We start from the raw sequence: 72089 nt of genomic DNA, 5'->3' as shown, positions 1-72089 counted from the left end.
TTGCATACCTGTGATCTATTCTGCATTCTGATAGTGCTTTTAAGAGAGCAACTGTTTCGACTGTGTCAAATGCTTTGTGGAAGTCGACAAAGATAAGAGCAAGGGGTCTGTTATATTCGATAGACTTTTCAACTAGAGTTTTAAGGCATTGCAAATGGTCATTTGTTCCGTGTCCCGCTCGAAATCCTGCCTGTTCTTCTGATTGATAGAAATCGAGTTTTGCTTCTAATCTGTTTGTCAGTATTCGAGTAAAGAGCTTGTATAGGTAGTTAAGCAAACTAATTGTCCTATAGTTTTCGAGATCTGATTTATCCCCTTTTTTGTGGAGGAGGATTGTAACCGAATTTTTCCATTTACTTGGAATGTTTTCACCATGCAGACATAGATTAAAAAGTGTTTGGATTCGGGACATCAAAAGTGGACCTCCTAGTTTAATTGTCTCAATGACTAAACCATCTTCCCCCAGAGCTCTATTATTTTTCATATGTTTGAGGGCATGTTGAACCTGACGTCAGCGACTCCAACAATGTCCCAATTGATTTTATCAAGTTCAGATTCCATTTCTATGAATTTTTATTCTGATAGCAGGGTTCTTGCATTGAAAGTTGCAATTTTTAGAGATATATATCTGTTAGATGGTTTTCTAAAATATGTCAGAATTTTGCCCACCCAGAATCCGTGGGACTGACTGATAGTCTGACTGATAGTCTGACTGATAGTCTGACTGATAGTCTGACTGATGGTCTAATAGTCACTAATGAGAAAATCAAATAAATGTTCTTTAACATACAAAAGAGAGGATCGAGAGTAGGGCATAACGGAACAATAAAGCCATATAATTTTAAAAGATTGCAGCGTCTTAGATGCCGTAGGTAATGTTGTTACATAAAAAATAAAAGGGAATATTTAGGTAGCTAACTGATGTTTATGTATATATAACCCTCTTTTAAATCCAGAAGTCTAATTCGAATCTCTAAAATCAGGATATATAAAATAGTGATCAAACCAGTGCTAATGTGTGGATACGTGACGAGAACGTATTAATTAGACCAGGATTGCTAGAAAAGCCATCAGAGGTATTTTCCGACTTACAGAGGTCCGAGTACTAACCAATACCGAACAGAGCTGATTTCAAGGTCAAACACATATATAAAGATAGCAACGTCGTAAAAGAAACTAAATCTCAGTGCTAATCTCTAAAATCAGGATATATAAAATAGTGATCAAACCAGTGCTAATGTGTGGATAAGTGACGAGAACGTATTAATTAGACCAGGATTGCTAGAAAAGCCATCAGAGGTATTTTCCGACTTACAGAGGTCCGAATACTAACCAATACCGAACAGAGCTGATTCCAAGGTCAAACACATATATAAAGATAGCAACGTCGTACAAGACACTAAATCTCAGTGCTAAAGTTGCGCTGGCTTTATCCAAAGACTCTATAATAACTGCATTGCCAAGTTAAATTGGGAGGATGCCCCAAGAGAAAAAATGCCTTTAAGACTTCCACAAATGAAGGAGGAGGTAACATATGGTCAGATTTAGGAATAATGAGACTATCTACCGACCCATTATATTTATCAACACCTGCTATCCTACCTACAATCAATACTTATCTGTTGTGGAATATCAAATCAATTACATGTAAACAAACGAACTAGGCTTAAAAAAATTATCCAAGGAAAGGCACTTCAGAAATATTGACATAAATTTTAAAAACGTCATTTACCTGGCTGTATTTTCAATAGGAAAGAGAAGACAAAAAGAAGAAAAGGCAATAGAATCTTATTCCGTTCTGACTATACGATGATGATGATCTTTATATAACATATAGGGAGAAAGAGAGAATAATGTTTATGTTTAATTTAGAACTCGCTGGTTTTCTCCCTTTTGAATTGGGTATGTATATGTATTACCGTAGAAAATAAAAGCAAGAGAACTATAATTATAAAACGAAAAGATTACGAAATGAAAAGATTATATAAATCCCTTATATTTACACAGACTGTTTTACAAAAGGTGAACGAATGAGCATAAAAGGACAGCTGTTTTACAAACTTAATATTATTAGACGCATTTAGGATCAATTTCACTCAAAATATGATATGCTAAAATATTATACGACAGGAAAAAGGCAATGACTTTTACAGCTGATTGCCACATAAATATCAATGTAACCCAAGTATGATGATTTTTGCCACAGCAAATTTAAAGTGTTCCATACTTTTGAAATTGTAGTTGTTGACTTAAATGTTTTTTCTAAATTTATTAAATTGGTCTCTTCTGTTGATTCGCTTGTATTCGGTTTTCATTTCGTTGATTTTAAGTGAAACATTTTTGGTGCACTTTATTAAAGATGTTTGCGGACCGGAGAGAGTTTCTTATGAGATCCATATCATTAGCATATGCCAGGAGTGCTTTGTACCTTGGCCTGTTAATGGATTACATCTTAAATATGCGTTATTTCTATTTTACTAAGCTGTTTATTGATTTTTTGACTATTTGAATCAAGAATCTGTAGTTTATTCGACTGTTGAATAAAACAGACTTTCTTGGTGCATATTTTTATCTCTGGATTTTTGTTTGCCGTCTCCTTATTACAACGATTTTGCTGGATGTCGACATAGGGAACCTGGTGGTATGTACATGATGTTTCCATAACCAACGTTCGAAAATTTGTCTTACTGTAAAGTCATGATGATTTTACTAGAAAATATAGTGTTGTTTAATAATAATAAAGTTCAAGCAACAATTACTATATGCATTAACTTGGTACTGATATCTCTGCTCTCCGCTAACAGATGGCAGTCCCGAATACATTAAAACTCATGCTTCCCATTATCCAACGATTAGCCAGTCCAGTACTATACGCCTTATTATGGTACTGATATTGCTGCTGCCCCTCATGAGTGAATAGAATATGCAAGGAAGGTTTTGGCAATTTAATAGGATTTTGTGTGTTAGAATATTATTTTTCCGAGAAAGTGAAGAATATCAATTTGCTATCCGGATTTAATCCATAAATTATTAGAATGCTATAAAATAATGATATTAGCATAAAAAAACGGTCTAATGGTCAGTAATAAAGCATATAAATGTTCTTTAACATACAAAAGAGATGACGCAGAGTACGGCATAACGTAACAATAGACCCATATAATTTTAAAGGATTGCAACATTTTAGATATCGTAGATAACGTTGTAACATAAGAAATAAAAGGGAATATTCAGGTAGCTAACTGATGTATATATAACTCTTATAATACTTTTAAATTCAGAGGTCTAATACGACTCTCTTAAATCAGGATATATAAAACAGTGATTAAACCAGTGCCAATGTGTGGATATGTGGCCAGAACGCTGACAAAACAATGTACGTAAAACTCAGGTATTAATTAGATCAGGATTGCTAGAAAAGCCATCAGAAGTATTTTCCGACTTACAAAGGTCCGCGTACTAATCAATCCCGAACGGAACTAATGCCAAGGCCAAACACATATATAAAGACAACAACGTCGTGTAAGAAGCTAAATCTCAATGCTAAAGTTGCGCTGGCTATATCCAAAGGCTCTATAATAACTACATTGCCAAGTTAAATTGGGAGGATGCCCCAAGAGAAAAAATGCCTTTAGGACTTCCACAAATGAAGGGGGAAGGTAACATGAGGTCAGATTTAGGAATAATGAGACTATCTACCGACCCATCATATTTATCAACACATGCCTGTTCAACTACCTGCTATCCTACCTATAGTCAATACTCATCTGTTGGGGACTATCAAATCAATTACATGTAATCAAACAAACCAGGCTTAAAAAAAGTTATCTCAGGAAAGGCACTTTAAAAACGTTATTTACGTGACTTATTAAAATTTAAATTTTTAATGAAAAGTAAAAGATTAGCCATTTGTTATGGGGTTCAGAGAAGAACCTTCACGATGTTAATTTTTTGAGATATGATTGGATGTTTTCTCTTCATTGCATACTGAGACGCCCAAGTGGTATTCTTCTGTGCTAAGTTCCTTCCATACCAGTTTGACAAGTTTGACATCTTGGCGTCTATGCATGTGTACAATCTACCTTAAGCAATTTATTTTCCTAAACAATATCGTTATAAGAGCTTTCTTTATTCAGTATGTGTTCTTCTTCTATACGGATTTGTAGCGATATGATAATGAGGTTAAAACAATTTTCCTATTATTTTCCTTTCAAATATTCGTAGTTCTTCCTTATCCGTTTTAGTCATTGTCCATGATTAGCATCTATGTATTAAAATAGGTAAAAAGTTTAAATTATGATCTGTATTTCTTTAGTGGCATTATTATTAACGGTGATTATTTATCTAAGATATTTAAAGTGTTCCATATTTACGAAATTGTAGTTGTTAACTTTAATATTTTATCAAGATCTATTAAATTGGTCTCTTCTGTTGATTCGCTTGTATTTCTTCTTAGCTTAACGAATTCTTCTTTTTTCATTCTTTTTACGGAATTTTTTCATCACGTTTAGGTAATCATCAACGGTATATAAACGTTGTTGAAATTTTAGGGCATTTTCAAAATCTCCAAAATCACTACCATTGGGTAAAAGCTATGACTAGGAAAGAAATAGCGTAATGTAATTTTTTCAATGGTAGGATGAGTTTCCAAAATTATTTTCAGAATCAAAACTATTTTAATGCTGCGGTTTTGGCCGCCACAAGAGTCTGATCACAAAATTACAAGGTTGTAAATACATAATTGACGCTTATAATATACAATATTTATTAAAATTGTCGAAAGGGGAAGAGTTTTTCTTTAAATCAAAACAAAAGGTTTCCACTTCTGGTTGATCGTTGCTTATCTTCATGTCTAGCTTTCTTTCTTCTAAGTGCACATTTTTTCTTTTTTTAACGCTTAATTGTTCGTTATCTGCGCAATTTTTAATTTCTAATTCGAAACAATCACATCTACTACAAGTATCTTTTTTCAACTTTTTTCTTTGAAGATTAGATCGTGTTAAAAACATTTTTTTGTAAAACGAAAATTTAACAAGGCATTGTCTGCTTCTTCAATATACAATTCATACATTTTACTTAATGTTATGTATTTTGTTAAGTATTCTCTTTCTGTGTTGTGACTATTATAGAAAAATTTAAGCAATAACTGAAACTACTTCTTAACCTAAACGCCTCAACAAGTTGCCAACGTCATCATTTTTAACCACGTTTATGTGCATATGTTGCCAAATATTCGATTTACAATCATTAAAACGCTCGCAAGAGGCGCTTGGTCCAAAACTAATACACAAAAATTAGTCGCTTGCTCTAGTTATGCAAAATTCAAAATCAAAATTAAAAAGAAAGGTACTTAATCTTTTTAAATATATCTGGTTATCCGTTACTAACAGGTTATTGGGATTTATTACGTAGATAGTTTATGCTTTTTTCTATCTTCTTCTTTAAGTTCCATCTTCTATCGAAGGTTGGAAATCATCATGACTATACGGACTCTGTTGACTGCCGCTCTATAAAGTTCTGCACTACTGCATTCAAACCATTCCCTTAAGTTTTTAAGCCAGAATATTCTTCGTCTTCCCACATTTCGCTTTCCTCGGATTTTGCCTTGCATAATAAGTTGTAATAATGCGTATTTTTGCCCTCTCATCACATGTCCTAAGTACTCAAGTTTTCGTCTTTTGATAGTTAATAATATTTCCGCCCCATTTCCTATCATTCTAGTTACTTCCACGTTTGACATTCTTTGAATCCATGATATTCGTAGGATTCTTCTGTAACACCAAAATTCAAAGGCGGCCAACTTATTCAGATGGACTTGTTTTAGTGTTCACGCTTCCAAGCCATAAAGAAAAGTAGAGAACACGTAACATCGAAGCATTCTCAGGCTCTAACTTTATGTCCCGAAAACAAAGAATCTTTTTAAGTTTAAAAAATAATGCACGTGTTATTTCAATGCGTGTCCTAATTTCTTTTGTTTGGTCTACATCTGATGTTATCCTGTTGTTCCTCTTTTCCACAAGAAAGCGCCATAATCCACAATTTAAGAAATTGGGGTCTAGTGATGCATAACGCCGTTCATATAGCAATTTGTTGTCACATGTTTATAGTTTTTCAAAAAATGAACTCCGATTAAAGATTAAAACGTAAAACAAAATATAAAAACCTATTGAACCTTATTCAGAAAATTTCAGAAAAGAATAACTTTTGTGAAAGATTGTGGACACAGTCATATTTTAAAATAAAAACTTCAATTCAGAGAGTGGACATTCTTAATAAATGTATAATCTAATATGGAAGCATGTTTATGTTTTACAGACTTAGAAAGCACTGAGCACACAGGTATTTATTTTTTTATGTACTAGGTCGTAAAATAAGTATACTCAAAACAAATAAATATTATCTACCAAGTATTCTACTCCACTTTAATATCAATGCATCAGATATATTATAAAGATTTCGTCGTAGTTGTAAATTAATAGGAGATAAAACCAAATGTAGAGCATATAGTAAAAGCTGAATATCTTAGAATAACTATATCGAGCGGGAACATTATTGATGAGCAAAAGGGAGACCCATCGCTGAGAAAGTGACAAAGCTATTGGCAAAAGCAAAGGGTACTTTGTACTAAAGTACCCATACTCTAAAGCATAAGCAGGTCTTTTCGTACTCTTTTAGTAAGTGATAGATTCGACCGTTACTTGATGGAAATTCATTTTATCTAACAGTTAAACAGGTATGCGTTTACACGTCATATTTTGTAACTGAATAAGTCGAGGAGGGGATAACTGTTTGTCTCAAGTTGGTGATTCAGAATTATGTCTGTATTTTTTAATTTGCTAATTTCCATAGATTCTAATATTCATGGAATCTACAGATAGCTTAAGGCCTTTATTTTAAATACACTTTTTTAGTAATAAAAATATATAAATAGAACCTAGAATACGCCTGTAAAAGTATGTAACCTTTGATCTCTGGGATAAACCCATCTCCTGAACAATGGTGCCGATATATGTAGTAAAATTTTCTACACCTATTTTAACCTGTTTATTTCCTCATTATCAATATATATGAGTTGTAACCGATACCACAAACTCATTTACTTATAGAGACTATATATTGACTATAGTTATTTATTACTATACAAATCTGACTTGAAATATCGTCTTAAAATAACAGTAACAGAAAAGTGAAAGATTAGTCATTTTTTATGAAGTTTAAAGTAGAAGCGTTCACGAAAATTGAACTACTAATAAGACCACCGCAATCGGGCGTACTCTGGGTAATGAATAATTAAGTAATCGTTAATTCTTAAATCACCCGTTAAATATGTTTTTTGTCAAATCGGTCCTTTTTAGGACCAATTATTCTAATTATGTGTAAAAATATTAAGAGTATATCTAGAGATAAAGACACTCCACTTTACATATGCGCTTAACAAAATGCAGGAAGCACATAGATGGCCAATCCTATGGTATTTGGTATTAAGCTAATCGCTGAAAATTACATATTAAATGCAGGCAAAGAAGCAAAGAAAAACTTATAACGAGAGAAAACAAAACCAGTCAGCTGAGAGAACCTTTCAACGATGTTGAGCTTGGATCCGCTATCCACGTATATAATGAACAATATTACGGCTCCTGGCTGAGGATCTGAGCACAAAACCAACTATAAAATTTGAACTAAAAATACAACAATGGCTAATATCCAAAGTCTTTAGACAAGCAAAGCAAAGACAAAGTTGTTGCCTTGCTTAAACCTGGCAAAAACTCCAACGACCACAAAAGCTATCGGCCAATATATCTATTTATTTTGTCAGCTATACAGAATACTTCTGTACATGATCCTTAATATAAACCGATAATAGAAGAAAAACTCAAATTAAAAGACAAAAGTGGCTATATATGACAGGTTAGATCATATATGTCACAAATACTAAATCTTGCCCAACACAGCGAAGAGAGGTACGAAAAATATCAGGTATAAGGAGTGGTATTTGTTAATCTAAATGCCGCTTATAAATAGTTATTTAAATAACTTATAAAATATTTAGTTATAAATTAGTCAGCCAAATTCAGGGAATATTAAGACTCACATCCATACATCGATACATTTTTGGCAAAGTAACGTAAGTGACATTTTTGGCGAAAATCATGTCTTTCCATTAACCTAACGCTATTATTGTTGAGAAGGTACTGCCAAAGTGTAGTAAGCCTAGAATTACTATAAACCCTTTTTTTTAACTATTTTAAAAACGTATGTCCAGAATTGTTTTAATCATAACCGCAAAAGAAACGCAACTTTAGCACTATTTCCATAATAATAATGTAAGCAAACGTTGTTTACCGCCATAACAACGTAAGTACCGGGCGGTTTCTGTTACTTACGTCAGTTTTTCGCAGTCAGTGTTTGGCTTACGACACTGACAGATTCGTGCTACAATCGACTAAATTATTGATTTGAGGTAAGTTATAACGAAAAACTCGTTTTTGTAGTTATATTTCAAAAATATTGAAACCTTAACGAACATTATGTACCTATAAAACTCCATTTCATATTTAATTTCATTTATTTATTACAAATTATTCTGAAAAAAAATTCAGTTCAATTTTTTGTTAAAAAATCTTTGTGAATTTTGATGTAAAATGTTTGTGAAACAATAAGTTAAAAATTGTAAAATTATCAATCTGAACTCTTGTATCTAGAAAACGGTGAAAGTTAGAGAAATACTGCTTTCATGTTTCTATTCTGATTTTTATAGAAGCTATTAAACATTGTAAACATAAATGTTTGGTTACTTTCAGATTATGTCTATGCTTAGTTTAAGAACAAAAAGAATTTTGGCGGCTGTTAACCAAAACGATGATTGGAATAATGTTTATTCCGAGGAAACAATCGGGTCTATGCCGATATCCATTATTTCAAGTGAGAACCTATATAACTCCGAAAATATTACTATAGAAACTAATTTAGTAAATGGGGACGTAATTCAAATAGACCAATCTGTTTTATTGTCTTCTAACAATTCGAGTCCTTATGAAAATGATCGTGACCATACTACCAAGCAAGAAGAATCAAATGTACCAATAAGTACTGATAGCACAAATGGGACAGTGGGTGTTCAACAGGAATGCGGTTTAGAAGAACATTACCAGCCGTTAATTAATTATTTTAACAATACCGGTACAGAGTTAAACCCTGAAACAAAAACGGGTAATGTTTTTCCAAAACTAGTAGATTATGACTCAACATCTTCGGAAAATGGGGATACATTTTAACTAACTGAAAAAAGTGACGAATTAAGAAAGAAAAAAATAAAACAAAAATAATAATTGGAAAAGGCATGGCAAACAAATTCAGTTCGGAAAATTTATTTCATAATGACCCTGATTACTATTCGTCATCTAATTGGGACACAGATACAAGCCACCCGGATGAAGCTGTCTCTTTAGTTGAAAAATCAGGAATGAGGAAAAAGAAAAAGAGAAGCTAAAAATGCGAGTACAATTTTGGCAAAGGTGGATTAGTGAAAGAAAATCCCTGTAAAAAAAAATGTCAGCATAACTGCTCTGCTAAAATAACTGAGATTACACGGCATGCCATCCACAATTTTTATTGGGGGCTTGGTAATTATGTAAAGCAGAGAAATTGATTAATATCATGTGTCAAAAAGGTAGACATATTGCGAAGAAAAACAAAAGCAGAGTATAGCAGACGACAAAATTCATATAAGTACTTTATGATTTGAGACGATAAACTACTTGTGTGGCAGCAGATTTTGTTGCATTAATGGTTGTGGTAATGGACCCAAGTTGGTCCATTAACTACTTTATTAAATACAGAGTCTTCTATAGTTCTACATTCTATAGTTTTCTATAGTATATACACGGATCGAGTATCAGAAAGGTAGATAATGACAAAAAAATGTAAGTTACATTTTGACAATCTCGGATTCGCTCCTGCTTGGTCTGAAACTAAGATTTTTAAAAATTTACACAAAATAAATGAAATGGGTTGGTTAAGAAGCAATTAAAAAAATTGTTAAGAGTAAAGTACCTTTGTTATAAAAAATATTGGAAAAGTTTATTAAGAACAGTTGTTTAGAACTGAATTTTACTTACCATCTATACCTTACCGACACTCAATCAGTGCGTAGATAATTTTAAGCCAAACTACTGTTAATGAACTTCAAATAAAAAACAAATACATATTTGCAGATTATCCTAAAGGGTTAGTTATTTTATGTATCTTAATAATAAACGATTGTTTTTAATTATTTCCAAATTACTTTAAGTGTTAAAATTTGCCTCCAAAGTGACGTATGTGTGTACTTACGTTACATTTTTTATCAAGACTTCAAGATTTTTGAACCCGTAAAGTAACTTTAGTATCAATTAACCACTAAAACTATACAAAAACTTAAAAAAATATTGTTCTTTATTAAAATATAGACCTCAAAAAACACCGTGAAAAATTTTGTATAATTTAAATAAGTTTAAGCAGGTTAAATTAAAATCATGTTTTTTCTACAAAATCGTTTTTGGTGACTTACGTTACTTTGCCAAAAATGTATCGACATAAGCTCTACAATATCGTAGCTATCAATCCACCTAATATCCGAAGATAAGTAGCTAGAGAGCAAAAAAACAAAGTCCAGATTCGTGACATCCACTCCACGAATACCAGCCCATTTTATGACTAGAATCAAGGAAAAACGGGCTATATCAACACATCTGCAAGATATACAAACAAAAATAAGCTGCTCCTCGCCATCTGATCCCTCGAACGGAACTTCCTTATGGTAGTTATCTTCCTTAAATCTGCCAGGAGGACTCTTGCCTGCAAACACCGGTTAACTTGTGTGCATGTGGGGTGGTACAAGACTTATCACACTTTCTTAGTTAACTTTACCGTTCAAATCGCTCTTTTTGAAGGGACAAGGTTTATTTATGTGAACTGAACACGTAAAGTACAGTTAGTAAGCTATTACTTATAAAGATCATTGCAAATTTGACACTAACTCCACTTATATTGATTACATATTACCCCTGAATACGAGATAAAACACTCAGAAATATGTAATATTGGTGAAGTGGTATAATTCATGTCAGAAAAATTAATCATTCTTCCCTTTTTTGTGCACTACTACCCATTTTAACAAAAAAATATATAGGTACTCGTATTTTAGCACTTAAATATTTATTTTGAGATAACCTTCTATCCAGAATTAAAAAATAGAATAATAAGAAATAGAATCCAGAAAAATATAAAATAATAAAATAGAGGAAATAAAATAATAAAAAAGCTGTATATAAGATATCATGAAACAATGGATGAAATAAAAGAAGTTCTTATTAACCGGATTCTTAAATAAAACGTATAAAGACATACTCACGTTAACAAAATACATTAGGAAATTTTCGCATATGAAAAAACACATCCAACTTGGTAATGAAATCCTTTTGTATCTATAAATCTATTTTTAGAAAAGCACGTACCTACCAAAAACAGGTATTTGGTAGTACACATATCTGTTACATACTGTAATGCGTATGAATGATAACAAAAGTAAGGAGTCTATATGAACCGTTTAGAATATACGCTGGAAATAAACGGCTTAATCCCATAGTTGCCAAACTATCAGAGCTTACTTAAACCGATATACGTATGGTTCCAATATACACGGAACAAGATCTGAACGACCCCTATAATATATACACGTGAACTAAGCGATATACATTCATGATACAGGGGTACTTAGGGGCTCCACAAAATTTTTAAAAATTGTGAAACTATACATGTTGACGAATCGACAGAGCCAATATTATGGAATGGTCAAGTGAGCTCCGTATATCGGTGGCCACTTGACCACGGAGCTCACTTGAACCTGAATTTTAACATGGGCGGAGTCCACTTTATGCCGTAGATATATATATATATATATATATATATATATATATATATATATATATATATATATATATATATATATATATATATATATATATATATATATGTATATATATATATATATATATATATATATATATATATATATATATATATATATATATATATATATATACATCTAGCGGTTAATGTAAGCTCCGTTCTAAAACGGTATTATACTAACTCCAGTAGAATATACACCGTGTATTTTATTATCTGAGTAGCGCTTTATGTAGACTCCGACCAACACGTAGGATTAAGTGGACTCCACAAAAGGATAAACCATTTTTGGGATCCGTATTTACGATATTGCATATACTTCTAAACTCCTGCGATGTTGCCAATAATTGTATTAGTAGTAGATTTTCAAATTTTACAGCAGGTACATTCTGGAACTTGAAATTTATTTCAATATCCATCAATTTAATCATGGAGGAATTTGAGGACTATTTGACTAATTTATGTAGTTAAATATAAATTTTTAACCAACATATACCTTTATTTTACTTTTTAGTTTTAATAAGCAAGGCGGTAATTTATATTACTTGCTTTATATATTTCCAAACATAAGAAAGTGTGTATTATAAACATTTAGTACATAAATGTACGTATATCAAATAGAGTAATCGTGTAACAGTTTCTGAAATTAGAAGCCCCTTCGGTAAGATTATAAAGTTTGTTACCACAAAAAATCTACTAGCATGCACAGAGATGAGAGAGACCTACACAGAAGAAGATCTATTTTTAGCGAATGACAGGGCCATCTATGTAGCCAACCATTGGAAATACAAAATTTAAAGCTGTTGGTGTTCCGGACACGGAAAGTAAAGTAAGTATAAAAAGAGGTAAAAGTAAAATGAAAAGAAAAATAAAACACTTATATAATATGTAGACCTGAAAGTGCGCCGGAGGGTTTGAAATAAGAATTAACCTAAGGAATGAAATGAGAATTTACCTAATATAAAACAGATCTGAAAGAGAACAAAAGACAGATCAAAGAATTAATACAGATTAAGTACATCCTTAAGTAACATATCTCAAATCCGCCTGCAGTTTTGTTGGGTAGATCGAGTAGCTCGACAGAACTGTTGCCGGTCCCAAGCCCAAATAAAGGAGGAGGGGGTCTACAGCCCGTTTAGCACTCTACTGATAGACTTTAAAACCATACAGCTCATATAAACAGAATTATGCCTCGGGACAGGAATGATTTCATTACGACGACTAACGGGAGAAAGAGGACAACGAATTTGTGGTAAACGAGAAATACACTTCGCATCGGTGCTTTGAACGTAAAGTCTCTACAAGAGAGCAGAAAATTACAAACGAGCTTGTAGAAAAAAAATATAGACATGTGTGCGCTAAAAGATACAAAGAAAAACGGAAAAGGGTCAAATTATTATAGATGACCATCTCATGATTTACAGTGGTGTTGCCAAAGAAACCAGAGCCAAAGAAGGAGTCGCTCTATTAGTACACAAAAATTTTTTACACCAAGTATAAAAATAGTAAGTGTAAAAATTAAACTGGATGTCAAACCTCTGAATGTGATAGCAATTCATGCACCAGAGAACAACAAAGATACCACCACAAGGGAAAACTTCTACGAACACCTTCAGACTGTAATAAACGAGACCCCAAATGATAAATATATAATCATTATGGGTGATTTTAACGGCCGTGTTGGCAATGATTTAGTTCCAGGGATAAAACAGCGATATAACGAAAATATCAGAAATGAAAACGGAAACCTTCTAACGGACCTCTGCAGCAAAAACCAGATACGTAATAATAATACATTTTTCCCTCACAAAGAACAATACAAATACATTTTTGAAAACAGTAGAGGACAAAGATCTATTATAGACTATATTCTGTTGAATAGAGAGCACTAACATCAGCAGAAATAGAAAGCGATCACAAATTGGTATTGTGCCGAATGAAAACACGTATATGTGATAACAAAACACCTAAATACACCACAAAGATAAAAGTCGAAAGCTTACAGGATGACTCAACAAGATACCTATTCCAGAAAAGAAGAACCGAAAAAAACAGAAAAACATATATCACAGAAAGTGATGGAGTCGAAGAAAGCTGGGCAAAAGTTAAGTCTAATATCTTAGCCTCGGCCAAGAAAGTTCTTGGTAAAAGAAATATAAATAAAGTGAAGGAAAAATGTAAAGAAAACAAAAAAGCTTACCTGAAATACATGTGAACCAAAACACAAGAGGCATAACATAATTACAAGACAATTAGAAACGAAACACATGCACTTATAAGAAAAATAAAAAATGGTCACCGGGAACGTTTTTCGAAAGAAATGGAACATAATTTTTCTCGTCTGCAAAAGGAAATATAGCGCTTCATCAGACGTCAAAGAACGGAGGTAAAGTAACTAATAGAACTAAAATACATAGAAAATGATACGTGGATTGACTACCTAAAGAAGCTATATACAGGAGAAAAACAAACGACGCTAGAACCGGAAACATCAGAAATTACAACATACATATAAAGAACTTAATATAAATGTAAAATACTTGAAAACCTGAGGAACAGAAAAGCAGCAGGTAAAGACGGGATACCAAACGAATACTGAAATATTGTGGAGCAGCAATGACAGAAAAATTAACAACATTAATTAATAAAATTATAAAACACAATAAAATGCCGGAAGAATGGAGAAGGAGCGAACTAACTCTACTATTTAAAAAAGGAGATAAAAACAGACAAAAAGCTACAGAGGTATAAACTTGTTAAATACTACGCTAAAACTTACAACTAAAATTTTACAAGTGCTAATTAATCACAATATAAGTTTAGCAGATGAACAACCGGGTTTTTTTAGTGGTAGATCATGTACAGATGCAAAATTCGTGATAAAGCAAATTACTGAGAAATCACTGAAGTATAATAGACCAGCATTCCTGTGTCTGATTGACCTAAAGAAAGCGTTTTACAGAGTAAGACTGGAAGATGTAATCCATCTTCTGTATAATAGAGAAGCTCCCCTAAATATTATAAAAACTATCGAAAACATCGACCAAAACAACAAAATTGAAGTCAGAATATAGGGACAACTTACAGAATCTATAGAAATAGGCAGAAGAATAAGACAAGGGGATTCGTTGAGATTGAGCCCCATGATCTTCAATTTGATCATGGATCAAATCATCAAAAGCGTTAACAAACGAAGAGGATACAGAATGGGAAACAAAGAAATTAAAATACTCCGTTACGCAGATGACGCAATATTAATAGCCCAAGATGAAGATAGTTTGCAAAGACTGGTCCACAAATTTAACATGAGAGCAAAAGAATTTAATATGACAATCTCATCTCAGAAAACTAAAACAATAGTAGTCAGCAAAGGACCACAGATGTAAAATAGAAATTGATGGCATTAGCAGAAACAAGACCCGACACAGCCACAACGCAAAGAATAATGGACGCGGCAGAGATGAGAGTACTGAGAAGAATTACAGGAAATACTCTGAGAAATCGAAAAGAAAATGTAAGGTATAGTGTATAAATGAATGGATACAAAATAGAAAAAAAGAATGGAATAACCACATAGGTAATGAAAATAAAATACCTGGCATTATGAATTTATTATGACAATTTCATCTCAGAAAACTAAAACAATAGTAGTCAGCAAAGAACCAACTAGATGTAAAATAGAAATTGATGGCATCAGTATTAAACAAATATTGGAAATAAAATACCTGGGAATTACACTGTCTAGCTACGGAGACCTGGACAAAGAAGTGAGAGATCAAGTACTAAAAGCAAATAGACTGGCAGGATGCCTTAATAACACTATATGGCTAAACAGACACATTAACACTGAGATGATATCAATTTATAAAGCCAGTGTAAGACATATAATGACATATGCCTCAAAAACAAGACTCGACACAGCCACAACGCAAAGAATAATGGAAAAGGCAGAGATGAGAGTACTGAGAACAATTATAGGAAATACGCTGAGAAATCAAAAGAGAATTGAAGACATTAGAAGAAAATGTAACGTAAAGTGTATAAATGAATTGACACAAAATAGAAAAAAAGAATGGAATAATCACACAAGCAGAATGGAGGAGACCCGTGACGTCAAAATTGCAAGAGATAAGTCACGAATCGGCAGAATAAGTATCGGACGATCGCGCAAAAGATGAAGTGATAACCTTCCATAGAGGTATTATTCCGCCAATGAACAAGTAAAATTGCTTATAAAGAGAAATAATAACAAGAAAAAAAGTAACATCTCTCAGATAAATAAGCGGAACAACAGAAACTGAGTATAAACGTGAAATTCCAGAATTAACATTAAATAAATTACTGCAAATCGTACGAACTGAAATAAGTGTTATTTTCTGCACATACATATATATAATATAATAAGAACTATATTTAAACCAAGTGACAGAAAAAAAATTATATATACATTTACTTCTAAATGATTAAGGTCTATAAAATTATTATTACAGTTAAAGCTTATACAAGCGACAAAATTTTTAAAACAATTAGACCGAACATAATATCATAACTGTAAAACATAATATATACGGAAACAATAAAGAAATAGATATGTTTAGTGGTTATGAAACCGCTTGTCATCTGCCATGAATTTTATTACAGAATCAAGTTACCATTAGACACCAAAATATTTTGTCTCAGTAATGACTTACTACGATAAAAAGAAATAGAATACTTTTATAATACACAACGTTATAAAGGTAAAACTATAAAAAGATATACATATAATATAATAATGATATATATGATGATTCATAAACGCATGTTAATAACAATTTGTAATAAAGACATAAAGATACCCACTAGAAAGTTTATAATTTCAAAACGACAGTAAAATAACGTTCAATTCAAAGGTTCAAATCGCGACATAATATGAAATAATTCAACAGCAAGTAAAAGTACTTTTTCTTTACCTATTTCTTTGTCGTCTTCTGAATCTTCATTTCCATTCGTTCCTATCTAAGCACATGTTATCCACAAGGTACTTCTTCATTTTTTATTCACTACTCTTTTTGCTATGACTTTCGTCATTTTATTTATTCATATCGTTCTCACTCATAACACATATTGGGTAGTTTATTGTTTCATTAAACTTTTTCTGTTTATATTCGTATCATATAAGTTTTCTAGTTATTATAGCGTATATAGTGTATGTTAATTCCATTGTATTTCTTATATTTTCAATATTAATTCTTTCCAATCAAGATTTTCGAGCAGCTCTGAACCATTGGCCCATTTTTGTTGCTTTTGTCACTGTTTCTCCTTTCTTTTAACTACAACTTTTCTCCACGTTGATCGGTGTTCTACATATCTGCAATCAAATGAAATATTAACTTTTTGAGATATCCGAATATCATTATAAGAGCTTTCTTCATTCAGTATCTGTTCTTAATCTATACGGATTTGTAGCATTATACTAATAAGGCCTTATTTGTTTTATTCATTCTTCCTAATTTGCATCAATATATTAAAATAGGTCTGAAGTTTGTATTATGCTCGTTATTCCTTCAGTGACGGTATTATTAACTGTGATTATTGATCCAATAATATTTAAAAGTGTTCCATACTTTCGAAATTGCAGTTGTAGACTTTTTTGTTTTATCTAGATTTATTTAATTGGTGTCTTCTGTGTATTTGCTTGTATTTGGTTTTCACTTCGTTGATGTTTTAGTTTCGTATGAAGTCGATATCATCAGCATTATGTTAGGAGCTGCTTTGTACATTGGACCGTTAACGGATTACATGTTAAATGGACGTTATATCTATTTTGGTAAGCTGTTCGTTAATTTTTTAACTATTTGAATCGAGAATTTGTATTTTATTAGATCTCTGGTTTATTTATTTTATATGTCTGATGTTTTGTTTCCTGTATCGTTACTACAAGGATTTTGCTGGATACCGACATAGGGAACCTGGTGGTACGTACATGATGTTTTGATTACCAACAGTAGAAAATTTGTCCTGCTGTAAAATCATGATTATTTTACTAGAAAATATAATGTTGTTTAATAATAATAAAGTTGTTTCACTTTGCTTTCTCCATCGAGGTCGCAGTGAGACTGCTACCATTATACCTTCTGGTATTTAATATTTTGCCGATCAAGCAACACTTCCTATAGTCATTAACTTGGTACTGATATCTCTACTCCCCGATTTCAGCAAGCAGTCACCAAACTATTAAAACTGCTACATTCATGCCTCCTATTCAATGGCGGCTCGTGGCTTGAGAGACAAGGTCGGCAAGGTATTTTTTGTCTCCTCAGATAGGTATACCGTCTAATTAAGACTTAAGTAAATCATCATAGGAGATTTTTTGTTTTCTTGTTTTTTGTTTTTTTTTTCCTATAAATTTAGAACCTAAACATGTTTATAAATTAACTCAAGTCTACGTTGTTTGGAAGTAGCAAAATGGGTTATAACGTCATCGTAAAATTTATTAGAGTTTTGGAGAGATTTTAAAATTTTTTTCTATTGACATTTGAGACAAGCTTGACATTCTCTCTTGTTTCATGGTATTTCGACAATAAGTTTTGATTCTTTTGAGGCAAGAGAAATCTCGTTCATTTGAGGCAGACGTTGGTGGTAATGAGAGAATTAATGATAATAATTTATTAATTTCGGTAACAGTTTGTTGTAATGAATTGCAGTATATAAAATTATACATATCTTGTAACTTATCCCATCTTCCGAAAATATTTGGATCAGCATAATATAAAACTTTTAATTCATTTTCTAATTTTATTTTATTAAAGAATGATGGATAATTTTTAATTAACCTGTCTAATAAATATCTTGGAAATTCTTTGGCGTAACTTTTAAATTTTGAATCGTCAAAGAGGTCAAAAATTTGCAAATCTTCAAAATTCGAAAAACCAATATCTATTTGCATAATAATAGTATCCAAAATTTCAAAATATACTCGTTTTTCGATATCTGTTTCTGTGTCATGCCTTTGTCTTTTTTTTGGGGGTTCGGAAATATCAAGCGAGTCCAAAACTTCTCTGCGTATATACTGGAAATTACTATCATTACGAAAATCTCTGAGATTTTGCACCAGTCTTGTTATTCTATTTTTGGAATGAATAATGTCAGTTAACTGATTTTGAACAACATTGAATATCAAATCGGTTTGGGTAAACACTTTTTTAAAAACATTTAAAAGTATGTTAAAAGAATAATCATTTAATAAAGTTTTCAAACCGATTGCTTCACGGATCGAGATATCATCACTTTGAAAATCGTCGCATTCAATAATAAAATCAAAAACTTCCAAAAGCTCCAAAAATTTACCTTTTAATACACAGAAGAAATAATTATATGCAGAAGAAACACAAATTAAAAAACGTTATCCACTTATTGTACGCAAGAGAGATACCTCTAGGAAAAATCAAAACGACCGAAAATATATACCAAAATAACACAATAAAAGTAAAAGTAGAAGAAGAACCAACCGACCCTAATAAAGCTGATAATGGGATAAGACAGGGATATTTCCTGAGTCCTCTATTGTTCAACCTGATTATGGATGAAATAATAAAAAAGTAAGAACTAAAAAAAGATATATATATATAATTTCGGTTTACAACGTTCTTCGACGTCTTCCGATTTCCAATCTCCATCTCATTCTATCGTTCCATAGATCGTCTTCCAGTTCTCTTTCTCTGATTTCTTTATCAACTCCTTCTCTCCAACTTCTTCTAGGCCTTCTTGGTCTTCGCCTACCTCTTGGTTGCCATTCAAGAATTTGTCTTGGTATTCTATTCTCCGGCATTCTCCTTACGTGTCCGTACCATCTGAGTTGTGTCGTTTTGATGTCATCAACAATATTATATGTAACCCCCATGATTTCTCGGACTCTCTCGTTTGTTATTCTTTCGCGTCTGGAGATTCCCGCCGAGCGGCGCCAGAAGTCCATTTCTGTTGCTCTAAGCATTTTCTCTGATCTGTCTTTTAGGGGCCACACTTCGCATCCATATGTTGTGATACTTTTTATTATGGTGTTGTATATTCTTCTTTTGTTGTCTTTGGAGATGTTTTTATCCCACAGTACGCTGTTTAGTAAGGCTATGCCTTTCCTTCCCTGTGTATTTCGTTCCTTAATGGCTGCATCTAATTTTCCGTCTTGAGTGATTTTTACTCCTAGGTATTTGTAGTTATCACATATTTTGATCTCTTGATTTTCCTCTACGAGAAGGTTATGTTGATCTCCTCCGATACTCATGTACTCAGTTTTTTCCATATTCACTTCCAAACCCCACTCTGTAAACTCTTCTAATAGTTTTCGCATCATGTAACTAAGGTCTTCAGAGTCCTGTGCGATAATGACCTGGTCATCTGCAAAGCACAGAGTGTACAAAGTTAAGTCTATTAGTGGTATGCCCATATTCGTACATTTTTTCTTCCATTTGTTGAGTGCTGCTTCGAGGTATATTTTGAATAATGTTGGGGATATACAGCATCCTTGTCTTAGTCCTTTAGTCACTTTGAATCCCGGTGTTATCAGATTTCCTGTTTTAATTCTTGTTGTTTGTAAAACAACAAGAATTAAAACCTAAAAAAAGATACCAAATGTAAGAAAAACAAATTAAAATAATCTGCTGTGCAAACGACGCAATACTACTCTTTCAAAATGAAGATGATTTACAACGTATGCTGCACCAATTTCATATAACTGCCAGAAAATTTAACATGTTAATTTCCCTAAAAGAGACAAAATTCATGGTTACAACAGCAAATTTACTAAGATGTTAATTGGAGCTGAAAGGTCAGATAATAGAACAAGTGATGGAGTTTAAATATCTAGCCATCACATTATTTAGCTACGGAAAGCTCGAAACTGAAGTGGAAGATCCAGTGAATAGAGCAAACAGAGCCGCAGGCTGCCTAAATGAAACAATATGAAGCAATAAAACTATCGGGAAAGAAACGAAAGGCAGAATTTACAAAACAGTCATCAGACCAATGACATACGCGGCAGAAACAAGACCTGACACAGAGAGGACAAAAAGGATATTAGAAACATCAGAGATGAAAACACTTAGAAAAATTGATGGTAAGACACTATGGGACAGAGCTAGAAGTACAGATATACGACGTAGATGCAAGGTGGAGAACATCAAGAACTGGTTAATAAATAGAAGAGTAGAATGGAACGATCATATAAGCCGAATGACAACAAATAGAGTAGTAAAGACGGCAAGAGACGGTTAACCCGTAGGAAGACGATCAGTAGGAAGATCACGAAAATGATGGAACGGCAACTTACTGGAGACACATTGAAAAATGACAGTCATGTCTATATAAAAAGAAGAAGAAGAAGACACAGGATAAACATTAAAATTGCTGCAAGAAAGATAAAATAAATCAGTCATATTAATGTAGAATAGCAGAGGACAGAGTGTTTAGAGAAAATAATGAATCAGTCATATTAATGTAGAATAGTAGAGGACAGAGTATTTGTCATAGCTTTGGACAAGTGCCCAATTAAAAAAAGAGCACAGGTCGTTCAAAAAAGATGGAACTCTAAAAAGAAAATAGAATAGATTTAAAAAAATAAAAGCATAAACATGTCTTTTCCTACTTTTTTAATATTGAAAATACGTAAATAGAACATTGAATTAAAATGTAATCTTTGATAATCTGTGATAAACCCATCACCTGAACAGTGGCGCCGATATATGTAGTTGAAATTGTTTACACTTATTTTAACTGTTTATTTTGTTATTATCTAGATATGAGTTGCGACCGATATCACAAACTTATTTAATTTTCATAAAGAGGCTCTTTAATACCTAAAATTATTACTATACAAATCTGATTCGAAATATCGTCAAAAAGTAATACACGGCATGTAAAATTTAAATTTTTAATAAAAAGTAAAAGATTAGGCATTACTTATGGGATTCAACGAACGAGCGTTAAGGAAGATTGAAGTACTAATAAGATCACCGCAATCGGACATACCCCGGGTAATGATGAATTAATTAATCGGCTAATTCTTCAGTCACCCCTTTAATATGATTTTGTCAAATTGGTCCTTTTTAGGACCAACTATTCTAATAACATATGTCTATAACTGTTAAGGGTATATCTAGAGATCAAGAAACTTTACTTTACTTAAACTTATCAGACATATGAGCTAAACACGAATGTAACTTACTTCTAGTGCAGGAAACACATATAGGGCCTAACCTAGGGTATTTGGTATATAGCTGATCGCTGAAAATCACATCATAGATATAGACATGCTATTTCTGTCGGAAAAGAAGCAAAGAATAACTTAAAGTAAGAAAAGACAAAACTAGTCAGCCGAGAGAACCTTTTAACGATGTTGAGCTTGGATCCACCATCTACATATTTAATGAAAAATAATACAACTACCGACATTGAGGATTTGAGCACAAAGCTTATTACGAAACCTGGACCAAAAACACTCTACAATGGCTTATCCGGATGATGAACAACTGTATTCAAATTATGGAGATACCCAAAATTTAGAGACAAGCCAAAGTTGTTACCTTGCTTAAACCTGGCAAAACAAAGACCGGGTACGAAAAATATCCGGTATCAGGGGTGGTATTTTTCAATCTAAATGCCGCTTACGACACCTTAATTTACAGAATATTTCTCCAAAAACTATATGATATCCCCTTAGATAACAAGCTCACTTACATTGTCTGCGTATGCCAACATAAGAGAATATTTTTTGTATCACTCACTGGTAAGAATAGCAGATGAAGAACGGGGTAGCATAAAGGCACCTACACTGTATAACATTTACACAAACAAACGATCCATACCGGTAGATACTAGGACTTCTATTATATAGACGAGACACCTAATATTGCACAATAAAAATAAACTATGAATCAATTTTCAGCCAAAACCCCTGAAAAACTCGTGGGTGTTCCTTTAATTTCCTCAACATAGACGTTTTCACAAAACTGTACATCCAATCTTGTCATAAAATCATTGAACTGTAGACTTCCTATAAATTCCTTGAAAATAGTTTGTATCACACCGGGTCAGTTACAGATTATTGTTTAAAACTAAAAGGTAAATTGAGGACCAGAAATAATATTCTTCGCAAGCTTGTCAGCTAAAAGTGAGGCGCACGTCCTTCCGCCCTTAAAACATAGACGCTTGTACTATATGCTTCTGCTGCCGAATATACCTTGTTAGACAAATTAACCATTCTTTCTTTTTGTGCACACTACTACCCATTTTAATACAAAAATATCTATTGTAGCACTTAACCATATTTATTTTGAGATAACCTTCTATCGAGATATCATATGTAGTACACAAATAAGACCAGAACTAAAATATTAAAAAAGCTTTATACAATATATCGCAGAAGATTGGATAAAATAAAAGTAGTTTTTATTAATCAGATGCTTACATAAAATGTACAAAGACATACTCACGTAAACAAAATATATTACGAAATTTCTGTAATTAAAAAAAACATCAAGTTCGGCATGGAACTAATAAAATTATATTAAATAAAAAAACATCTTTAAAAATACAGAAAAAATAAAATTTTCTATGCAAGCGAACATTCCATTAAATAATAAGCTCAAAATCCTTTTGCATCTACATACCTGTTTTTTAAAGAACCAGTTACAATTTAGTACTTAGTTATACCAGGTAATATGATATCCTCTGTTACACAGTGTAATGCGTATGACATTCCACTGTCTACAAACAGTAGATAAAAATAAGGAGCCCATATAAACCGTTCCGGGTATATGTTGAAAATATACGGTATAATCGCACAGTTGCCAAACTCTCAGAGCTTACTTAAACCGATAAACGTATGGTTCAAATATACAATGAAGAAGATCTGAACGACCCCTATAATATATACACGTGAACTAAGCGATATACATTTATGATACAGGGGTATTTACGGGCTCCAAAAAAATTTTATAAATTATTAAACTCTACATGTTGATGAATCGACTGAACCAATATTACGGAATTGTCAAGTGAGCTCCGTATATCGGTATCCACTTGACCACGGAGCTCAATTGAACCTGAATTTTAACATGGGCGGAGTTCACTTTATGCCGTAGATATATATATATATATATATATATATATATATATATATATATATATATATATATATATATATAACTATAAATAACTGAAATAATTATGCATATTTAGCATTCTTATTTACTAATTTAGATCTCACCTTTCCTTAAAATACTAATTTAAATTGGTTTTGAGGTTTAAAATTGAAATAAGAAGTAAAATCAATTAATACCTATTATACATATTTACCTATGAAACGATATTCCTGGTGTTTTCTGCTCGTTGCGATTTTTACAAAGAATATACTCACAATTCACCATTTTGTAAACTCAACAAAATCGGTGTTTAATTCATTTTTTTTTTAAAAACACAAAAACAAAACTGGTGTCACATCTATTGTTTGCCATCAAAAAAATGGCGGACACATCGAAAAGTGGTTTCACTTTTTGAACGTTGGTTGAACGCACGGTTCGTAGACTTACTACGGTTGCCTTTTCCGATTGGGGTGGGGATGCTTGAGTTATTGTGTGTGTGTTTGGTGAGTTGGCTTGGAAACTAGTCCTTTAGCCACAGAATTGTAATGTAAGATATTAGTTTTTAAATAATGTAACCAACTTTAAATAAAAAGTTACATATTAGTTCGTATACTTCTCTACTATCTAAGAAGAGTAAATGGGTGATGTTTATGGGAGTCTGAATTTTAAGTTCTGATAGTTTTGAATACAGCTGATCTGTTTCATACCTATGTTTATCGCACTTAAAAAGAATATGGTTGATGTCACATTGTGATATATTATCGCATGAGCATACCCCAGAAGGGATAATATTTAACTTAGCCAAGTGAGCTGGGAATGCACCGTGATTAGTTTTCAGTCGAGTAATTGTGGCTGTCAACTTCTTTGGCATTGCATATTTGAAAATATAGTCAACATCTTGTGGTAGGGTAGGGTGGATAGTATAATATTGATTATTTGAATTCGTTGCTATGTTTTTCCATTTTTCTTTCCAATTTATAAAAATTTTGTTATAATAATGTTGTTGTAAGTCCTCCAATGTAAATATGGGAATATAGAGTCCAACATGGGTCGCATCTTTAGCAAGCTGATCAACCAGTTCATTTCCCTCGATACCTATATGACTTTTAACCCAAATAACTGTAATATCTTTACTATATATTTTATTTTTAATAGCACAAAGAATATTATTTCTTTTATGTTGAGTCATATCTGAGTTTAATCCTTTAATGACCGATAATGAATCTGATAATATTACTGGTTTATTTAAATTGTGTGAATCTAGCCAATCTAATGCTTTTTCGATAGCTACCGGAAGTGCTTGTGACTCTTTTGGAAAAAATATATAAATATGTTTTGGATTGGTTGGAGTCAATAAAAGGGGCTAGTATGTAATTATTTTTTATCTCGAGCTTTCAATTGTGTTTCCAATCATTTTCAAGAGCTGCTAAAAAATACAAAATATCTTACAAAGTTGAACTAGAAAAAAAATATTAACTCCACTTTCACCAAATGAAATAAAATATTTATATATCTCTATATGTATATCGACATTTGTTAAAATAAATGTTAAAGATATATTAAAAAACAAAAAAAGTAAAATAAAAATATATGAGAAATTATAAACGTTTTATCTCTTTTTATCGTCGGGTGTTGCTGATTTGGATTTCTAAGGATTTACTATGGTCTATGTCCCAGCAGCATTTTTGCCTTTTTCTTATCTTCCTTTGTTGAGCTCTAGTAAGGAGTTATTTGGGACTTACTTATTTATTTTTTAATTTAAAAATCCGAAATTATACTTCACAATTTCGAATTCTCCAATTGTAAAAAATAATTCTTTGGTGTACCTATGTGTTAAAAACCAATCCTAGCGTACTAACAAGATCAGGAATTGTTTTTTGATCAAAACACCTTACAATTTTTTGAGCTTTCTCTCCCGGTGATTGACTTTTAATTAATTTTATTTATAATTTATAAAAAGAGAGTTTTAATTATATTATTTGTAAATTTGTACATTATTTCAATTAAAAATTTGAATCATAATAATTTTTCTAAAAAGAATAATTAATTAAAAGTTAAAACAATATTATTTTCTCCAAAAAATTTTATAAAACGTAAAAATTTAATCCTATTCTACGACCACGCGGCATCTACATAAAAAATATCTAAAGTTGCATTTATTGCCCCACTCTTTCATATTTTAGAAGCAATAGTAGAGCCACAGCTGACATGACCGCTCCTTAGTGGTACCACGTGCGTTCCACTCGTCTCACTTTTTGCTAACTTTCAAAAATAACAGTGAATAATTCTTCTATAAGCGTCTATATTCTTTGATACAATATTACATCTGTAACACTGTTCATAAAAATCCATATTTGCAAGTTTTTATTTCAGCGTCTGCTTCACAGCGTGCTTACAGGAGCATACAGAAAATGGGAAATATAACGGTGCTCCGTAATACAAAATACAAATGAGAAATGCCGCCAATTTCCAAAAAACGTAAAAAACAGACAAACACCTAACCCTCAATTTTAGTACAGAAATGTCATGAATGACATTTCTCTCAACATGTTGGATGAAGGTAGCCATACATTTTTACTTGATTGTATGTTGGGTTTTTGATTAACCTTAATAGCACACGTACGTCCCTCACGGACTTTAAGGACGTCCGCTTTGGTCCCAATTACGTCCATTTAACGTCCTATATTGGTTCGAATGTCGCTGCGCCGAGCGTCCATTATACGTCCCGAGCGGACGTACCGGGACGTTAATTGGACCTTAATCGAACGTCCATAATACGTCCGTAGGACTTACTGGATGGACTTTTGTGATGTTTTTGGACGTCTATTTTAGCGCTGAGGATGTAAATTAGACGTCAGCGCCATTGTATAAAGTACTAAAAGTGGCGTCATCCTGTGCATAGTAGGAATGTATTTTGGGAAATAACACGTAAATGTTTAATGGAACTTACATTTATTATTACATTTATTTATATTTATTTATTATTAACAAACGGGACAAATCCACTGTCAAAATTATACAAAAATGCAATATAATAGGAGTATAAAATCATTTTGAGTAATAAAACATACACATGTTTAAAGGACCTTACATTTATTATTACATATATTTATATTTATTTATTAATAACAAATGAAATGGAACAAATTCACTGTCAAAATTATACAAAAATGCAACATTATAGAAATATACACAAAATTACAGATAAAAATAAAATATACATGAATAAAATAAATAAGTACACATTTATAAAAAGTATCATTTTGCACTGTAGTGCTTCAAATAGTACCTAAAGCTATTGATACAGAAGATTCAGACCATACCTATACTTGAACCGTAATTAGTTCTGCGGTAAGGAACATGAAAATGTGAATTCTAACACAGTGAATTAGGAGGAATATGAAAACTAGGTGAAGCAATTCAGGAGATTGATTATTTTATAAAAAACCTTAAAAATAAAGATTGAAAGGTAACTCTTCTGGTAAGAGAATCCAGATTCAAGAAATTGATTATACCAGAATAAGAATATGGTCTACATAATTTAAGAAAAACAGTAAATGCTTGTAGACAAGTAGTATAAATCTAATCAACATAAAAAATGTTTTTTAATGCAATTATAACATAATCAGTGTAAATTAGTAGAAGTTGAACGACTAGACAGTAAACCATGCTGACCAGTATGAAGGTGATTCTTCAATTTACTGTCAAAAAATCAATTAGTAAAGCCTCAAAAATTTTAGGAAAAGTAGAAAGAATTATAATGGAACGATAATTAAGAATCAATGAGTTAAGGATAAAATCAATAATTAAATTGTGATGAAAAGTGACCCTCAGTCAGAGATATATTAAAAATAAGCCATAGAGGCCTACATAAAAAGAATGCACAACTCCTTAAATATAGTTAAATAGAAGTTAAGATATTCTGTCTAGACCAAGACCTTTATTGGTATTAAGACACTGTAAGCATGCTAGAATGTCACAAATTTTAATAGTTAAAGAGTGAATATGGCTGTGACTGATATGGGATCTTTGACTACACTTGTCTACACAGGAGAAAGAAGGATTGCGAGTACTGCTAAAGAAATTGGCAAAATCGTTGAAACTGTGGCTCACTAAAAACAGAACCATTCAACTTCCCTTATCCTTTCCCATTCTGATTTCCCTTACAATTGTGTGGTAGGCAATTAAAATCAGACAAGTCAATTGTTGAGTTTTAAAGTTGAAATCATAAGTATGAAAAAGATCAATTCTTAATATGGAACTTTGTCTATTTTATTTCAGCAGTAGATAAATTTTTAGGTACCTATTTTTAATAAATAAAAATGTCTCAAAAACTGACTGTCCCTTTTTGTTCACCAACCACACAATTTAACCATTACAAAATTATCATATTTGCTAATACAACATGCAAATTAAATTTTATCTGCCCTCTCTTCAGATCTCCTCAAATATTTCATTATCAAGTTTCAATTGCCTTGCAACGCTGGTTTTGGAGTTTTTCCAAGCAGCATCTGAAAACAAAATTAATGTACATTCATAAATTGAACAAACTAATTTCAGATGTAGTTCATTATACTTTGCTTATTGTGAATAAATCATCATTCAAAGGCGTAAAATTAAACACATGAATTTCAAGTGCTGTGGATTTAATGAATCTCACCTGAACTAGAAGAATACCAACCCAACCATTGGTATTTATTTCTAATGACCAAATGAGCAGTAATTACACTTTGATACTTAAAAACAAAAATAACAGTGTATAAATAAAATATAAGGCCAACAACAAACCTTCATCTCATAAAGCTAGCTGTAGTTCGTAAAGCAATCTCATAGCCAGACCTGAACATTTGTGAGTTGGTAAATTTTGCCATCTAAATTACATATAAGACACAGTTAACAATATGCTTCATCGGCTATATGTGGCCACTTAAGCGATAGTGTAAATTCTTAAATGTACCTTAAATTGATTTATGTTTACAAGTTACAAACCTTTTAAAATCAGAGCTATATGTGTGTCTTCAAAAGCTTTATATTGATTTTTCCCTTGCCAACTATATTATTCTCGTTGAATTTTATTGATCAGCTTCTTATGGCTTCTCCTAACAAATTTGTCTCATCAATTTTGGAAAGCTCATTATCCTAAAATATAAATCAACATATAATAGTAATCTAACTACCCCACAAACTTGATCATCCATGCTTAATTATTTTAGCTTAAACTATCTAATAAAAAAACAGCCTCTGTTAAAAAATCAATCAAACATTCATTTGCAAATTTTGGCTTCTCATAACCATGGTAAATGCCTATTAAACCTACAATTTTGGGATATATAGACAAATTGCACAAACTAGGATAAAAATTACTACTAAAACTCTTTTTTACTGGGATTTTATCAAAATTTACACAAATATAACATTGTTTTTTTGGCAAGATAAAAATACCTTTGAAATTTGAATCATGTGGATCAGAGTATTTGTTCTTTGGGTGAAGCAAGAAGGGTTCTAGCATCTGAAGGCAAATGGGAAAGATCAGGAATTTCTTTATGAATTTCTAATAAATCACCTAGTATTAAAGGACAAAATCCAGTTGCATAACTTATTGGAAAAATTAAAAACATCTCGATAAGATTCTCCAAAATTCTCGTTACAACCATATTTAGACCCTTTTTCAGTTTCATTGAAAGAAGAGCTTTGTAAATGATCACCAGAATGGTCGTACACGTGGTAATTTGGATTATTTTAGGTACCTACTTAACATGTTAATAAAAAGTTTAAATCGGAAGTATTGTAACCTGAACTATTTGAACTGAAACTCTCATCAAAATGATCAGTTAAGGATTCCGAAGAAAGGTTTGAAGGAGATGGAATATCGGGGCTATTAATAATTTCAACAATATTGTCTACGTTTTTCGTACCCATTCTCTGTTGATGACGCTTAGAAACAAATCGTTTTCTTTTATACATAACTAATTTTAGAAAAAATTACACTTACCTTTTTGTAATAAAATAAAAACCAAACTCGGAAGTAACCTAACAAATGGTACCAAACCTTTAACGATATACCAATGCTATAACCAAAACAAGCATCAAAAAAGGTTGCTAATTCACACCATTTGCACTTTATACTGCTTAAATAGAATTATTTTAAGGGTAATTATTTAGTAAGCCGGAACGCCTCAAAAATGCCAAATTTTTTGAGGACTTAGCCGAAAAAGTGAAAAAAACCTCAAATTTTAATGTTTTCTTTGCTTTAAACTAGTAAAAGTGCCCAAATAATCTACAATACAAAAAAAATAACAAAAAAAGTACTATGAATAAAAAAAAATTACATAAAAAGCAAAGAAAAGTATATATACATGTCTTAATAAAAAAAACGTAACTAAGACATATAAATATCACTGTTTTTTACTGTTAAATTATGAAAAAATAGGTAAAATTGTTTAAAATAATCAAGATTTTTAATATATCAAAACAATATGGCGGCCGGCCATGTGCAAGAAGTTAAATTTTATGTACTTTTGACATTGTTGCCAGTTTTAACCTTTAAAAGATCTAAAAATTTCATGAAAATTACCTTAATTAAAGGTAGACGCAATCTTAATAACCACGTGCAAAACGAGTACCCATTAACCATCGTCTTATTTTATTATTAAAAATTTAAACCAATAAACCGAATCTAACCTAACACTGGTAAAAAAAAGCAGTAATAAGAATAAAATGTTATAATTTAATTAAAAATAAATATTTTTATATTTCATAAGAAAACATGAAATTAAAACTAAACCAACGTAACCAAATCTAACCTAACACTGGTAAAAAAAGCAGTAATATAAATAAATAAAATGTTGTAATATAAATAAATATCAACATTTTTATATTTCATAAGAAAACATGAAATTAAAACTAAACCAACGTAACCAAATCTAACCTAACGCTGGTAAAAAAGCAGTAATAAGAATAAAATTTTGTATAATTAAAAATCAAAATTTTTATTTTTCATAAGAAAACGTGATAATAAACGTAAAGTAACGTAACCAAATCTAACCTGACCCTTGTAAAAAAAGCTATAATTTTCAGTTAAAAGTAGGTAATAATTTAAAAACTACGTTTTAGGTAAATTTTTATTTTTCATTAGAAAACATAATTTTGAATAACTATGGCAACACTGGTTAAAATTACCCTTCTTTACCATAAGAAACAGTTGTAATTCCTGTCATTTTTGTTGTTTCATGGTAAATAATGGCGGTGGCTTTTAAAAATCGGATATATTTTAAATGGAAATTACATAAAAAAAGAACGTTTTGCATCGAATAAAAATCATTGCACAATCAATAGTAAGTGAAGCAGAATTCATTGATATAAATTTCATCTCCGTAGACATGGTTCCGGCTTATTACACTAGTACCATTTTAAGCATTAATAATATTATAATTAAACTGTGCCATTTGTTTAAATACTTAAATAGGTATGACATGACAATGACAATTAATATAAAATATAATCACCATTCATTACTTTGCCCAGCCAGAGTATCTACAACCACTTGTTCATCTTTTCAAAGATGATTTCAAGATTCATTTTGTTGATAAAATTCATATTTTTACTCATTATAATTAGCAAACATATATCATCGTGATAACTAGAATAATAAAACAATTGTAACGAATTATCTAGAAATAAAAGATTTTTACAATTTACCTAAAAACAAAAACATGTTTTGGATATATTAAACTATACAATTTTTAATTAATCATGATTTAACCTTTTCGCTTTTAATTATTTTATTAACGTAAATAATTTATTATTCCATTGAAATATTTGTCATTTAATCCCATAATTGGTAAATGTCGGACGTCCAGAAAACGTCCGAGTTCGGACGTCCAGGGAACGTCCGAGTACGGACGTCCAGAGAACGTCCATATTTAGTCCACCCAAAGTACGTCCCACTTCGTACGTCCATTTTACGTCCAGGGACGTCCGGACCAAAACTGGACGTATATTGGACGTCCATAGGACGTCGTGTGTTACTAGGGAAGTTTGTTATACCCCACTGTATAAATGTTTTTTATGTTGGCTCTGGTGCTTATTATATTTGCTTAAGTAATTGTTTGTTCTGAAAGCTGGGCTGATTCTATTTCATTTCGATGTCGAAATTTAAAAGCGACTACGCCATGACAGTCGCAATCGCTAGCGATTCTCATTCATTTCGATTGTAGTTAAAACTGGGGATATTTACTTTATCATTTTGACACTGCTGAAAATTTGGGTTGGCCCTGTTGTTTATTGGCTGCACGCTGCACTACGCTTGTTGGTTGAATGTTTGTTTTGTTTACGTTACGTGAACGTCAGAACGTCTGTTTTTTCTTGTTTGAGTTGTTAAATCATAAGTAGTGGCCATTCTCAATTATATTTTGAATTGAAAGAAAAGATGGCAAGAGAAAAAAAGGCGATGTCGGAGATCCTTAAGTTATAACCACTAAGATTTGACTTAGTGGTTATATCAAGTTATATTCTAATATATTTTTAAATTTGCTGCAGCTTAGTAATACTAACCCTAAACATTTTGGGTATTCTAGAGGCATAAACACCTTCTTCCAAATATGGTTCTAATACCCTTATTAAATAATTTGCAGCTTGTTTATTATGCCGGAATTGCTGCCTAAATTGAGCATCACTTAGTGAAAAAGAATTTTGAGTATCCCGTAACATTCTTCTTATCCTCCGTTGTGAGCGTCGGATATCTATCCTCTCTAATTCCTGCTAAAACTAGCAAATGTCCGTAAAACACAGCCATATTAATACTTTTTGTCTCAGTTTTCCTTGCAAGGATCAAAACACAACACCGCCTACCTAAACTGAACCTAAGTTCACTTCTCCCAGTCCAGCGGCCAGTCATATCAGATTAATTTCGACTCGAAATGAAATTTCAACCACTTTCTTGAAGTTGAAATTAATTTCGATACATCGAAAATTAGTGACGTCGTTTGGTTAGTTCAGCTGAAATCCACAAGGTTCGCAAAGTCGCATTTCGACGTCGCCATATTAATGTCGACATGTTTTGAGTCGAAATCTCAATTAGAATCAGGGCCCTGGTGTTATTCCTCCCTCTTTCTGTTTTCTTAGTTCTGTTTTTATTATGCCTGTATATGTAATTATTTTAATGTGTCAACTATATAATATGTTTTTTCCAAGTATGTGAAACTTTACTATATATTTACTGACGATTTAAAATGCTTTAAAATAAACAAATGCCAGGCCGAAGTCTGCAGAAGGATATTGATTGACTCCAGAAGTGGAGCACACAAAATGGTGTTTCGATGCGTCAAAATGTCATAGTTTTCATTTGCACCTTCCTCATCCCCCAATAATATTCGAATATAGTAAACACAATTTAACCCTATATTCTACTTTTGAAACCAAGGATCTAGGTGTGAACCTTGACTCTAACCTTGTATATAAATCACACATTTCCACAACAATACAGAAATCTATGAAGCTACTTGGATTTGTCAAGAGAACCATCAAAGATTTTTCTTACATCTCTGCTATTTGATCTCCTTCTCCATGGTTAGATCCCTTTTCATTTACTGGTCTACAGTTTTGTCCCCCTATTACATTGCATCTAAACTGAAACTTAAGACTGTCCAATTTTCTATCATGCCATTGTATGCGTGCATGTATACTTTGAATATGTTGCATTAGAATGCATACTAAACTTCTCTTGAGGTATGTAGAAATCAAAGACACAATAGTTCTATTTAAAATTATCAACAGTCTGTGCACCTGCTTCAAACTTCTCTCCATGATATTTGTTTATTATTCTCCAATATTGCAACTAGGTCTGTGCAGACTTTTTATGTTCTTTTCATAGATTCAATTACTCTTATAACAGCTTTACTCCCAGAACTCTTCTATTAGCTAACTCTTCAAAGAAGCTCCAAATGTTTAATCTATCAGTTTTCCCGTTTAAAAGTGATAATTCTGATCCAACTTTGTAATACTTTCGACTTCAGCTTTTGTATTGTGTTTAGTGTTACATTACCTGCATGCATTAGATAACTTAATACCATTATACCTTGGTGACTTTTTCTAAATTGATTTGTTATCTTATTTTGTGACTGTATATGTTATTGTTTTTGTAATCGTACTATTCATATATTCTTCTTCCAAATCAGTTTATTGTATTAACTACATTTATAGCACTGTAAATAAAACTTGTAAAATGTTGTAAATAAAATGATATATTTTTAGTAGCTTTTGTTTTATTAAAATTAATTATTTTACAGAGGAAAGTGTGTTTATAAGCCAAATAAGAAAAGTTTGTAAATATAACATACATATTAATGAATCAAAATATTTACAAGTATCATCATTCTATTTGCCTTTTCGCCACATTAATAGATGTTCCCTCATTTTGTTAATAGGAGCCACACCCAAACTTACTCTTAAATACTCATTCCTCACCTCATCTTTTTTAGTTACTCCACTCACCCAATGAAGCATGCTCATTTCAGCAATGTAATTTCTGTTTATTCCTATTTACTGTACAACATTCAGTACCATATATAATCGCTGGTCTCACGACAGTATTATAGAGCCTGCCCTTTAGTTTTACTGGTACCTTCTTATTCTTTCTTCACAACACTTCAGTCGCCTCCTTCCAAGATTTTCTGCAGCGTTTAACAGTAGGTTGAATACCATGCATGATAGCGCATCTCCCAAAGCAGTCCACGGTTAGTTTTAAATGACTCTGGGACTTCCGCACTTTACATTTGACAATATATTTAATAATAAATAGGTCCTGTTGAGTTTACCTATTAGCTTTATTAGTATTTTCCCATCACACAGAACTCGTCTTGCCTCCCTCCATTTCATCCATACTGTTTTAATTCTATTACTTACATCTACATCCTCATAACTATGTAATACTGATTCTAAATACCTAAAACTACCACTCTCTTTTATAATGTTTTATAACACTAGATTGAATGGCATCAAATATAAAATAGGGGTCTGTCATATTTTTCAATTACCAAGTAAAAATATTTATAAGGTAGTAATTGGGCCAAGAGTAACTAATTTTCCAGCAGATCTATATAAAGAAGGTAGTCCGAATATCACTGGCAGTGGCATCACAGCAGCCTAGGAAAAAATATGAATAGAGCAGTCCCTCCCCAGCGATTGAAATACTTGCACCATACATAAAAAGAGAGATATATCTCAATACCCAACTCCTTCATACAATGAATAAGATATTCTTGAAATTGCTGTGCTGTTGCATGGCACATAATGATAGTGAATAATAGGAAACTAAAAGGGTTATGAGGCTATCTAAATTTTGACAACTCATTAAATATTGCAACCTTTAGGTAAATATTAGAGAAAACAAATACTGCATATATATACCACACTTTTTGTGCGTATATACGCACACGCACACGCACTCACACGCACACGCACACGCACACGCACACACGCACACGCACACACGCACACGCACACGCACACGCACACGCACACGCACACACACACACACACACGCACACACACACACCCACACGCACACACTCACACACACACACACACACACACACACACACACACACACACACACACACACAATATCTTAATTATATTAACTTCATTAATTTTACATCTACTATTTATACATGAAAATATATACTAAACCAAACAATAAAAGACTAATTATAACGTGGACATTCCAAGTTGATTAAGAGAGTATTTAAGACATGGAAAATGCAAGAATGTCATTGGCAGTGCTACATATACAACCATTCTGAGATTTTCAAGGTGGTCTTGGTAAAGTACTTTTTATTGAGTTCCAACAAGCTGCACATATAAACCAACTTTTATTTATGCAACCAAATTATCTACAGATGCAAACAAGTCAACTGTACATAGAACTGGGCAAAAATAGTAAATGAAATCATCACCTCTAAAGAAGATGGAGAAAAGTTGTCAAGAAATGTATGGGATATAGTTTAATAATATACACACAACCCAACTTATATGGAATCACCCAGTATTTCCGATTTTGTAAAGTATTACTAAATTTTTTTAATGGAAAATGAACTACATTTTATACTAAACCAGCTAAATTGCTGTAAAAAAAACAATCAAAAAATGTTACAAATAACATTGCAATGGCTGACTAAAGAAAGATACAGTCTTGTTCATTTTAATAGTCAGTGTTGCCACCTCTAGCTCTAATACAAGCTTCAATCTGATGGGGAATGCTTGTAATCAAAGCATCAACTTGTTCTTGAGGTAAGTTTGCCCATTCTTTGCGTTTCATCTTCAGTTTTCAGAAACTCTCTCTGCGTGACATGTAGCGTATCTGAAATTTGCCTTTGTGATATTCCCTGCTCAACAAGAGCAACAATTTCTTCCCCTCTGAACATCTGACAAACCTACGTATGACATATTACCTTTTTTGAACTCAAACTTAACTTAACTCTGATGTACAACTTGACACAAATAATAAAATTTTTCAATGTGTACTTGATCAAATTTTATCAATTGTGAATCATTATTTCCAACAAAAACTTTTATCTCTTATCTGCAAAAAAAGTTGTTATACATTTCTTATTATTAGTTAGAAATACTGGGTGAGTCTATATAAGATTGGTTGTGTGTATTTTAGATTTCTTAAAAGTTTCTTAACAGTTCAACAATATTATTTCTTTTAAGGACACCTAAGTGCCTATTTCTCTCTTCATTTTGAAAATTTTGATGTTCAATGTTATCATCATCTATTTTAATTTCTCCATCTTCATCAATGATCTCAATGCCAAATTCAGGATTTTCTATATCTAAATACTTTCATCTCCTAAATTTACCCTTCGACAGACCAAAAGATCTCTCAATAACAGATCTAATGCTGCTTAACCCAGTGTTATACCTAATGGTATCCTCATTTAAATGGCCGTTGTCCCTAAATGGGGTTAATACATTTCTCATAAGAGGATATGCAGAATCTTCAATAATATGAAGTTCCTGTTGCAATAGTGGATTTACATTGTCATTTAAATGTTCAAATATTGGGCTGGTATGGAATACCCTAGCATCATGGATCCTGCCAGGCATTCCAACAAAAATGTCTATGAACATTTTCTTATTATTGCAGATACCTAAAAAATGATAATGACTATATCCAAGTGAGTGTGCATGTGTTAAACATTTACCTTGTAAAATAATGAATGAAAATGTTTCCTATTAAAATAATCCCACAGCATTTAACGGAGGTTGTTTGATTGGTATATGGCAACCATCTACAACACCAACCACCCCTGGAGTACCCCTAGACTTCTCATGAAATGCCTAAAAACACATTTTTTTAGAACATTGAATAGTTGGATCAAAGTCTATAATTACCATTATTGCATCATTGTGGTTATCTGGCCACATTATATATTGAGGCATTAATAATAATATTGCTAACACAATTTCTTTAAAAATACTATGGACTGTGCTCTTGGCTATATTGAACCTGTCGCCACAGGCTAAAAAAGATTCAGGTTTAACTAAAACCTAGATGGTGAATAGCACTATTTTATCTAAAGGAATTGTAGCTCCAATGGGTATAACTCCTAAATTTCCTAGTTGCTGAGTAATTACCTAAAATATTTATATGTAGTTTTCAAAGAACTAATAATTTTCACTAAAACCTACTTCAGCACATTCCCTACTCATGCGAAAATGCTTTACAAAAAGATCTCCCATATACTGGGGAATGGTTTCCTCATAAAAATTTTGATTACGAGGCACTTGAGCTCTCTCAACATTATTTAGCTCTAATTCTTCATTTTGAGCCAACTGATCCACAACATTTCCAATTATCTGGATATTATTATCCTCTTCCGCAAGTTCTTTCACTAATGCTCTAATTATTTCATTCCTTTCCATATTTCTATTATATGAATGTGACGTAAAGTTAAATAATATTTTTTTTTTTTATTATAATTAACGTGTCTCGACTACGAGGTCATTGACACGATGACAGTATAATACAATATAAAGTATATTTATACAATTTTACATTTGACAATATACACTACTTATTTTTTACAAATTTTACCGTTACACATAATTATTAAACTTTAGAGTTTACTAAGCACTTCAATGTCTTTTAAATAATTAAACAGGTTTACAAATTTCTGAGTTTCAGTTAACATTGCTTTAATATTATCTCCCAACTGGTATTGTTTTCTTTTAGCAGAAAAATGCGGACATTCTATAAGAAAATGTTTGACTGTTAAGAGACTGCTGCAATGGCCGCATGAAGGTGGATCGGTAGATGCCATTAGAAAGCCATGTGTAAGACGAGTGTGTCCAAGTCTTAATCTTCTTAGAATAACCTTGTGTCTTCTGGGCATGGGTGGTAGCTCTAAGGAAGGTATAACTGGCTGTATATCGTTTAAGTGACTCTGAGTTGTGTTCCAATTAGCTTGCCATTTGTCATATATACGCTTTTTAAACATTTTCTTAATATCATTATGCAACTGGATATTTGATATAGGTATATCCAAAGTAGAAGCTTCTTTTGCGGCTACATCTGCAGCCTCATTTCCTACAACTCCTACATGTGAAGGTACCCAGACAATAGTGACACTTACTCCATGATCCGTAAGTTTATTATATATGTCATGTATTAAATTTACCAGAGGATGATCTGAGAACATGTTTTTGATTACTTGTATTGACGATAAGGAGTCCGTGCAAATCGCTACATTGCGGTCAGTTGGTTCCAACATACGAAAAGCCTCGACGATACCATATAGTTCTGCAGTGTATACACTACAAACGGCAGGAAGTTTGATTAGTTTTGTAGTGCTGAAAGAGGAAACAACAGCACTACCCACCCCTACATCATTTTTAGAGGCATCTGTATAAAGAACTTTACGAAACTGATTTCGATTAAGTATGTCTAGGAACAATTGTTTAATTATAGCTTTAGGAGTATCATGTTTATTAAAAGAGCAAAGGGAAGTATTGACATTCGGAAGTTGCTTATGCCACGGAGGATGTGTAGAGATATGAAAGGGTGAAGTTGCAGAAAGATCAAAACCATCGAGAATAGAGTTTAGTATGCAAGAGAGGGGTTGTGCAGCTCTAGTGGTCTGAGAATGATTAATGAGATTATTTGGTTGTATAATTAGTTGATAGACTGGATTTTGTGGATTGGCTGATAAGCTAGCTGCATATGACAAAAGAAGATGTTGTCTCCTTAACCAGAGTGGTGGTTCGTTAGCTTCACAGTACATACTTTGAGCTGGGCTAGATCTGAAGGCACCTAAGCAGATTCTAAGACCCGTATTGTGTACGGAGTCAAGAGCTTTCAGATGTGACTTGGAGGCAGACATATAGACAAGACTACCATAGTCCATTTTTGAGCGAATAATGGATCTGTAAACTGTAAGCAATACCTCTTCGTCGGCTCCCCAATGAAAATGTGCTAAACTTTTTAGAATATTAATATTTTTTAAGCAATTGCCTTTTGTTTCCTGTATGTGTGTATTCCAAGTAAGTCTGGAGTCGAAGGTCAGTCCTAAGACTTTATGATGATCAATAACATCTAGTAATACTCCGTTGTATGTCAAAATTGGATTATCTTTTGTCGTTTTTCTGCTAAATCTCATGATTTTAGTTTTTTGAGAAGAGAAGGAAAGCCCAATATGCCTCGACCACCTTTCTATATTATCAATGGCTGTTTGCATTAGTCGACAGGTTGTTTCGGTATTCTTTCCTCTGCAAAAGAGTACAAGGTCATCAGCGTATAATGCGTGTTTAACTGGAAGATGAATACTTTTGCCTACATCATTAAATGCCAAACTAAACAGAGTTGTGCTTATAACAGAACCTTGTGGTACTCCATTATGTTGGATACGAGTAGATGACCGCTTTCCGTTTAAAATAACTTTAAAAGTTCTATCATCTAAAAAATTCTGCACAAAGTAGAATATGTTTCCACCAAGTCCACATTGTTGAAGATTTTGGAGTATTATAGATTTTTGAACAGTGTCAAAGGCTCCTTCTACATAAAAAAAGGCTGCTAATAAATCTTGTTTACAGGCCATAGAGTCGGAAATATGTGACTGTAAAATTACCAAATTATCTGATGTAGAGCGATGAGATCTAAAACCGGATTGTGCCGGTGAAATAACTCTATTTTTTTCCAAAAACCAGACCAATCTTTTGTTTACCATTTTCTCCATTAATTTGCACACGGTGCACGTCAGTGATATTGGCCTATATGAATTAGATAAGCTTTGTGTTTGGTTATGAACTTTTTTAATTGGTATAATATATGATTCTCGCCACAGCTTAGGAAAATTATAACTGTTCCAAATACCGTTGTAAAATTTTAATAGAACAATGATGCAAGGAGTCGATAATTTCTTTAAGAATATGAAAGGAATGTCATCTGGACCAGAGGCTGTGTTTTTACACAAATCGAGTGCCGTCATTAGTTCCTCTAAGGTAAATGGTGTGTTAATAGGATCGATTTCTTGTACAGTTTTTATTGTGGAGGCCTTTTCGGTTAATGTGTCTGATGATATGTTAGTTGAGTATTGTCTTTTGGATTTTTGTTCAAACGTATCAGCTAGTAAATTGGCAATGCGTTGTGTGTCATTGATAACGATGTTTTCATAGCTTATACTTTGAATACCAAAACTTGTCTTACGGCCCTGCATTTGTCGTATTTTTGTCCATACTTCGGCAGAAGGAGTGTTGGTTTTTAGTGATGAAGTATATTCTCTCCATGAAATTTTCTTGTTTTCTTTTAGCACGTATTTTGCTCTGGCCTTTAGTTTTTTAAATTGCACAAAATCTTCGTTATTTCGAGTTCTTCGATATCTGTTTAATGCTTTTTTGCATTGACGAACTGCATATTCACAGTCCTTATTCCACCATGGTACTTTCTTTCGTCTATAGGTTGTAGAAGTTTTGCCAATATGTAAATCAGCTGCAGAGATAATGCAGTGGATAAAAAGGTTCAGAGATACGTCTACGTCATCAGAAAGAGACAAAAGTGGAAGTTTTTTTTCGAGATACGAGCAGAAGCCAATCCAATCTGCATTGGCGATTCGCCATTTGGGTACATTATAATTGCTAGATTTATTCTCGCTATTTGAAACCAGAATTGGAAAGTGATTGCTATCAAAGAGACTGTCGAGGACATGCCAGTTTAATAGAGATGATGACTTTGGGTCAGAAAAGCTTAAATCAATTGCTGAAAATGTGCCAGAAGATATATTGCAGTATGTGCTTGATCCGGTATTTAATAGGCAAGTGCTAGAACAATTTAATACATTTTCAATGACTTTTCCCCTTCCAAATGTTTTATCAGAGCCCCACATAATATTATGTGCATTGAAATCACCCACAAGAAGATAAGGAGTGGGGAGTTGATGGATTAAATCATACAGTTCCTCTTCTGAAAGTTTGTAATTAGGTGGTATGTAAATGCTGCATACTGTAATTTTGCTGGGGCACCAGATGGAGACTGCGACTGCTTCAATGTCAGTAGTGAGTATGTGATGTGTAGAAAACAGATCTCTGGAAACAAAAATTGAGGTGCCGCCACTGGCTCTCAGGAAGTCCTTTCGTAGACAATGGTAACCTTCGTAATTTTTAAGTTGTCCAATTTTGGTATCTTTAAAGTTTGTCTCCTGTAAACATATAAAATCTGCTTCTGTTTCTGCGATCAATTGTTGGATTCTTTCGTATCTCGGATAGAATCCGTCACAATTCCATTGAATTAATTTGAAAAGTAACTAAGTAATTAAAAGGTAGATTTTTGGGACTTTTGTGATGTATCTGAGAGATAATCGTCGTCAGTTGATGATTGTGATACTTCAGCGTTGCTATTATCTGTGGTTAAATATTTCTTTAATTTTTTCGTTGTTCTAGTAACTCTACCCTTAACAGATCTTTCTGTTAACGAAGGATATATCTTATACATATCGTCCAGCAGGACCTGTATATCTGTAGTAATTTGCAGAGCTTCGATTACTGGGTTGCCGTTGCCAAATGAGTTCTCGAGGAATGCAATAATCTGATCAGCTGTTAACGAATAGTCATTCGGATTTGTGTTACAGAGATTTTGTATAATTGTCTTTGTGTTGTCTGATAGAATAGCTTCGTTTGTGGACTGCATCCTAGGTTTCTTCTTAACTAATTTTGGTTTATCAGTGCTGGAGGAGTGCTCAGGAGGGGGCATTACATCAACGTCGGATGTCTGGTCTTCAAGAGAATTTGTGTCATTAGTTGATGAATGCAGTCGTTTGACACCTGGTGCTGGTAATAATGTAGTTGCTTGAATATTCTCAGAATTTGTATCAACTATTGTAGTTGTTGACAATGTTGATGATAAATTATTTGATTGCGGCAATGAGGTTGTTTGTGTATTTATGTTAGGACATTTGTTTGCTGTGTGTCCAGGCTGTTTACAAAGGAAACATTCCATACGATCTGTAGACAAAAATATTCTATATGCAATATTCTCATGCTGTATTAAAAGTGACGTTTGAAGCTCGTAGTTCTCAGTAGCTGGAATAACGTAGACTTGACGTCTGAAACTCATAATATGCGAGTACTCATCTCCTGGGATACCTGCCTTTAATAATGATATAGGCGACACCATTTGAAGTCCGAAATCTTTGAGTGCCTGTTCTATGACCTCGTTAGGTATGGATGGACAGACATTTGATATTAATATTCTCTTAGCTGGGGAAATTAGTCTTCTTATACTCAGCTCAACGGAATTTATAGTTACAGTGGAATGCTCTAATATAAGCTGGTCTACAAGTTCGGTTCTTGATAAGTAGATACACACTCGGTTGTTTGATATTTTCGATGCAAAACAAACATTTTTGGGATTAACGATGTTTCCAACTGCTTTAACGTAGTCCAATAACACAAGATTGGGATGAGAATGTATGATAATTGCTTGTTCTTTTTTTGGAAAAATAGGTTTAGGTCTTGTTTTGGCTGCAGCAACGTATGAAGTTGTAGGTGTATTGTTTTCTCCGTCATTCGTTAACATTATTGATTTAGTTACATTTGAAGTAGTTTGTTCAATTTGGTTGCCCTTGTAGTCAAAAGCAACAGGTTTAGGATTATCCATAGTGGTTGTAATTATTGGCCAGTATCTAGATAACAACAACACACCATTTCGTATTACTGGTTGCCTTTAAAATTGGCGTAAAGCGAAAGGCGATTTGAAATATATTAGTATTTCACTAATGAGCACAAAAAAGTTCAAAGATAAACAAAATAAACAGTTCAATGCAACAATTATAGTCAGATATTAAATATTACATTTACGCTTACTCGCAGGCAAGAGTCAACAGCAGTTTCCAATACACTACACTTTTATGTTTATATGTCCAAAATTTAGTAAATTTACAATCCAAATATTCACTTTAAAAACCTAAACAACGATTCTCGACATACAGAACGACCTTCACACGTTCAGTCACCATAATCGAATCCAAATAATATTTAAAAGTCAAGCTAAATTGGCAATCTACTCACAAACGTAAACAAAATATTTAATTTTTAAAATGACAAATTATTTGACATTGACAGATAATGTAGCGGTAGCGGAATCCAGCAGGTTTTGACTTATGACATTTGGTCCAGCGCTTACCGATGGATTCGGAAGTAGCGGAGGGGTAGCTAGGAGCGGGGTAGCTAGGAGCGGCTATCTAAAACCGCGAGCAATTCAAACGTTTGTTGCAAGTGAACGCTTTTTCAAAAACAAAAATATTAAGTTATAAGCCATCGGGATTAGTATATTCTAAAAATTATTAAGTTATTATTTACAATGTGTCCACGGAGACTGTGCTAAGAAACTTAATTATTTTTATTTTTAGCGAAAGTTATTCTTCCTTAACTTTTATCTGTTTTAAGACAAGGAAAAAATTCATAGTTGTTTTTAACAGAGACAAATTCATAGGGAGTTACAGAAAAGTTGACTATAAAATGAAGCAGGTTTTGAAAAACTTGAATTTTATTTCATTTTATGGAATTTTAAAACAAGAATTTTTGTTGTAAAAATTATTTATTAGTACTTTTACAATATTTGTGATCGTTATCCACATTTGAGCTAATATACGGACGTGTATTTAACACATCCGAAATTAACTGTTTTTCATCCATATTTGGCTTTTTGACAAAAGTTTTTTTAAGTTTTTGTTTCTTCTTTGTAGAGAAAAACTGCAATTGCTTCTCAATTTTCTTGTTTGTAGGTTCAGATCTAACAGTATTGGGTAGCGACAGCGACACATTATTAGCTTCAACATTTAATATTAAAGAAGCCTTTTTTAAATAGCTGCAACATTCTTGTAAATTTAAAGATTCAACCTTTGATTTGGTTGAAGATTTGCAACCTTTACATTTGAAGATTCTCTTACTTATTCAAATATATTTGTTCGCAAAGTAAAAACTTTTTTCTGCATAGATTCAACTTCAGTATTACAATTTTCATACTGTCGGTGGTTTATTATTATGTAATCCTACGTAGTGTATATGTTTACATATTGTGTTATTTAAAAAGTAATCTAGACACGAACATTGGTAAACGTACACACATATACTGCAGTATTTGCACTGTAATTCACAACAAGAGATGTCGTTTACTTTTGTAACAGTATAAGTGGTATTATCATCACCAAATGTTGATAAAAGCGTTTCATTTTCATTCTGATTTACCTCAAAAGATAATGTTATTGCTTGACGATGTTTTGAAACAATTGCAGAAATGCGTTTAGTATGCTACCTTTAGTTTTTTTATTGTTCTATCAACAACTTTATCTCGAATATATTTTAAAACCGCATGTAAGCCTTTATCTAATCGTTTTACAGTTGTACCTTGCAAATAAAAGTATTTTATTGTCTTGTGCATAGACTCTAGGTACATATTGGTATTAATTCCACATTCTCGCCTATAGCAGACTGCCCAAAGTTTGGAATTAGTAGGTACTATAATTATTCTTAAAATATTTTCCAAACTCTACAGTATCTGGATCTTTATAAAATAAATTTAAAGTGTTAATTAAACTGGTTTGAAATTTTTCTGTCTCTGGAATATATTGCAAATATTTCAAAGTTTTATACACCCACTTTTTTTGTCACTGCTGGATATTTTTGATAAATTTTGTTAACAGGCACGGTCAATGTGCCATGCATAATATAATTGATAACCAGGTTTGCCCATTACTTGCTGCCAAGCGTTGTATACCCCCGTAACGTCAGACATAAAAGTTTTAGGAGTAATTATATGTCCTAGAGCATCCTTAAGTTTTTCAAAAAAAAAGCTTATGTATAAATGTGTCCTGTCGGTTTGTGAACATACATGCACATGGAAACCCCTCGCCAAATTCGTCCACAACCATTAATGTTGTAAGTTCAAAGTTATAACCATTTAAACCATGTGTTTAATCGATGGCAATTATGTTTTCACCAAACTTCTTTAACATATATGTCTGTGATTTATTCATAATTATTAAACAGAAATCATTCTGCTCAAGATCATCATGTTGAATACCCTGCTTTTTATAAAATATGACCGCATTTTTCTCAAAACTTCGTTGTTCTTGCACCCAAATGTCCACACTGACAGCATCATTTCCATTTCTTCTACCATTATCTGATACGCTTATACCATAAAAATTTTTGACCCTCTCATAGCAACCCAATAATAGCATCAGAGAGACTGCAACTACATCTGAACAAAACAAATGAATGGCTTAAACTCTGGAGAATTAGAGTAAACCCCTCAAAATCCACACAAATTACATTCACTCTAAGAAGAGGTACATGTCCACAAGTTAACCTCAATGGACATCCTTTGCCCCAAAAGCATGACGTAAAATACTTAGGTATTCACTTTGACAAACGTCTAACTTGGACCAAACATATATGGACGAAAAGGCTTCAATTGGAAATTTTATACAGAAAACTTTACTGGATGTTGATAAAAAACTCTCACCTATCTATTGACAACAAGCTGCTGATATACAATCCAATAATAAAACCCATTTGGGATTATAGCTCACAGCTCTGGGGTTCAGCTAGAAAATCTAATATATGATAATACAAAGATTTCAATCCAAAACTCTGAGAACAATCGCTTATGCACCTTGGTATATCCAGAATGATGCAATACATAGAGATCTTCAGGTACTAACAGTCTCTGAAGAGTGCAAAAAAACTTCTGAACAATATCAAAACAGGTTGCGGGTGCATCCTAATACCCTGGCACACAATCTTCTCAACAACCAACAAGCGAAGAGATTGAAGCGACATGACCCCTTGGACCTACCTCACCGATCCTGACAGAGCCTACAGCAGTGGGAGTTACGCCTTCAACAGCACCCAGCCATTGTGATCAGTGCCGCTTTTAGTGCTCGCGTATCAGTGTATGTGCGCATCCTACCGGTAAAAAGCCAATTTGTGTCGTGATGATTTGGTCACTGGACCTTACATCTCTCTGTCATGTAATGACAAAAAATTTTACTTATTGTTTTCACTGCAAAACAGATTGTAAAAATCTTAAATGTTAATAAAAAAAAAGAATTTTTTATATTGTATATATCTTTTGTGTCGTGATGATTTGGTCACTGGACCTTACATCTCTCTGTCATGTAAAGACAAAAAATTTTACTTATTGTTTTCACTGCAAAACAGATTGTAAAAATCTTAAATGTTAATAAAAAAAAAATTATATTGTATATATCTTTTTTTGTTAATAGGTGAATTATTTGCACATCAGTTTCAACAATGTGATCTCTATTTTGATCCAGTATCCTGTAAAATATTTTAAATTATAACTGATGTAAAATATGTGCTATTACACACCTATGGTCAGTAGACCGTCAGGTGAATATATGTGCTAGTAACTTACTTAGAAACAGATACTCCTGCTAATAATTTGTTTGCAACTTGGTTTTTATCTATTTTTGATAAATGCAAATGTCGAATTTCATTGTCATGGTGGTAGTGACTTTTGTAATATGTAACCATACATTTTCCATTATTTAGTTGGCTTGATATAATTTGTCTTGTGCAAGAAAACAAGAAAAAATAGTTTTTCTGAACCTTGCATCTTTGGCAACCTTTTTTTGACCTCATCTTGAATAATGTTGCCTGTAATATTGAAAGTATTTAGTAAAACATTTATTATTCAAAACGTTTTATGCATTACATTTCTTATAACTTCTATTACAGTGGTAATAAGACATTTTAACAGTGCCATCATCAGTTTTCCTCAATTTGCATCTTCTTGTCAAAACATATTCTGTTTTTTTATTTATATTCTCCAACCAATCGTCAAACTCTAAAAATATATTTTATTATTGTAATAACACAATTTGTTGTACAAATACTTACCTTTAGAATCATTAAAGGTAATCTCTATCATTTCTATTGCTACGTTGTGTTTGTCCTGTAGGTGTGTGCGTAAATCCGTAATAAATTTAAAAGAAATTGTATATTCAAAACACTTCGAATTAAACACATTTAACTCTGAACTTATTATTTCAGTCAGTTTCTGGTTGTGAACTTTTTTATTATGTCTATTCAAGCATGATTGACTGGAGAGAATTTTTTTACAAATTTTACACATAACAGCCATATTAAAAAAAAAAAGAAAATCGCAGTTCCCTGATTACAATCGATTACAACAGCTTTATTTAAATAGCAATAATTTAAATGGTATTATTATGATTTTTCTTCGCGCCCATGCCAATGTCAATGCGTGCCAGCGTCCTCAATCGGTCTTCGTCGTAACTATTACGGCACGGAGAGCTCTCGATAACCGATCCTCGGTAGCTGCTCCGTCTGCTGAACGCGCCCATTATTGTTTATTGTTTTGATACGAAGTTGCACGAAGTTTGGATTTTGGTTTGGAAATTTGGATAAACATATTACCAAAGAATATAGACGCTTATTAAGCGTCTATATATTCTTTGGTATTAGGCATCAATAGTAAGAATGCACAACAAAGCATTTTAAAAACAATTAATTTAGATCTGACCAAAGCTATTGAAATATGTAAAATGCATGAAGTATCCCAAGCTCAAATAAAAGAAGTTCAGAACAGTTTAGAGAAGGTGAAAATTAAATCAATTGGAAGTAAAGTCAAGCAGGGGCATAATTCAGTCCAAACAGTCAGGGGTGCAAGTTCTTCTAGAGGTGAATTTAACTGCAGACACTGTGGGAGTGTCCATGGACCAAAGAGGTGTCCAGCATATGGAAAAAAGTGTAGAAAGTGTGGTAAATATGGGCATTTTGATAAAGTGTGTTATCATGGTAGGTTAGTAGAGAGGTACAAGTGAAAGAAAGTGAAAATAATGAAGTAGACGATTTTATGATTTCATCAATCACTGTTAATGAAATTAAGAATAAAAATAATAAAGACTGGATGGAAAATTTAAAAAATGAATAAGATTGATATACCTTTTAAAATAGATACAGGGGTACAGGTTAACATTTTACCCAAGGTTTTTGTTGAAAAAGTTTGCAAAATTAATGAATTAAAAGAAACTAAGGTCATACTTGAGACATATGGTGGTTTTAAGATCATTCCTTTGGGTATAATATAACTTGTCTGTAAATATAAAAATATTGATCATTTATTAGATTTTGTTGTTGTAAAGGAAAGATCAACACCTATCTTGGGTTTATGTTATACCATAGAGCTTGATTTAATTAATAAAATTGATAACATAACACTGCATTCTAAAGAAAAATTTGTAGAAATGATAAGGATGTTTTTTCAGGTTTAGGTAAATTTCAGAAAAAATGTAGTTTAAAGCTTAAAGAAAATGCAGTGCCAGTGGCTAGGCCACCTCGTAGAGTTCCACTTACAATCAAGCCTAAACTTAATAATCAACTAATTGATCTTGAAAAGCGAGGAATCATAGCAAAGGTTGATGGTCCTACGCAGTGGCTTAGTAACCTGGTAATTGTTGAGAAAACTGATAAATCATTACGTATCTGCCTAGATCCTCGTGACCTGAACAAGGCATTGGAACGGGAATTTTGTATAATACCTACTGTTGATGAGATTCGTTCAATGTTACAGGGTAAGTCATTTTTTACAGTTCTAGATTTTAAGGAGGGTTTTTACCAAGTAGAACTGAATGAGCAATCCAGTAATTTATGTGCTTTTGGCACTATATTTGGCACATATAAATTTTGCCGCCTGCCATTTGGTCTTAACATAGCACCTGAATACTTCCAGAAATTGAATTCTGAAAATTTTGCAGATATTCCAGGTTGTATAGTCTACTTCGATGATCTATTAATTTGTGGTGAGTCAATAAAAGAGCATAATAATACACTAAATAAGGTGTTAGGGCTAGAGAACTAAATGTGAAATTTAACCCAAACAAAATACAATATTGCGTTGAAAGTGTTAGATACTTGGGTCATATCTTTGATAAAGATGGGATGAGAGCTGACAACAAAAAAGTAGAAGCGATAAGAAGATTGAAGGATCCGGAAAATAAAAAGAAATGACAACAAATTTTGGGAATGGTAAATTATTTAAGAGCATTCATTCCAAACTTGTCAAAAATTTCCACTCCCTTAAGAGAACTCTTAAAAAAAGGAATGCATGGGTATGGACATATAGACATTTTGATGCACTAAATAAATAATTAAAGAAGTAATTATGTCAAGTAGTGTGCTTGCCAATTTCAATGAGAAGTTACCAACCGTGATACAGACTGACAGTAGTAGTAATGGCTTGGGGTGCTATCTCTTACAGAATAACAGACCTGTAGCATATGCATCTAGGGCGCTAACAACAGCAAAGTCAAATATGAGTCAAATTGAAAAGGAGTTCTTGGCAATCCTATATGCATGCAATAAATTTTACAATTTTATCGCCGAGATTACAAAGGATTAGGATAAGATTATCTAAATATGACATAGAGGTAAAATTTAAGCCAGGCAAGTTCATGCATGTGGCAGATTTATTATCGAGGAATTTTATAAAAGATGAAGTGGAGATGATAAATTTATTACAGAAATAGTTCATACTATTAACATGACTGATGAGAAGAGAGAGCAATTTAGGACTGAAGTGGATGCTGATGAGGATCTGAAACTAGTAAAGAAATATTGTATACAAGGGTGGCCCAAAACCTTGTCAAAAGTAAGTGATTCAATTAGGTATTATTATTATATAAGAAATGAACTATATTTACTTGTATTGAAATGTTGCCTATCCTGATCCCCAAACATATTGTAAATCAGGTTGGCTACCATGACGGAAGTAATAAAGAAGTTGTCATTCTGTTCTGCACATGGAGCGGTGTTTTACTTTCTCAAATAATTAATTACACTCATTTAATTATACTCTGCAAGTCTGAAAGTTTATTAAAAAGGTTATGGGCCCAGAGTACATTCCATAACAAGTAAAGTTTTTGTTTAGTGTTCCCAATTTGTGAAAACCGGCAAATAGTGTTATTAGTGACCGTCAATAAAATTAAAAATGGCAGCCCAAAGTTTAAGTAGTGCGAATTCAACCGTGAGTTTGTATCCGCAATTAACATCTACGAATTTTTCGTCCTGGAAATTTAGATTAGGCAATCTTCTAGATGCCAGAGGTGTTAATGTTTTGATTACCACAGAAGTAACTGCAATGCAACTAGCAGCTTTATCAAGAAACGAGCAATCTCAGCATAAAAAGCATGATGCAACAGCGAGATCTATTATTGTCACATGCATTACAGATGAACATTTAGAATATATTCGTGATTGTAAGTCAGCTTTCGAAATGATAAAAAATTTAGAAAAAGTTTTTGAAAAAAAAAGTATTCTTTCTCGTTTATATGTGCGAAAAAAGTTATTAACCTTGAAATATAAACAAGGCACAGAGTTACAAAAGTTTTTCGTTGAGTTCGATTGTTTAATACGTGACCTCGAATCCACTGGAACCACAATAGAAGAAGATGATAAGGTTTGTCACCTGTTGTTAACAATGACAGATACGTTCGACACTGTCATTACTGTATTAGAAACGTCAAATGACAAGTTAACTGTTGACTTTGTTAAAGCAAAATTACTTGATGCATAACTGAAGTTGAAAAATAATGAAAAAGTAAGTGAAGAATCCTCGTTTTATACAAAGCAGGATAATAAAAAACCCCGTTGCTCATTTTGTGGACTTGAAGAGTAAAGGGGCAGCACGGGAACGGGGCCAACTCTTATGGAAATTAACATGGGAAATCGCTAAGGTTCATTCTGCTCGTTTTTGGTTCATTTCGTGGTGGAGGCGCGACGACATATCGGATCGTGACGTGTGAGGTATCGATGAAAAGTGGAGGGGGTAACGAACATGTTAAGATAAAAATCAACCGCAAAGTCGTTGCCAAAACGGCACTAAGCTTTAACGTCCAAACGGCTCAACTTACAACAACGTGCAAGGTATCGATGAAAAAGGGAGGGGGTAACGAATATGTTAAGATAAAAATAAAATGCAAAGACATTGCCAAAACGGCACTAAGCTTGTAACGTCTAAACGACTCAACGTACAACAACGTGCAAGGTATCGATGGAAAGAAGAGGTGGTAATGAATATGCTAAGATAAAAATAAAACGCAAAGACATTGAAAAAACGGTACTAAGCTTGTAACGTCTAAACGGCTTAACGTATAACAATGTGTAAGGTATCGATGAAGAGGGGAGGGGGTAACGAATATGTTAAGATAAAAATAAAACGCAAAGACATTGCCAAAATGGCACTAAGCTTGTAACATCTAAACGGCTCAACGTACAACAATGTGTAAGGTATCGATGGAAAGGGGAGGTGGGATCGAAGATGTTAAAACAAAAAGTGAACGCAAAGACAATGCCAATCGATGAAAAAGGGTAACGAATACGTTAACACAAAAACAAAAAGACATTGCCAAAACGGCACTAAGCTTGTAACGTCTTAACGGCTCAACATATAACAATGTGTGAGGTATCGATGGAAAGGTGAGAACGAATATGTTAAGACAAAAAAACAAAGACAAAGACATTGTCAAAACGGCATTACGTCATATCTCTGTTGTTATTAGCCAGATTACTACGTGTAACACGTTAAATGAAAGGGGAGGTGACGGGAAATATGTTAAGACAAAAAACAAAGACAAAGACAATGCCAAAACGGCATTACGTCATATCTTCGATTCTATTGAATCGATAATGACGTACGAGGGCTCGTTGGAAAGAGGAGGAAACGGGGAGACAAAAAACAAAGACAAAGACATTGTCAAAACGGCACTATATCGGATTTTCATTGCTATTGATTTTAGCATAATAGACATTGAAGGTAAGTGAGGCTAACAGAGAATGACAACATCGCCAACACGGCGCTATATCATATATTGGACCTAGTTGGAATGGGATTCCACGTCTATTACAGTTTATCATCTCGTCACGCCGCCTGTCGGCTACATCTATCCAAACCATCTAGCACACGTCATCGTAAAAAGACACTCCTTCGGCCTATCGCTTCTTCTCTCTCTCTCTCTCTCTCTCTCTCTTTCTCTCTCTCGAAACAATGCGAAACAATGCGAAAGGCGAGGTGTACGATATAACGTGCAACAACGTGTGAGGTATTGACATGACTATTTAAAGAACGTATACCATTCTTACAGTATGGCCAAACCAAAAAACATCCTCAATATAATCTTCTCTGATTAAGTACTACTATACACAGAGCGTGCATTACTATACAGCACTATTATTCGTTATATGCATATCTACGGCAGTTCGAGTAATATAAAAATTATTAAATACAGATGGTGAGTTGCATACTATATTTTATCTGTGACAATTCGGGAGATATAAAAATTATAGAATACAAATGGTGAGTTGCATACTATATTTTATCTAAGACAAGTCAGGTGATATTATGTTTTGTGGGTTGCTATTGTACTTCGGGTCTCTGGTAAGAAATAGCTACATAGACTGTCTGAAAAAATGTTGTATGGATATGGTAAAATAGCGATGGAATGTATGTGTAAAGGGAGGTATAAAAATGATGTAAGCATGCAATGCATGAAAGGTAGTCAATTCGGTTCGAACATAAACTTGCTGAAAAACAGAAAAAATATGTTCATAACATCAGTCACCAACGTGCAGGTACGACTACATCGACTGCCATGTTAGGATGATGGTTAGTAGGAATGAATTATTTTACATTATATGATAATAAATATAATAACAATATACTTAACTTTACTAAGATCAGCTCATGATTTAACTTGGTTTAGTAGACATCTTTTTATTGATTCGATGGACATCTTTTATTTTTATTAATTTTAAAACATCGATACTTTGGTGTTAATTCAATAGCTACTGTTTAGTATTCAAAATGAATTATTAGAGGTTGGTCGATAATTCTAGGTTAGCTAATCTTAAAACTAGGGATTTCTCCGACTTCTGTTTTGTGACAGGCTATCGAAGACTTAAAACTAAATCGAGGAAAGGAGACCATTAAGTTATCGATCGTTTTGCTACGAGGCTTCACGAGCAACGGCTCCGGAGTTAACCAGAACTGCTCATTAATTTGCCAGTGGGCTATGTCAGATATCTTTTATTGGTCTTAACTGAACATCTTTTTAAACTATATACATATGTATGGTTCAACAGACATCTTTTTATGATCTGATAGCCATGTTTTATAATGAACGGTTGCCCGAACACATAACTCTGGAGTTAACCAGAACGGTTCATTAATTCGCCAGTGGTCCATATCGAATATCTTTTAGTGGTCATAACTAAACATCTTTTTTATATGTGCTAATCTTAAGTATCTTAATTTAAAAATAATATATACAAAACTATGATCTAGTAGAATTATCATATTATATAAAAACGATGAATGATGGAAAGGGAGTGAAAAGGAGGTCTGTTCCAGATATATTTAGCATTATGTTAGCTGTAATAAATAAAGTTTTAAAATGACTATATTCAATCAACTAAATATGCTAATCTTAATTATATAAAAATGATGAGTGATATTAAAGGGTGTTTATAGAATATAAACACCCTTAGAAGGGTGAATATAATAATTCAGAGGAATATAATAAAAAAGTGTATGATTCAGATGTATTTATCAATATCGTAGTTGTAATAAATAAAGTAAGTTTTAAAAAATGATACTATGCAATCAGCATCCATCTTAAAGTCAATCAAATAATACATCAAGGATAAATGACTAAATTGAGGACTCAGCGAAATCTTGTTTTGTGTGTTAATCAACATCCATCTCAAGATTATTAATTGAATAATGCCCCCATGGAAGCGTATCATAAGACTCCGGAAGGTGATGTCTTTTATCATCATTAGGGCTTAAGGCAATTTTGCTTTGTGTTATCGTATATACTTGGTGCTTATCTGAACGTATTAGATTCTGTGGGGCCGTCTTTGTTGTATAAGCATCTAAACACTGTACGTAGTCATCAAAAATAATTTTAGTATTTACCACAGATTTCTTTACCCCCTTCGCCTTCTTCGTTACACGATAATTTCGTATAATATTATCAATTTCATCATCCTCATACTCTTGTTCTTTCATGTTTCTCTTTATTTGTTCGATCTCATCACCTGTGATGGCTACTTTTGTAGTGTACAATTTCGATCGAAGACCTATGTAGTCGGTCATAACGCGGCCATTATTGTCATCTTTCATCATACCCAGTACCTTCATATTAACGTGGGGGATGCCGTAAATATTATCTACTGGGTAGTCAGACGTGTCAAAATATTTATAGCAATCGTCTATCATTGCTTCATACGGGTCTTGTTCGCATATCTTTACAATTAGCGAATCTGTATCTGTATAGCAAGTCGAAAAGTTTTCTCCGAACCTGCTAGCTAAATACCCATATTGGAAATCATATATGGTTATTTTAGCTAAATCCAATATACTCATTCCAACATAAATCGGTTTATCTAACCATATTTCCGCTCTATGCATCTCAACAGCAACCAAATTTTCATTAAAGATAGTAGCGTTTTTAAACAGGGGGCTACTTATTCTAGCTTCAGCTCCGTAACGACCCTGCCATTCGGTCAACAATTTAATATCAACGCGCTTGCGTACATTCTCCATGGTCTTACCAAACACGGCATTATTCATTAACTTAAAAAGGTTCTTTTCAAACTCATTCTTTGCCTTTTTTCGAAGATCTGTGTTTAGATCGATGTAACTCTTTAACCATGGAGCCTGCTTGAATTTAAGTACCCTATGAATCTTTTTCAGAACTAAGCCGTGAGTTAATGCTTGCTTTAATGTTCTGTAATGAATTACATATTTTCTTTTGGGGCTTAAGGTGGCCATTAATTTGGTGAGCTCTCGAGGACGTTTTGGAGGAAACATAGTTTTTGGGTTCAAAGATTGGAGGCAGAATGGGATGTCTTTGTGACGATCGTGGAGATGTTGAGGGTATTCTAAATCTACCTCGAGAATGTACCCTTCAGAAGAATCGTCCGGAATACTAAGAACGTCGATGTTAGTATCAGTCCACTCGAAACCACCATAGGGAAGATATTGAGACATTGCCCAACCATACTGGTTATTAACATCAAAGTACATAAGAAACGTTTTCGGTTTAGATGGATCATAGTTGTTGATGTATGGATTGTTGGCTTTCGCACGTCTTTTAGAGCAAACTTGGCTAAGACCACCACGAATGCCACGCTCAACAAACAAATGCATGTCTGGATCTGTTAAAAGCTCCAGTTCCTGTTTTGTGTGCTTAAGCATCGCATCCCACGTATACCCCGGCAAAGTATAATAGTGAGCGGGGTCGAGATTATATGTGGCGAGGCAGCTGGAGCGGAACCGCTCAGAGACGTCGGCAAGAAGAAGGATGTCGGTTTTCATGTAGAGATCTACATAATCCCCAAGAGTGGAACATGAGAATGATGACCAGACTTCTTGAGCTCTACGATAATGCCGACGAGGGCAGGGTTTATCTTTAAGATTATTGTAAAAGGCATCCTGTGGCGGTAGACATGTTTCATTGAAGCGATCAAAAGAATCAATATAATCATATGGCATGATGCCCTTTTTTGTAAGTAGATTAAATTGCTCCTCGGGAAGCGAAGAAAATTGAGATTTGAGGTTAGGATATTTCGGTAAATACGAAGATAGTTTATTAAGATAAGACGCCATGAACCGAAAACTATCGATAAAGCGGAAGTGGATTCGAGCATCATCAATACGTTTTGTAAATGATATATATTTTTCCTTATTTATAGGAAGAAGATCTACAGGTCCTTTTATATGTGAGGCAATATCATTAATAATAAAATGTGCGTCATATCCGGAGAGGTTATGAAATATGACCGGGATAGTGTGAGCATCTTTGTAATTAATGTTACACCCTTCATGAGCCGCACCTCTGTAATTATTTTCTGAAGTGAGATGATCGTGATCCCGTACTTTCTTATCACTGGGGGAGAAGCGCTGCTCGCAGATATGACAACGAGTGGCTGCATGGAAATCACTCTCTTGCTGAGTTGTCATATTTATATCATACGGGCACAAAAACACCGTTGACACTTTCTCAGCAAGCTGATTAAGTTCATCTGCGAACCACTTCATGCAATCCTTTCCTCGATATGAGCTATAAGTTGACAAAGAATCGTCGTACGAGCATTTAAAGAAATAATCAACTGCCGCAGGAATATGTTTTTGATAGGCAGTCTTTTCCGCGCTATGTTCCAGAACACTTTCGAGATCCGCGTAAACGGCGTAGGGGGCTTTAATCTTATTCCTGTAATTCTTAAATCTAAGCATTTTATTACTGTTCTCAGGCATTTTAATGGCAGTATCGTTAATCCTTATACAGTCTTCGGTGTGAGCTTCTAGCTGAACAGCCGATGAAAATGATTGTAAGCATCGATCACAGATAAGATCCAATCGCCCTTTGCAGCATGCTTTATGAATATTTAACTTTTCCTGTGATCGAAAGTAATGGAGGCAGGCATTGCAGAAATATTTTGTTTTCTTTTCTTTGCTTAATTGGTTCGCGAGAAGGCGAGATAGGCTTTTTCTCCAAACGTAATGATATCTAATCGGACCTTGCTCATCATATTTAACTTGAATTAATAGCAAGTTTACATGTTTATCCTTCTTGTTTTTTATTAGGAAGGTTGGGAGGGTCGTAAAATGTTTATCTTTTTTTAGGTAATATACGTTTATTGAAATGTCATTCTGATTTTCAAAATTAGGAATTTGTTTTATGGTCATAGGCCACTGAATTCCCTTGAGCTTTAACACTTGGGAGTAGTGGGGGTATTTTGACACTCTTTGTGGATGCTCAGTAACAGGGTATAAGGCTGATACAACGGCCCATGCAAAGCATGCTTTGTCATCATTCTTAACATTAATACATGCTTCTTTTCTTTTTATTTGAGGAGGAAGTTCGACGTATGAGGATCCTAGTTGCGGTGTAAATTTGTTAATGTTCACCCCCAGGTTAACAACAGCTTTTAGAGCCCATCCGGAATCACGTTCATGGAATTCTTCCAAATCTTTGCTGATGGGTTGCACCACGTTCTTTTCAAACCATTCATCAATATTGCTGTCTATAGATGGCCGAGTTTGAAGTCGTAAAATATTTCGTATCTTTAAGAATCTTATCACCCTGTGTAATTTCGAATTCCCCGCCGAAAGCTGTATTAACTTTAACTGCTTCGTCTTTTTTGAGTGCGTTCTGGATTCTCCGCTTAAACAGGGCTTTGCAATCATCAAGAAAACTGCCGGGGTCCTTGTGTTTCAGGTTTGAGATGACTCCCGTTCTTATTCTCGAGTTGAACGCTGAAGTGGAGTCATCCCATTGTACCCTCTTGTAAGCAGTCTCCGGTCGAGTGTTAAGCCCCGCTCCCTTCTTCTGTTCTGCCTTTAACTGATTTCGCAAAGTTTTAACGTGCCTCATCTGGGCTTCGAGGTGCTGCTTTTCGCCAATCGTCTTTGCTGTTCTCATCTTATTATTAATCATCTTAATCCCTTTTCTACACTCCGTCAGACCTTTTCCGAATTTTTCATAATTATAATCAGTTCTGATTAAGCCTAAGATGGATGATATAAGTGTAATAAGTTTAGCCAACATATTTATATAAAAAAACTAGAATTCAAAATTAAACAAAAAACCCAAAATTCAAAGTTAATTAAAAATCAAAAATTTTCAAAAAGTTATCGAAAACCCAAAAAAGTCCAAAATTTTCAAAAAAAAAATCAAAAAATGTTCAAAATATATCACTCACCAGATCACAAGTCTAAAACACTTACCAGAGCACGTCTGAACGCTAGGAATATCTGAAACAGAATGAAAAAAAAACCTTAATGTGGGGTATTAAATATACTTTTATTCGGACAAAGACTGAATGGTTTATAAAAGGGCTCCTAAAATGTATGGATTTGTGCTTGTTCTTCCATAACAATTACACATAAAAGTGCTGCTTTTAACACATTTATTGAACTTGGATATATTTTTCCCTAATGCTACGAGAGATAAAAGGAAGTATCAGTACTACCAACATAAAAAGATGCAGTACTGCCAACTATGAAATAAAATTTTAGCAGAAATATTGTGGTGATTGACGTAGGTATAGAAAATTATAATTTGATCTTATCATTCTTCATCATTCTATCACAAGGAGTCATGGTTAGGACTTGTAAGAGTTGTCTTCAGGAGTATCCCGATGTCACCTCAAGTGAATTTTGTGATACATTAAAGGAGGTTTAAATGATGATGGAAAGTGGATTCCATATAATTCTTCTTCCTGGTCTAGTTATGAAGATTTTAAAGAATGGCAATTTATTTATGATAGTTGTCAGCTACTTTACGAAAGATGTGTGAATAGAACCGATATATATCGACATATGAAGAATAAACATGACATTAAAAACTATTCAGTTAGATTTGCTTAAATGTTCGACGAGGGAACTCCCACTACGTTCATCACTAACACACTCGATTTTTATTTTAAGTAATACCAACAAGTTTTCATTCATCGAAAAACAGTCAAAGTAGACACATCAGTTGCTCCAGTACGAAACAGTACATTCAGTTAAACTTGATTAAGACATGTATCGAGCAAGAATTTATTCGAGCCAACTACGCAGGCGTGTGTTTACCGGCTAGTTTAATCTTTCATGAAGTTGCCAGGAAGTATGGGATAACAACAAAAGTGGTAGCAGGTACAAAGGTCTACTTAAATGGAATTGTAATTACGCCACATTTCTGGAATGAACATAATGGGATAGTATTCGATCCAACAGATGCAATTATAAAGCACTATCTGCCTCATCAAATAGAATTTACGATGAAAAAAGGAATGTTTATGTGTAAAAGCGGCGAAACAGAAAAAATGGTTGATATTTATTGTGATTTTAAGAAAAGCAAATCGACGATAGCATATTTTAAAGAAACTCCGGCATGTCTACTGAAAAGACGAGAAAATATTTTTATTACTGTAGCAAAGATACTTAAAAAATAAAATATAACTCGATTCTTAACAATAATATAGGTAACAGCGAATGCTTTTGGCTGACATAGGTAGAACTGATACCCTATACAGGTGTGACCAGAAAGAGGTGTAATTTAAATATTGCATCACTAATAAATGTCCTCCGGAGGCGTGTCAGCCGGGAGCTGACAGCCGTGCCGGACGTATCAAGGAATTTGGATATCGGTCAAAATACTTGGGAATTTCAAGTTTGGCCAAATCCAAATTTCTAATTGATTCGATGCAGGGAAATTCCACTTTCGCTACGTAAAACAAAGGATTTGTTTTACATAAAAGCGGGTAGATTTTCTCTCATCGATCAGTCGAGCTTGCCTCTTCTACTGTAGACCTAGTCGGTGCTATTATTGTACCTACTAAGTTATTGTTTTATTTCTGATTTCCTATATACCATTTTTATTTTAGCATTATTGTATATTCAGACCTTTTCAGGTTAGAATATTACATTGATCTATATTTATTCATGTACTGATTGTTTGATATTTTATTTGATTATTTTGATTGTTTATTTTTCTTGTATTTTGTGTCTAAGTTGTTCTTCCGTAAGTTAAGAACACTTAGAAATATTTATCTTGCTTTTTCTATTTTATATTTTGATTTGTACTTTCTCTAAGTAGTTCTTTCCGGTAAGTCAAAGAACTCTTAGAAATATTTCTCTGAATATTTGACTTGTTATTTTAATTGTGCGTCTAAGCCGTTCTTTTCCGGTAAGTCAAAAGAACACTTAGAAATATTTTCATAATAATTGTTGCATTATTATTTCCGATATTTTATCTAAGATATTTTCTTCCTTAAGTTAAGAAAATACTTAATACATTTGTCTCTTTCATTTTCTATTTTATGCTAAGTTGTTTCTTCCGTAAGTCAAGAAACACTTAGCAATATTTTCACATCTTTTCTATATTTGATTTTTCTTATTTTCTATTATAAGTCGTTTCTTCCATAAGTCAAAAAACACTTATAAATATTTGTGCATTTATTTTACTATATTTGATTCTCTTGTTTATTTTCGGTTGTAAGTTGTTTCTTCGGTAGGTCAAGAAACACTTAGACATATTTCTATAATCAGTTTCATTTGTGCATTTCTCGTTTTATATTTTTCCACTCTAAGTCGTTTCTTCCGTAAGTCAAGAAACACTTTAAAATATTTCCATATTTTACTCTCACATTTACATATTTCATTTATCTATATTTCTGTCCTATGTTGTTTCTTCCGTAAGTCAAGGAACACTTAGAAACATTTTTCTTTGCATTATATTTTTATACCATTTAATTTACTTGTTTACTAAGTTATTCCTTCCGTAAGTCAAGGAATACTTAGATCATTTTTACCTATCTGTTTTCCATTTTTGTTCTGTTACTTTGTAACTGTTCCTTGGAACCGTTACCTATAACATATATTTGTCACTGGAACTGTTATTTATAACAGCGGTGGTATTTAACCTTTCTACCAGCGACAAACCAAAGATGGTGAATACCCGATCCAATTCCGGGGATAGGAAGGAGCCCGAAGAGCCGGCGATGGGTCCTACATTTTCTTTCACCCTAACAGTGGCTGCAGACATTGCAGACGCCATCAGTGATACGCTAACAGAGAGTATCAGAGGGGTACCTGAGACATACAGACGCCTTCAGCGACACATATGCAGAGACACAGAGGGGTACCTGAGATATATAGACGCCATCAGTGACACATATGCAGAGAGTACCAGAGACATACAGACGCCCTCAGTGACACATATACAGAGAGCATCAGAGGGGTGCCTGAGACATATAGACGCCTTCAGCGACACATATGCAGAGACGCAGAGGGGTACCTGAGATATATAGACGCCATCAGTGACACATATGCATAGAGTACCAGAGACATACAGATGCCCTCAGTGACACATATACAGAGAGCATTTAAGGGGTACCTGAGACATATAGACGCCATCAGTGACACATATGTAGAGGGTAGTAGAGACATACAGATGCCCTCAGTGACACATATACAGAGAGCATTTAAGGGGTACCTGAGACATACAGACGCCATCAGTGACACATATTCAGAGACACACAGGGGTACCAGACGCCATTAGATACACGCTAACAGAAAGCATAGGCGACCACACAGGGGTACCAGACGTCATCAGATATACGCTAACAGAAGGCACAGGTGACCATAGAGGGATACCTGAGATGTACAGACGTCATCAGAGACATGCTAACAGAAGGGTGCAGATGTATAAATATAAGGACTCAAAGTCAAGAATGCATTTGTTAACATGTCTTCAAACAGAGCGGTTCAAGTAAAAAAACTTGCTGCAATTGTGAGAGAAAAGTATAAAGCTCTTAGAAGAATGCAAGCTGATGAAAAAGAACTTCTACAGACAACGTTTAAGCCAATAACTACGCCTCTTAAAGAAATAGCCAACTATGTGAATGTCCCTAAACCAGATCTCAACGAAGATGATTCACAAACTCATCAACCATCACAGGTCAGTGATGACATCGAACCTCTACATACGCAAACTTCGTACAACCCTTATTTAGAAAAATATACGCAAGATTTAGGGAATGCAGACCACATATACGGTCCAAATGTTAATTGGTCTACTGGAAAATGGTCGTTTGGAAATAAAACAATTGAGTTCGGTAAAGATAGCATTCAAATGGATTCACACATTTTTAAAGCTACACCTGGCCTGTACGACCTGATCTTCTCGAAAGAACCTACACAATATACACTAGCCGATCAAAAAATCTACACAGCTCTTCTAGACATATCCGGCGCACACAAGGATGGACGAGGCCGATTACGTCACCAACCTCACACCACAAAATATGAAAAAATTATCAAGCCGATGTATCTGGGAAATAAAAAAAGAAGACCACAGACCTTACACGGTACCACAAAAAATGTCAAAATACATACCCAAGTAGAAGATACATCACACACACACAACAAGAACAATGTAAAAGAAGACATATATCACAGAAGGCTCAAGATACAGAAGAGATACAGTTGCAAGCTTCAAAGAAAAATCATGTTGATTTTCCTACAAGAGCTGCTGAAACAAGGATTCGTGATATAGCAAAGAAACAGATACTTGACCAATTGGACGAGTTATGGTCCCTTTATAATGAACATAATGACCCAAACATGCTTGTGAAAGGCCTTAAAATTCTTTCGGAAGCTGACGCTTTAATGGGAGAAGAAGCAGCTGAAATTGTAGATGAACTGAAGTACCTAGATATTATTGAGTAATAACAGGCACATACTTCAAGAAAACAAGAAATTTCTGAACAACCAAGAAACTTCAGAATTTAAGTTCATCTTCTCAATAACAGATACGACATCTGACCTTTAACAGTGAATATAATAAAGTTGTGTGTATGTGTGTGTGTGAATGTGTGTCTAAAAGTAGCGATGATATGAAGCATTCTCAGATAAATTTAATAAAATAATCAAACATTTGTTTAAAAATAAGCATCGTCGAGGCCGTTTCGTAAACGCCATGAAAAATGTGAAACGTCGTAATAGTACTGAAAAATCTGACCGACAATTTAAACAGCGTACAGACATTGAATATGAGGCACCATCGTTTAACCATTGTACCGTTAGATCTATGGCTGAAAATGTTGAACTAAATCGGCGAGGACGTCTAGTTTTTTAATTACTAACTTTAACAATGTACTTGTATGAAATATATGTATGTACGAAATAATTTAAATAAAAAAACAAAAAACCCATAGTATTTTCAATTACTAACCCAATGCAGCACTAAGATTGTCAATATATTTTTATAAAAATATGTTCGGTAAATATCAGCTACACATGAAATAGCATTCTAAATATTTTGTAAACTAACGTCTTCAAAGAATGTGGAACAGCGATAAACGGTATCTGATCAGTAATTTTCAAAAAAGAGTATACATAAAAGAGAATACTGCTTTGTCCTATTGCTAGTAGAAAGAATTATGTGAGACTGCTTTACATTGCAGACACTTAGATATTTTCGAACACATATCTCGCCTAAAAATATGAAAGTTTTTTGGTAACAGAAAGTTCAGGGCGAAGAGAATTAGTAGCATGAACACCGATAGAGAGAGCGAGCTGTTGAGCCTCGTAAATATTAAGAAAAGTATCACAAACACAAAAGAACATAGGCTACCCGAATACACATAAAATGGAAAGATATCGTTTGTATTGAGAGGTATCTAACAGCTCACAAAATATGAAGAAAAGTAACAAACATAAAGAAAAAAAATAGGCTGCATGAATATAAATAAATGAAAGGATATTACATAGAGAGGTTGGTGATGGTTTTAGCATTATTCACGAACATAGAGGACAGAGTTGTGTTACTGTGTACAAATCAGTAGTAGATGCATAGACACGGGGTTGTTGTTGAGTAACAAGAACTACTCGATAATATGTTTTGAACATTCAGTGTTATTAAAAACAAAAGCTACCGAAAAATTGACGCAGGCTGTATACATAATATTGTGCAATCATTTCCCTTAGCTCCAATAACAAAGGCTTACGACGGTTAGCATAACAAAAACCATACAAAATATAAACAAAAATACACACACGCAAAGAGAGTGAGCGAGTGCTCATCATTGTAGATATCGCGTAGACTTTTTTTGTTTGACAGAGAATACCTGTGTAAAAGCAAGAACATTACGCCAAAAGTAGCATACAGCGGTGAAATGAATACAGAACTTCGCACAGAATTCTTGTATACGTACAGTAATTATATTTTTTTTGTATTGAAGACACTGCGGGTGAGTCGTATATAAAATATGAGCTACGCTTAGTCGTATATTAGTACAAAGAAGAAGTAGACTACAAAGTCGCATAAAAAGCTACTATTTTTTAGAAACAAATCGTTAAATCAATTGAGAATGTAAGATACATCATACAATTTAGAAAAAGCATAAAAGAGAAATCAAAGTAGAAATATAAAACAAACCGTAAAATCATATACTATTAGCTTAATATAGAAAGTAACAACCTCTATTATTTATATGTATACCAGGGAAATAAAAAAGAAGAATCACTTACCTTATATTATTCATTCACTCAACCGTACACAATATAGTTCGTCTGAGACCGCCAGTAATACTATGTATCATTCATGCTAGATTCGGTTATTTATACTCTAGGATATCGTAGCTTACATTCTAGAATAAAATAATATATTTTCTGTTTTTATTAGTAAAAACCACACTATCAAAATATTTCCTACAAAAGCAGATATTGTGGTATGGGAACCTTTGTTATCAATTTACAAACTTGCGACTGTGGTTACCGCTATCTTTTTTTTCTTCCTATTACGAGTAGTCTTATCAGCGGTTTCGTTCCGTTGATAACTAAAATGATGAAAAATAAATTTGTATTTAAAATATTTCTTTAACAAACTTTTCAAGTCTTCGATTATTAATTTATACAAATATTATATTTTCTTTTTAGGGCAAGAATTTTTATGTCTTTGAATTTGGTAATTATAATTACCAAACACTATATTTTACATATACACTAATATTGGTTTCACATTTCTCCTTCTTTATGTACCCTGTCCACTGCCAGGTAAGCTATTAACATAGCAATTTTGACCTTGCTTTCGGAAATTGCTTTCGACCAATGTGAGCCCTATCTATTACCACGCTCCATGAGTCTCTTCTCCTGCCTAACCTCGCTTAGTGTCTATTTTATCCTAAATAATCAATTGCAGTATATGATAGTTGTCTTGGTATATAGAATAGATATTCAAGTTTTCGTTGTTTAATTGTGCTCACTGGTTCTTTATCTTTTCGATTCTGTGGACTACCTCTATTTTGGTGGCATGTTCGGTGAAGAATGCGTTGGTACACTTTTATTTCTAATGCTTTCAGTTTTTTCGCGAGCGTCTCTGTCAGCGTCGACGCCTTTATATTTCTAGATAAATTTTATATAGATATAATGTTTATTAGGGCAAGAGAATTGTGAATTTGACGCTGGTTCGTTTTATGACGTTTTAGTCATAAATAATGAATGTATAGCACTTGGTCGGTGATTTTCGTAATATGTATGAACAGACCTTTCTAATGGTATACTGCACGGAGCACTTGGTGCAAAATTGAGCGAGTTAGGATTTGCTAGAGATCAAAATGCGATAAGAGTTTTTTCTATACCAATGGTTTTGTTTTACAGTCAATAACAATAAATTCGCATTTACAGTTCGACCACGTTATCACAATGGTCGTTATAACATCTTACCATATATCTTTTGAACGGATAAGTGGAAATCGACGTATGACCCATCAAATTAAAGGATTTTGAACGACAAATTAGGCTGTGATGTTTGTTTTACGACAATGTTATGTATAAGGTCTATTTGACATCATATAAATAAATTTTATATATATAATGTTTATTAGGACAAGAGTATTGAGAATTTGACGTTGATTCAATTTACGATGTTTTTGGTCATAAATAATGAGTGTATAGCACTTGGTCGGTGATTTTCGTAATATGTATGAAATGACCTTTCTAATGGTATACTGTACTAAGCACTTGGTGCAAAATTAAGCAAATTAGGATTTGCTAGAGATCAAATCGACGTATGACCCATTAAATTAAAGGATTTTGAACGACAAATTAGGCTGTGATGTTTGTTTTTTAAGATGTGACGTTTTTGATGTGACGCGTGACGTTTTTGAGGTTAAAATGCGAAGTTTTGACGTGACGCGTGACGTTTTAACGGGGCGTGGGACGGTGGCCCTGTGTGACACGTAGACCAAGGTACGCAGAGACCCAACTACTATAATTAACGTTTAAGCCAATAAATTAACGTCGGAATATTCTGAAGAGGCTACAAAATTATGACCACTAAAAGATATTCAATATGGACCACTGGCGAATTAATGAACCGTTCTGGTTAACTCCAGAGTTATGTGTTCGTGCAGCCGTTCATTATAAAAGATGGCTCTTCTTCTTCTCATTGCGCCGTCTCCTTTCGAAGGTTGGCGATCCAAATGGCAATTGTAGTTTTGGAAACTGCTGCGCGAAAGATCTCTGTGGATGAGCGGTCGAACCATCTCCTCAGGTCTTTCAGCCACGAGTTCTGGCGTCTTCCTACTGATCTTTTGCCCTGTACTTTTCCTTCCAGTATAACTTGAAGTAATTCATATCTTTCGCCTCTCAGCACATGACCCAAGTATTGCATTTTCCTCTCTTTGATTATTCTTAGTAATTCTTTTTGTTTACACATGCGACGAAGTACCTCATCATTAGTAACTCTTTGTACCCATGGAATCCTCAACATTCGTCTGTATATATATACATCTTAAAGGCATCTATTCTTTTTTCAGAGTCCATTGTCCAACTTTCACAGCCATACAGTAAGACAGAAAAAACGTAACATCTGATCATTCGAATTCTAAGCTGTAGACTAAGGTCTGATCTTGTAAAAAATGTTTTAATGCTCATGAATGTTTTCCTTGCTTGTTCGATTCTTGATAGGGTTTCTTTTTTTGGATTACACTGACTATTGATATTTGTTCCCAAATATTTTATGGAATTTACCTGTTCTATTATTTGACCCTTGGCATACACCTGTACGTTTATTGGTGTCTTTGAAAATACTAAAGTTTTAGTTTTGAAAACATTTAGATGTAAACCGAACATTTCGCTGTGGTGAACTACCGCATTTATTATATTTTGTAAAAGATGGCTATCAGATCATAAAAAGATGTCTGTTGAACCATACATATGTATATAGTTTAAAAAGATGTTCAGTTAAGACCAATAAAAGATATCTGACATAGCCCACTGGCAAATTAATGAGCAGTTCTGGTTAACTCCGGAGCCGTTGCTCGTGAAGCATCGTAGCAAAACGATCGATAACTTAATGGTCTCCTTTCCTCGATTTAGTTTTAAGTCTTCGATAGCCTGTCACAAAACAGGAGTCGGAGAAATCCCTAGTTTTAAGATTAGTTAACCTAGAGTTATCGACCAACCTCTAATAATTCATTTTGAATACTAAACAGTAGCTATTGAATTAACACCAAAGTATCGATGTTTTAAAATTAATAAAAATAAAAGATGTCCATCGAATCAATAAAAAGATGTCTACTAAACCAAGTTAAATCATGAGCTGATCTTAGTAAAGTTAAGTATATTGTTATTATATTTATTATCATATAATGTAAAATAATTCATTCCTACTAACCATCATCCTAACATGGCAGTCGATGTAGTCGTACCTTCACGTTGGTGACTGCTGTTATGAACATATTTTTTCTGTTTTTCAGCAAATTTATGTTCGAACCGAATTGACTACCTTTCATGCATTGCATGCTTACATCATTTTTATACCTCGCTTTACACATACATTCCATCGCTATTTTACCATAACCATACAACATTTTTTCAGACAGTCTATGTAGCTATTCCTTACCAGAGGCCCAAAGTACAATAGCAACCCACAAAACATAATATCACCTGACTTGTCGTAGATAAAATATAGTATGCAACTCACCATTTGTATTCTATAATTTTTATATCTCCCGAATTGTCATAGATAAAATATAGTATACAACTCACCATCTGTATTCAATAATTTTTATATTACTCGAACTGCCGTAGATACGCATATAACGAATAATAGTGCTGTATAGTAATGCACGCTCTGTGTATAGTAGTACTTAATCAGAGAAGATTATATTGAGGATGTTTCTTGGTTTGGTCATACTGTAAGAATGCTATACGTTCTTTAAATAGTCATGTTCTATTTCTAGTAATACCTCACACGTTGTTTCACGTTATATCGTACCCCTCGCCTTTCGCATTGTTTCGAGAGAGAGAGAGAGAGAGAGAGAGAGAAAGGGAGAGAAAGAGAGAGAGAAGAAGCGATAGGCTGAAGGAGTGTCTTTTTACGATGACGTGTGCTAGATGGTTTGGGTAGATGTAGCCGACAGGCGGCGTGACGAGATGATGAACTGTAATAGACGTGGAATCCCATTCAAACTAGGTCCAATATATGATATAGCGCCGTGTTGGCGATGTTGCCATTCTCTGTTAGCCTCACTTCCCTTCAATGTCTATTATGCTAAAATCAATAGCAATGAAGATCCGATATAGTGCCGTTTTGACAATGTCTTTGTCTTTGTTTTTTGTCTCCCCGTTTCCTCCTCTTTCCAACGAGCCCTCGTACGTCATTATCGATTCAATAGAATCGAAGATATGACGTAATGCCGTTTTGGCATTGTCTTTGTCTTTGTTTTTTGTCTTAACATATTTCCCGTCACCTCCCCTTTCATTTAACGTGTTACACGTAGTAATCTGACTAATAACAACAGAGATATGACGTAATGCCGTTTTGACAATGTCTTTGTCTTTGTTTTTTTGTCTTAACATATTCGTTCTCACCTTTCCATCGATACCTCACACATTGTTATATGTTGAGCCGGTAAGACGTTACAAGCTTAGTGCCGTTTTGGCAATGTCTTTTTGTTTTTGTGTTAACGTATTCGTTACCCCTTTTCATCGATACCTCGCACGTCACGATCTGACCCATAACAACGGAGAGATAACGTAATGTCGTTTTGGCATTGTCTTTGCGTTTACTTTTTATTTTAACATGTTTGATCTCACCTCCCCTTTCCATCGATACCTTACACATTGTTGTACGTTGAGCCGTTTAGATGTTACAAGCTTAGTGCCATTTTGGCAATGTTTTTGCGTTTTATTTTTATCTTAACATATTCGTTACCCCCTCCCCTTTTCATCGATACCTTACACATTGTTATACGTTAAGCCGTTTAGACGTTACAAGCTTAGTGCCGTTTTGGCAATGTCTTTGCGTTTTATTTTTATCTTAGCATATTCATTACCACCTCTTCTTTCCATCGATACCTTGCACGTTGTTGTACGTTGAGTCGTTTAGACTTTACAAGCTTAGTGCCGTTTTGGCAATGTCTTTGCGTTTTATTTTTATCTTAACATATTCGTTACCCCCTCCCTTTTTCATCGATACCTTGCACGTTGTTGTAAGTTGAGCCGTTTGGACGTTACAAGCTTAGTGCCGTTTTGGCAACGACTTTGCGGTTGATTTTTATTTTAACGTGTTCGTTACCCCCTCCCCTTTTCATCGATACCTCACACGTCACGATCCGATATGTCGTCACGCCTCCACCACGAAATGAGCCAAAAACGAGCAGAATGAACCTTAGCGATTTCCCATGTTAATTTCCATAAGAGTTGGCCCCGTTCCCGTGCTGCCCCTTTACTTTGAAGGCCATTTAGTGTCCAATTGTTTCAGAAAAAACAATAATTATAGAGGTAACAGCAGTGGAGGTAGATTTTTTCGTGGAAAAAACTATTCCCGTGGCAGAAGAACTGGTAATAATACACAAAGTAAGCATAATGTCCATGCCAAAGTAGCTGAAGATGAAGTAAGTTTTATCACAGCCCTATTAGCTTAAGATCTCAAGAATGATGACAACCAAATTTCATTTATAATAGATTCCGGAGCATCACAAAATATGTGCAGTGGTAAATATGAACAATTTATAAGTAACATTGTTGAAATTGAGCCTGATGGCATTAAAATAGCACATGGAAGGGTAATGAATTCTTGTAAAAAAGGTATGTTAAAAGTTTATTACAATGAAATTACTATCAACATTGATGTACTCATATTAAATAACCTAGAATATAATCTATTATCAGTTAGTAAACTAAACAATTTGGGTTTCACAGTTGTGTTTAAAGAAAATAAGACTGAAATAAGAAAAAAGAACTTCAAACTTATTTGTTGTAAACACAAAAGTAATTTATTTGTTGCAAATTTTCATTTAAATAAAGTGCAATCCAGTTTAGTAGCAAAGCATAGTAATAAAAACTTATGGCACTTACGGTTAGGACATGTAAATAGAAGGGGACTTCAATTGTTAGGACTACCCTATTCTGATGAGCTGTGTGATTCATGTCTACAAGGAAAAGCCACAAGGCAACCTTTTAAAGAAGTTTTGTACAAAAAATCTTCTAGAGTTGGCGAACTTTTACATGTAGACACCTGGGGTCCGTCCAAAGATCCAACATTTTCTGGTGAGAAGTAATACTTATCAATTATTGATGATTTTTCACATTTTAGTGTTGTATATTTAATGACAAGAAAATGCGAGAGTGAGTCGCATCTTATTAATCACATTGAAAAATTAGCAGCTGAAGGTAGGAGAGTATCTAGAATAAGAATGGATATGGGAGGAGAGATGTCTTCTAAAATTTTTAAAAACTATTGTGTACAACATGGTATAGTGCAAGAATTTACAGCTGGGTACACACCTCAGCAGAATAGTATAGCAGAACGATTTAATCGTACTATTTTAGACAAGGTAAGAGCCATGTTTGTTGAAACAAATCTTCCTAAGAGTCTGTGGGGAGAAGCAGTAAGAACAGCTGTTTATCAGCTCAACCGAACCCCATCACGAGCAATTGAACTTCAAGTACCAGCAGAAATATACTTGAACAGGCTTGACTTGTCTAAACTCAGAGTTTTTGGTTCAAAAGTATGGTACTACAACCTACCAAAGTAAAGTAAATTAGAACCAAGGGCAAGTAAAGGTGTAATGGCCGGCTATAGTGGCGCTGGCTATAGAATCTGCAATCCACTGACTAATAAAATTAAAATTTCAAGAGATGTGGTTTTCGATGAATCACAATATAAATATTCTCCAGAAATATTGTCTAATAATCTAAATACTGATTAAATTTTACCAAGCCAAGATGAATTGGAAATATTGGAAGAGACAAATTATGAAGATAGTAGTCAAAACATTAAGAAATATCACTGAAAGTAATTCACAAGATGAAGAACCAGTAAATGTACAAAATACCAAAACTAGTTTCTCTAATAGAGAAATAAAACCACCTTCGAAGCTCAAAGACTATGAACTTTATTATGCATATTGTTTAGTTACATCAACCCCAGTAACTTATGAAAAAGCAGTGGAGAGTGATGAATGGAAGCAGGCCATCAAAACAGAACTTAAATGTCTCGAAAAAATGGACACCTGGACTGAAGCCACAAAGGTACCTAATAATCAACAAATCATAAATACAAAATAGGTATTTAAAACAAAAAGTGATGGCACGAAAAAAGCTCGCTTAATCGCTAAGGGATATGAAGAAGAAGTATTTTTAGATATATATTCACCTGTAGCAAAAATGGCAAGTGTTAGAATTTTATTGTCACTAGCTCTCAATAACGACTGGAAGGTATACCAGTTAGACATTCCTTCAGCATTCATTAACGGAGTGCTACAACATGAAGTTTATATTCATTGTCCTAAGGGATACACAGGACAAAGCAAAGTTCTGAAACTGCAAAAGGCTTTGTATGGACTGAGGGAATCGCCTAAATGCTGGAACCAACGATTCGACAAATGGGCAATCAAAATTGGGTTTAGAAGTGCCGAAAGTGACTG

The 72089-nt window shown here is 33.4% G+C and overlaps 2 protein-coding genes and 1 long non-coding RNA gene across 3 annotated transcripts; all 3 read right to left on the bottom strand.

The window, feature by feature from the left end:
• Positions 1-27118: 27118 nt before the first annotated feature.
• LOC140440661 (uncharacterized) lies at positions 27119-30229 on the bottom strand. The gene is made up of 3 exons (XR_011950902.1): positions 30055-30229; positions 29052-29201; positions 27119-28573 (listed from the first exon to the last, which is right to left on the bottom strand). It is a non-coding gene; the product is annotated as an uncharacterized lncRNA (long non-coding RNA).
• Positions 30230-38182: 7953 nt separating this feature from the next.
• LOC140442284 (uncharacterized) lies at positions 38183-41443 on the bottom strand. Its single transcript, XM_072533358.1, has 2 exons — positions 40435-41443; positions 38183-39999 (listed from the first exon to the last, which is right to left on the bottom strand). The coding sequence occupies exons 1-2, from the start codon at positions 41441-41443 to the stop codon at positions 38183-38185; spliced, it is 2826 nt and encodes a 941-aa protein (XP_072389459.1).
• A 12902-nt stretch (positions 41444-54345) lies between these two features.
• On the bottom strand, positions 54346-58213 carry LOC140442282 (uncharacterized). The gene is made up of 2 exons (XM_072533357.1): positions 57748-58213; positions 54346-57689 (listed from the first exon to the last, which is right to left on the bottom strand). The coding sequence occupies exons 1-2, from the start codon at positions 58211-58213 to the stop codon at positions 54346-54348; spliced, it is 3810 nt and encodes a 1269-aa protein (XP_072389458.1).
• Positions 58214-72089: the final 13876 nt, after the last annotated feature.

The sequence above is a fragment of the Diabrotica undecimpunctata genome, chromosome 5 (genome assembly GCF_040954645.1).
Source record: "Diabrotica undecimpunctata isolate CICGRU chromosome 5, icDiaUnde3, whole genome shotgun sequence".
Classification (NCBI taxonomy): Eukaryota; Metazoa; Arthropoda; class Insecta; order Coleoptera; family Chrysomelidae; genus Diabrotica; species Diabrotica undecimpunctata.
The sequence above is the reverse complement of the archived record's forward strand: the minus strand, read 5'-3'. Positions and strand labels throughout refer to the sequence as shown.

What these genes read in the sequence shown, in the direction of transcription:
- LOC140442284 (XM_072533358.1), bottom strand. Translation starts at nt 41,443, where the DNA reads ATGTGGGGCTCTGATAAAACATTTGGAAGGGGAAAAGTCATTGAAAAT. An exon ending in TCTATTAAAATTTTACAACG is followed by an intron (nt 40,000 to 40,434) that starts GTATTTGGAACA and finishes GAACTTTTAAAG; the next exon opens with TTATTTTAAACGGAAAGCGG.
- LOC140442282 (XM_072533357.1), bottom strand. Translation starts at nt 58,213, where the DNA reads ATGTTGGCTAAACTTATTACACTTATATCATCCATCTTAGGCTTAATC. An exon ending in GGAATTCGAAATTACACAGG is followed by an intron (nt 57,690 to 57,747) that starts GTGATAAGATTC and finishes GGCCATCTATAG; the next exon opens with ACAGCAATATTGATGAATGG.